This window comes from Marmota monax, unplaced genomic scaffold (genome assembly GCF_021218885.2).
Source record: "Marmota monax isolate L192 unplaced genomic scaffold, Marmota_monax_Labrador192_F-V1.1 WCK01_AAM20220418_F8-fsc00014, whole genome shotgun sequence".
NCBI lineage: Eukaryota > Metazoa > Chordata > Mammalia > Rodentia > Sciuridae > Marmota > Marmota monax.
Genome location: NW_026695222.1, coordinates 24622146 through 24693164, shown reverse-complemented (window position 1 = coordinate 24693164; position 71019 = coordinate 24622146). Strand labels below are relative to the sequence as shown.

Below are 71019 nucleotides of genomic sequence, written 5' to 3'. Positions count from 1 at the left end.
CCGCATTTTCCCACATATCAGTTGCATGATTTGGGGCAAATTACTTACCATCCCTGACCTTCAGTTTTCTCATCTGTAAAGTGAGGGTCATAGCTACCCCTCTCCAGTGACACACCCACGAAGCCTTGTGGACTGGGAGGATGAGCTGGCCCAGCATACTGGGGGTCTCACTGGTCACCAGCCCCATGCTCTGATTTCACAGGATGATCCCCAGCCTTCATCTGGTGGTGACCACTTGCCAGAAGAGCAAGGCTGGGGTCTTCAAGGTCTATCCACAGTGAGGTAGCGTCCACTTTCCCTTTCCATATTGTGTCCACTGCAAGACACTTGTCCTAAAGAAACACATTCACAAGCACAGTGAGATATTTATGCTAGGGTACAGCACTGTTCGGCAGCAGGAACAGAGTGGGAAGACTCTAAATGTTCCTCCAGAGGTCAAAGTCAAATGAGCCGTGGTGCCTCCATTCAGCGGGACATTCTGCAGCATTTAAAAGAAGCAACAGGTTGATAAGTGTGGCAGGGAAGGGGCCGAGTCCTAAAAGGAAAGCGTGTCCCAGCAATCACAGGGTGCCCATGTGTCCACACCATGAAGAAGAAACAATGGCGTGTCAGAGAGCACAGAGGAGAGGCCTTGGGCGCCTGTGCACCAAGCTGCCACCAGCTGCTCAGGTCTGTGGTCACAGGGCTGGCCAAGGTGGGCACGCCCTCTGCACAGGAGGTGCCGACCTGGACTTGGCAAGCCATCTGGGACACATCACACACTTGAGACTCTTCTGTTAGTGACAAATCCTTGGCCAACCTGCTCCGCTGATGCTCCTGTCCCTGAGACCTGCATCCCTGGGCCTGAGGTGAACCAGGACTGGAGGGCAGGTGGGAGCCTGTGCCAGAACTTGGGACATGAGGCAGCCCACGGGAGTGGAGGTGGCCTGGCCCCAGAGGGAGAGGGAAAGTGAATGTTCTGGAAGAACCACCAGCCTCCACGTCCAGGTGCAGCCTTGGAAGTTTGTAAGACCTGATGTCACTGGGGCAGGTGTCACTGGGGGCTGGAGGAGGAGCCTCATGAGAAACCTCTGAGGGTAAGGCGGGGCGTGTGGGATGCCACAGTGTCAGCAGGGGGAGGAGGGGAGGGGAGAGCAGACAGGGTGTGTGTATTTTTCCTTGGGCCGGGGTGAGGGAGCTGGCTTTGAAGAGCCAGCAAGGGGACGTGTGAGAATGTGGGGCTCTGGATGGAAGTCGGCTTCCCTGATTGGAAGCAGCTGTGGGCCTTTGACTTTCTGGAGGATCACAAAGTTTGGTGTCCTTATGGTGTTAGGGGTTATTCCAGATGATTTCCTGCCACCCAGGCCCCGCTGAATTGGAACCATTTCCTACCCACTCAGACATCCAGGACTTGTGGGGGTTCTGCGGAGGCAGCGGCACCGCCCTCCACATCAGCCTCCCAGCCTGCTCCCTGGAGCGCTGTGGTGATTTAATCACAGGGGCTTGGTGCCCCGGCCTTGCAGCCTCCACTTCTCCCCTTCCCTCTGAGTGATTTGGGTCACTCATACTTCGAGCAGAGAAATTACCTCTTTGAAATCTTCTTTCATGATGTAATTCTCAGGAGCCCTGGGGTAAACAGGAGCTTGAGAGCAGGGTTTGAGAAATTGCTAGATTGATAATCAGGTTAGGAGACAGTGATTGGAACTCCTCGGGACAGTCTCCTCACCCATCCATTATGGCGAACGATAGCATCTACCCCAGAGGGTCATATTATTTAGCAAATGGATTTTATTGAAATTAATTTTCATTTTAAAATCCTTTTAGATTTTCAGAAAGATGCAAAGACAGTGCAGAGAATTCCCATAAGCCTTTCTTGGTTGTGGTCTGTGCCCTTGCCAACTCCTGTGCCTTCAACCTGTGGCTTTCTTGTCACAGAGCAGGCCTTGGTGCTTCCCCACTGACCAGACCCCATGGTTCATGCAGATGTTACTAGTTCCCTCCTAGTATCCCACTTTTGCTCTCTGATTCCATCTGGACCCCCTATTATATTCAGATGTCACATACCCTCAGGCTCCTCTGTTCTGCGACATTTTTTTAGACTCGCCTTGGTTTTGATCACCCAGAGAGCTTGGAGGGGACGCCATCAGGAAGTTCATGGAACATCCTTCAATGTGGGTTTGTCTGCTGTCCTCCTCGTTAGACTAGGCTCATGGGTTTTGGATAAGAAGATGGCAGAGTTGATGCACCCCCCTCATCACACCACAGTAAGGGTTCCTGCTGTTGGTGGGGACTTTGACCTTGACTCTATAGGGGAATTCTGAGGAGTCAGTGATGTCATGCAGGTCAGTTGCTCAGAAGAGCAAGTACACGAGGACAGAACAATGCACTGTTGAGCAGGTGGTTATGGAGGGTTTTTCTGGTCAGGGCACGTGTCAATTTCAGATGAGAATGAATCAGATCAGACTCCTGTCCTTAAGAGACCTGCAGTTGGGGTGTCCACGATGCCGGCACCTCTGGTATAGCATTGCTCTTATCACTGTGCTTTGTTCAGCTACTTCTGAGCCACGGTCTCTGCAGGTAACTATGGCTCCCACTGTGGGCAACAGGGCATGTGCGAACATGGGTCTGAGTTGACATAACAATTTCTGGCCAGGAATGAATAGCCCAGGAGACAAAGGGATAGATTTACAGACAGCAGTGAGCCACAGGAAGGGAGAAGAGCCTTTTGCAACAGCAGAACAGCTCTCTTGGGGACTGTGTGGCCAGGGTGGACACCCACAGCAGCTGTTGCTAACTTTCCATGCAACTGTGAAGACTCCCTCCTCAGGGTCCCATTCTTGGTTCCCTTGTGCATAAAGTGGGGACAGCAGTATTCAACTGGCCTTGCTCACCAGACTCTCTTTAACCTAAATTGATGTTTAAGACCTTTGGGTAAATGTGGAGACAAAGGCCATGTCCCAGCCCCCTGGAAGTTCACAGTCTTCTGCTGTAAGACTTGGAGGGCCTTATGGTAGTAAGAACTTTAAAAAATAGGAGGCTCGATACAAATGTAAGGCATTTTGAATAAAAGGTGGAAAGGGCCTCATCTGTTTTTCTGATTGCTTTTTTCAGCGGGATGGCTCTTGTCGGTTCATCCTGGAGTATAAAACACCCAGGATGGAAGGTGTTCTAGGCCTGAGGGTTGGTGGTGAAGGGTGAGCAATCTTCTCCTCCATCTCCCACAGCCATCGGTGATTTCCAATCAACCCACCTGCAACCACGATGCAAGATGGTCAGTGATTCCCTGAAGCTCGGATCCACCATGTCCTCCCCCATCCCTGCTGAAATCACCCAGGAAACAGTTCAGTGATTTTGTTCCCAATCAGTGAACTTTGTGGTTTTAAAAGGCATCTAGAAATTGCCCTGTACCCATGCTCCTGGACTCGTGATGGGACGACCCCTGGAAAGTGCATGGGGTGTTGACATGTCTGTTGCACCCATAGGGTGCACTGGACACCCTGAACCCTAGATCGTCCTTGCTTGGCCCAGCCTGCTGTGAGTGTACTCCCAATACCAGCAGGAGCCTCCAGTAGGGCAAAGCCATCTGACACAGAGGCTGTTTTATAAGAAGGTGTTGCAGAGCTCACAGAACTTTTTGGATATTATACTGAAGTGGAAACAGAATGACCATGTGGGTACTTGAAATACAGTTTCCACTGGATGCATATCGGTGAAGACTGTCGCCCAGGTTGGCCCCCGGTGGGGGACACTGTCTGTGCTTTGTCTCCTGGGTCTTTGCTCCAACTCAGAGGGGTTTCCATTGTCTGGTGAGGAGCAGTGAAGTCTACTCTTCCTCTTTGTAATGCTCTAGACCTTTTGGTCCCATTTTCCTAATTGTTGAAGAGCTCTTGGCATATTTGGAGCCACAGTAAAAAATGGATATTAGGGGAAACCAATTATTTTTTATTTGGGGAGATAAGAGAAAAATGGTAGCTCAGCACTATGCTTGGCCTAGACTCTTAGGACTTAGAAACGGTTGAAAGCACACCAGATACCCTCCCAGAGCTATGCTGATCAGCAGGACTGCAGGAAAGGATCATTTTGTACCAGGAGTTTTATGTTATGCTGTGTATAAATTGAATTTGTATTTGCCATGATTTTTGAGGGATAAGTTCACAGCCTAGAGGAATGTTAACCAGTCCTAGAAATGGTCTACAAAACAATAGAAAATCAAAGAGCCCCAACTCATTATGTCCTCCTTCTCCATAGATGCAAAACAGAAGTTCTCTGCCTGGAGCAGACCCTGTCCTCAGAAGGACATGCGCACAGAAAGGAGATGCACCTGAGTTTTGCAGGCATGGGGGCTGTCTGAGCAGCGTGTATGGGAGCACTGAGCTATGAATGGCTTGAGAAGGTTGCTGCTATGCTTGGGAATTAGTGGGGCAGTGGCCTCACTGTTCTTCTGAGCCCCTGAGAATGGGATTTAATTTCTTGGAGCCCAGAACCCCCTCTGGATAGTATGCACCAAGCCTAGTGTGCAAACGTTGCTTAGTAAAGGTTTGTTGTCTGACCCTCTGGACACTCTAAAATGTATGGTCCTATGGTCAAGGTTCCACAACCTTGGCACAGCGATTCCAGGGCCTGGTGATTCTTTGTCCTGTGCACAGTAAGATGCTTAGCAATGTCCCTGGGCCTTAACCATTAGATGCCAGTAGCCAACAAAATCCCACATACACACCAGTTCTGAAAACCAAACGTTCCAATGTTGCCAACTGTCCTGGTGGGGCAGATCACTCCAGTTGAGGACCTCTGGTGCAAGCACACCTACAAGATCTCATTTTGAAGAATGTACCAAACACCTACAGTAAGAGGTCCTCTGGGGATCAGATAAGAACACCAAAAAGCAAAATGGAATAAGATGAAATCAGATGAGAAAGTCAAGATCTTGTTCTTCATGCTCAGTATGGTTTATCAGAGGCTTGCAATCCTCACATGCAGATACTAATACTGACCAAAGCCGTTTACCTTCCAGAAGTTATTGGGAGGAGGGCTGGCTGTGTTTACCCAAGGCCTGCAGTCCCTGCTCACCCACAGGTCTGCTTGGAGTTGCTCGTTTCTTCATGAACACTTCCCATCTGGCTCACAGTCGCATCCTGTCCGTCTTCCTCCCTCAGTGATGGAGGGGGTTGGTGTAGGTAGAAGTTTGCTTATCATCATGATTGCACTTATTCATTTAGAACACTGAATTCCCCTTGAGATGACAAATTTGTTCTCTGTTGAAGGTATGCAGCTGGCTGTTTACACCAGGCCCTATAATTAATTGGGTCCTGTCACTGGAACGCATGCTCTCCTTCCTTGGCTTTTCAAGTGTGAAATCTTAGAAGTGGCCCTGCAAAGTGGAAGCTTCTGGTCACATTAACTGAAGGGAGCAGACCTTCAAGGCCAAACCTTCCGCACCTCTATTTTTTAATTGGCTCTTGACATGGGATGTAGTTCCCTAACCATTCACGTCCTTGGTTGAATCTGGACTGCTTTAAACATTCATTATTCCATAGAATTGGTCTCAGCTTGTTTTAGAGTTATTGTTTTGCAAAGCTTATTTAGATACCACTCTGGCCTCCCTTCTAGTTTATGTAAGTGTTTTCTCCTGAGACCCACTGCTTGCTTCCCCAAGTGTCTAAGGCTTTACTGACCATGAAATCTTATTCATAATCTATTGTGAGGCAGAACAAAGGCACCAATTGGACATGGCCTGCGCTCACCCAAACTTTCCCATAAACATATATATGTATGTGCTTCTGTTTCTTAGAAAAGTGTCAGAGTTCTCGGGTGTTGTGGAAATGTACCTTTGACAAAAACCAAAGCTGAAAGTATAGAGCTGACTGTGCTCCTCCTCAGTTCAGCTTTCATTTCATTGCTCCAGTCTTGGCCTTCATTTCCAAAAATCTCCTAAGGTAAGTTTCCAGTCATCTCATCATCTCCCTCCTTTCCATCCCAAACACACAAATTTCGGGTAAAGAAGAGGGAGGGCAGTGGTCAAGAGAAAATGTCAGATATTAAGAGAAGATAATCGCATATTCCTCAATGACACATGAAAGATTGATTTTAAATTGATTTGATTAGCCAATGTAGGACAAACAAAACAACAGACCCAATTGCTCAAGATGTCAGGTTTTTAAAATGATTTGATCAAATAAATGGTTGATCTGAGGTCCTGCCTCGATGAACTCATGTAAACATATATTTTAAAACAGATTTTTCAAGGAAATCTAATGGACTTAGAACATTTAGGTCAAACAACACAAGAAATGTGTAAATACAGAAGAATCTTGTCTCCTGTAACTGACAACTCTCTTTGGAACAATTTATCATTTAATTTATCTGAACATCAAAAGAATTCCTCATTTTGAAATATATTTTTTCAAAAAAGATCATTAAATTACATGTTTCTTTCAAACACAATCCAAGCTGGAATGGAAGTCTTCGTGTATATATCTATTGGTGTTTAAAATTATAATTTCCCTCAAGAGACACCACCTGGTCAAAGAGAGCTTGGTTCTGTTCAAAGGACAGAAAAGTTTAAAAATTATAATTTAGGTGATCCCCTTCCAAAAGGATGTGAAAACTGTTAAAGGAACTGCATTTATGAAGTGGCATGAATGCCTTTTTCTTTCTGAAGGCAAGGATGGTCTGGGTAGCCCAGAGACCAGGCCCCTAGGAGATTAGCCTCACTGCATCTTCGAGGCCAACATGACTCAGTTTTCAATGTTCCCAAAGAGTGAGTTTATTCTGTAACAAAATTCTGTGTGTTTGATAGTGGGGACCACAGCCCCCTGCACCATCTCTGTTTCTTGTTCATGGAGAGCCAAGGCCACTGAGCATTCCTGAATGGAAAGGGACAGGAGTGTGGCACCGGGGTGTGCCCTCCCATTCCCTAACCACAGGACCTCTTTGTTCTCTCCTTCCTCTTATTTTAAAAAGAGATTTGGAACATCTGTTTCACTTGAAGAAAACTTGTATTATTTGCAAAACTCCTGCCTCATCCCTTCCTAAATCTCCTTTGGAGACCCTGCAACTGAGCTATCCCATTACTCAAACAGCACAGGGATCAGATTCCAAGTGCCTCTGGGCTCAGCTGGCCAAAGGAACAAGGGTGGAATGTCAGGGGCATACCTGGGGTCACAAGCTCAGTTTCCCCTCCCCTTTCAAGAGTTTGTGGGAGGAAGATTTTGAGCGGGTCACCATCAACCACTTATACCTTGTGTGGAGGAAGAAATGGATTGCTTTTTCCAAGGCTCCCGGGACCTCCCTTGATATCAATCTGGCTCTGGACTACAGTTACCTGAAAACCACCTCAGTCACTACCACCATTAGGAACTTTTTGTTGTTGTTTTTTCGTTTTAAGGAAAGGGGAGCTTCCCACTTTCCTCCATTTAAAACTTCAGTTTTTAACTTATTTATTTTTATGTGGTGCTGGGGATTGAACCCAGGGCTTCACACATGTGAGGCGAGCACTCTACCATTGAGCCACAACCCCAGACCTGCTCAAAGCTTCAGTTTTTAAAATTGTAAAATTGTGATAAAAGACACATAACCCAGAATTTATCTGTCATGGAGCCGTTTCTGAGCGTGCAGCTCGGCAGCATTGAGTCGACCCCCACTGTTGTACAACAGTCCCACTTTTTACCCCCAGGGCTTTTTCATCTGAAACTCTGTCCCATTAAGTGCTAGTTCCCTTTTCTCCTCCCGGCTCAGCACCTGACACCCATCACTCTCCTTTCTGTCTCTACGACTTTGCTCTAAGTGCCTCCTATGAGTGCAGCCATACAATACTTTTCCTTTTGTGGCTAGCTTATTTCACTTCAAGGTCCATCCATCTTGTAGCATGTGCCAGAATTTTCCTTGTGAATTGTATGCGTGTACCACATTTGGTCCACTCCCTCGTCCTTCTATCTTTTGGCTGTGGTGAAGAAGGCTATTGTAAACATACCTGTTCATGTCCCTCTGTGTTTTGGGGACATTTTTATTTTCTGAGGAATGAGTAGACTGTTTCTCATAGTAGCCGCACCATGTTACCTCCCCACCAGCCACGGACAAGGGCCCCCGCTGATCCACATCCTCATCCCCACTTTTTTCCCTCCCTCGCTCCCTTCTTTCCTCTGCATGAAGGATAGGAAGGGATATTTCACTGTGGTTCTGATTTGTATCTTTTAATGTTTAGTGATATTGGACATCTTTTCATGGGCTCATTGGCCACTTATCTACTTCCTTCAGAGAAAAGTCTATTCCAGGTTTTTGATTTTTTAAAAAATCTTTTTGCAGCTGTTGTTGGGTTTCAGGAGTGCTTTGTATATTCTGGATGCTAATCCCTTATCAGATGACTGACTGGCAAACAAGCGCTTCCGTTCTGGGCCCTGCCCTTTTACTCTGTGGATACTGTCTTCAATGCATAAACATTTTTAATTCTGATGAAGGTCAAGTTGCCATTTGCTTTTTTGCCTGTGCTTTTGGTACCGTATTCAAGAAGTCACTGCCAGATCCATGAAGCTTTCCCTGTGTTTTCTTTTAAGAATTTATAGTTTTAACTCTTATGTTTGGATCTTGGATCCATTTGAGTTCATTTTAGTATGTAGTATTAGTAAAGGTCCGATATCATTCTTCTGCATGTGGAGACCCAGCACAAGTTTTTGAAAAGACTGTCCTTTTCCCATGGGAATGATCTTGGCACCTTGTTGAGAATAATTTGCCCAGCTATGTGAGGGCTTACGTTTTGGTTTGCCATTAGTAACTTTTGCTGTATTCAGGCATTCTTTGGATTTTCCATGTTTTCATGGGGTCTATGTCATTTCTGTGCCTGTCTAGTTGCTACATTATATTACAAACATTTTGAGAATGGTGCCCAGATTTTCTTATTACTTTGTATCTTGGTGTTGCCTAGCGGCTTTCTTTTTTATTTGCTAGGATTAATCTGATCAATGTAATCAGGCAGGCCTTATTGACTCATGTGACCTGTTAAATGAGTTTACATTGATTCCTATTTGATACTTGCCACCCTGGGCATGTCATAGGCAGACTATGAGTACCTATGGGGATTGACTCCAGGACTCTCCTTCGCCTCTAAGACCACCAAACTCTGATGTTCAAGTCCCTTATATAAAACTATGTAGTATTTGTGTAGTGGCACCCCTTCCTCCACCAATGCATCTTGAGCTTCTCCAGAGACCCTCACCACAATTGTTCTTGTTAACAAAATATCAGCAAAGACCTCTGCAAAAGGGCTCACTGTGGTTAGACACCTATTTCCTGTTGTTCTGCTCTGTCTTATAAAAACTAAATTTAACCGTGGACTTAATGGATGTACTCTGCTTTTGTGGTATAATCTGTAAAATCCATGACTGTTCTAAGAAAGGGAACAATAGGCACCTTCTGAGAACTCAAAGAAAAAAAATTACTTTTATGTAGATCCCTGCAAAAATGAACATCTCAAGCCCCCCCCCCCACCCCACCCCCCGCCCCACGCCGCCACTGGGTATAAAGTAAAAAGAATTTCTAGACCCTGTGTTCTGAGGGACAATTTGTTTTAGTCGAAAACCCCCTCTGGAGTGCCTGCAGCCAATAAACCTGCTTCTTGCTAATTCCTCCAGTGTTCAGCCTCATCTGTCCTACTTCATTTGCATATAACTTATGTACATCTTCCTACATACATTAAATCATCTCTAAATGATGTATGATACCTACTACAACATAAATGCTGCATGGAAATCTGTTATGCTGTATTGCTTAGGGAATAATGACAAGAAAAAAAGCCTGTACATATTCAGTACAAAATGCATTTTTTTCCCCAAATATTTTCATTCCATGTTTGGTTGACTCTGTGGATAATGGCTGCTGGATAACAAGTGTGGCCACTAGTACCAGGATATGTAAGCCCCTATCGTCAGAGGGAGCAGCGGCCCAGTGGGGTTGAATCACGGTAGAATTCTCTTTTTCAGTCCCATTTCCTGGATCTTTATTATCCTTCCAATCTAAACTCTGGACTGGCACAGGTCTTAGCCTCATGGCCCCATGTTCTTGCCAGGTGAGCACATTTTGAAGCTCGGAGTGTAACCCACCTCTAACAGCTCCTGAGGGAAAGTCTCCAGACCCATGTGGTGAAGTCCTGGGGCCTTTCTGAGCCTCAGCTTCCTCACTGTAAACCAGGTATTAAGTGCCCTTCCTGGCTGCTCTGCATGGTTGATAGTGGACGTTGCTGCCGGGCACGTAAGAAGGGGTGAGCATTATTTCAGTTTATCTTATTAACATTCAGATGAGGAAGCCCATCAAGACCACTCATATTATCAAGCTTTCCTTATTGAAAGGCTTTGAGGAAAATTAGAGCGAGAATTTAATATGGTGGAGACCAGCACCTCTTGACTTTTCTTAAAATCTGAAAGCAAAGCAGGCAGCTCAGAGCATCCCGTCCCCTCAAAGTGGGAGGAGTGTGCACCATTTGTGCATTTGCACATGCATCTGTTTTTCCGAAGGTTTCACTTCCTTTTGTTTGGGTCAGTTTGGAGCAGTGAAGTCAATATGCGTTAAGATGTTTTCAAACCTTAACGACGTGTGACTAGAGTTGGATGGCCTGATGTGAGATTGGGTGATGGGTTCCTCACCAAAGCCTGGCCCATGTGATGTTCCCAGGGAGTGGGTGCCTGGAGGGGAGCACCCAGGGTGATGGGCTAGGCTTCCAAAACTAACTCTCCTTATTCCCGAAACTCTTCTACGAGAATTGTGCTCTGAGTTTGAAGCGGAGACAGAATAAACGAGAGGAAGCGGTTGAGCGCTGGGGAAAGGCTTTTGGGATGTGACCTTCCGATCTTGCTCACACAGACTCCTACTCCGCAGTGATAGTGGCTATAAGAACGTGGAGAATTCCCTGAACTCATACAGAACGTACCCTTCAAAACGCTTCCACACATGCCTGACTCCCAAGTTTCCACCCCAAATCCTAGAAGGCATTTGATTCCTTTCTAAGACTCGTCTCTGCCTCCCAATGTCAACCTGTCACAAGACCCAGCTGGCTCTGCCCCTGAATAGTTTCTGAATCTGATCAGACCGCGGTCCTCTGTTCCTGCTACAGCACCCCAGACAAAAACACCGCCAGCTCCTGTGTGGTCACGTGGGCATCTCAAGTGGCCTCCTGCACCTATTCTTAAGCAATACCATCCACTCTTTACATGCCCTCAGAGGGCTGAGGAGCTGAGAGCCATGAGGACTGTCCCTGGCCCTTATGATGGAGCCCCAAACCAGAGGGTTATCTGTAGGCCTTTAAACCTCATGGAATTTTCCCTCCTGGATTTCTAAGTTCTCTGGGGCCTAGGTGTCCCCTTTCCTTGGCACTGTGTCTCGCCTTTGGATTGCTACTGTCTTTGCCTCCTATATTGTATTTTGGAAGCAGATGCTTTGTTTCCTAGCTTCACAAGTCCACAGCTAAAGGGACATTTTGTCTGGGATGGATCACACCTAGGGTGATTCGATCTGAGATGGTGTTTGGTTGAAATTCGGGACATGGAGTTGATGCTGTAATGGTTGGAGACTTTGGGGATGCTGTGGTGGGGAATGTGTTTTGCACTTTTCAGTCAGTTTGGGGCAGTGAAGTCAATATGCGTTAAGATGATTTTTGGGGGGCAACAGAATGCAGACCGTAGTGAATTGAATGGTAGTATCTCCAAAGATATTTCCACTAGGAACCTATAAATGTGACCTTATTTGGAAAAACTACCTTTGCAGATTAGTGCAGTAAAGAGATGAAACCACTCTAGATTACAGTGGGTTTTAAATCCTAAGACATATTCTTGCAAGAAAAAGGAAGAAAAAGGACAGTGGGGAGAAGGTCATTGCAGACAGGGGCCAAGATCAGAATGATCCTGTCCTATACCTGGAACCCCCAGAGATGGATAAGAGGCTGGGAACCTTCTCCCCTAGAACCTTCAGAGCAAGTGTAGGCCTGCTGAAACCTGGGTTCCAGGTTTCCAGCTGTGAGAGAGAGCAAGTTTCTGTCTTAAAGTACCAATTTTGGGGTAATTTGCTATGGTGGCCCAAAGCACTGACATTAGCCTTCACTTCCTGCCCCTCTTTCTGTCCACCATTGCTGAGCCCGATTTGCCCCGCAGGGTCTCTGCCCTTGTGTTTCTTTTGCGGGAAACCTTTCCTTGATGGTTGGCTCCTTCCCATTTTTGGGATCCGCTGGAATATCTGTTGCCGAGGGAGGTCTCTGCTGACCACCAGAGGTAGATGGCCTCTCCCAGTTCCTCCCTGTTGCCTCACCCCGTTGGTTCCTTTGTCACACTGACACAGCCTGTGACTTTGTCATTCATGTCATTTGCAGGTGTGTTGTCTGTGCTCCCCACTAGAACTGAGAGCATCTTAAAAGCTGGGGCCCTGCTTCCTTGTAAGGCTGTGGGGCTGGGCTCATGGTGTTTTTGCTGAGTGAATGAGAAGCAGGGGATTGCCGTCCCTCCCTCGACTTGGTACACAGAGAAACAGATGGTTTGAGATGTCAGATCAATAATGGCAGAGCTCTCTGGGTGTCTGTAGTGCCCTTGGGGGCTGTCAGGGCCTCTGTCCCCCGCACTGGAATCTGTTCTTTCCTCTACTGTAGATTCCTTTTTAAAGGACCCGGGTGTCCCATTTTGCTTGCTGACTGGCTTTCCTGTGCCCCTGTCACCTGCAGGCTACCCTGGACTCTGGCTCTAGGGTCTGGTGAGTTCATGCACCTGCCATTTGCTTTCATCCCCACCCCCAGTTTCTTTGCTCTTCTATTATTTCTTCTGCTCTCCAGGGACAGGACCCCTTCCCTGCAATGCCAGGGGCTGATCACCTTGGTCATCCTCACAAATTTATGACAACCAATGGCCATTCTTTCCAAGGTCATGTAGCTCCATGTTGGGAGCTACACCGTTGCTAGTCTCCTGTGTTGAGCACACATGTGAGTGAATGAATGAGTCCAGAGTCCCTTCAGAACTTGACTGCCAAATCCGACAGCCATTTACCAAGGGGTGAATGTGCTTTTAAATAGTCTAGATTCATGTTTCACATTCCCCCATCTCCTGGGGAAGCCTCAGGCTGTTGGAGTTGAGGAGCCCTCAGACCCCAGAGATACCAGCTGCACTGTAGCTGTACCCCTCAGCTCCCAGGATATATAGCTACCCTCTGGGAGGTCTGTCTTGCTTCTGAGCAAATGCATTTGGGGGCAGTAGCAGGGAGGGTGACAAGAGACCCTCACATAGTCACAGCATTGCCATGGGTCTTTATTGATCCCACCCAAATGATCTGACTTCTGCTCCCGAGATGGTGCCCATGATGAGTCAGCTCCAGGTAGAGAGTCAGATGCAGGTCCCCAAGGCCTCCTACCTGCTGCTCCAGGAGGGGATGGAGTCCCTTCCGTTTAAGATGAACCCAGGCGTTAGAGTGCATCTTGCCAACAAACACTCCTGGTTCATGTCTGCAGATGTCAGCTCAGTTGAGCAAACTGGTTTGGTGAACTTCGTGCCAACACCTACCAGGTGCTGAAGATGCTGGGGACATGAAGATGACAGTGGCATGCACCTGGCACTCTTGGATCTCCCCTCCCATCAGAGGGGACATGGAAGGACAAAGCTGTGTGACCGTGGAGGAGGACACATGAGAAAGTCATGAAATGCCTGGATTTGGCATCAGGCAGACCTCACTCCTGGCCCCAGCGTCTTGTCTCTTTAGCTTTATGGCCTAATTCCCCTGCTTCAGCTCCCCAGACAGTGAAAGGGGACATAAGAGCCCCTACCCTGTGGGATACACATGAAGTGACATGGGATGAGGCACAGAAGTGCTCACTGGAATCACAGGCCATGACTCCTCTATGCCTTGGCAGAACTCGCTTCCTCTGCCACACACCTGGCTTGAGAAGGTAAACTGCTGCTCCTGTGCTGACATCACCCTTCATAGCTTCAGGTGGAAAGCTGCTCCTCAGAGCTCTGTTGGGAGCCAAAGTCCAGTTCTTTGAGGTGTTTTGGAGGTGAGTTATCTTCGAGGGCTGCCTGCAGACACCTTCAGTCTTCTTGAAACAGATTCTAACATTGTAAATAGTTCTTTGACTTAGGCAAAAGGACTGATTTATTTATTGATTTATTAAAATTAGTGTTGCTGTAGACGTGCTGGGTATCTGGTAGTGCCCAGCTACAGCTCTGGTCAGCAGGTCAGCAGGTTATCCAGGAGCTCTTGCTTGAGGAGCAATGTCCCTGGGTGATGGGAACAGGGCTGGTAGCAACTGCAAGGCACGCCCAGACAGCCCTTTGGAACCAGTATAAGACAGGCCTGCATGGCTACACCCTCACCTGGTGAGTCCAGCCTGGCCTTCGCCCAGAGTGGAGGGGCACTGGGTGGAGAGCCCAGGCCTGGGCCTGCCTGGAAGTAGCCCCATTGGAAAGCCACATGTCTGGGCTGATTTCCCATTGGCTGCTCAGCCCTGCTCATTTGCATGACAGAATGTTCCCTCTCTGTGGCTCTCTCCATCTCTACCCACCAGGTGAACTTGGAAGGGGCTTCTCTAAGTTGGGTTGTCCTATTCTAAGGCCCTAGACTTGGCCTTCCAGCCATGGGCACTTTTGGCATTTTGCTTTGACATTTTGCTGCCTTCCTGCTAAAGTCTAAGCTCTTAGAAGGCAGGGACAGTGTCTAATCACAGCTCAGTCACCAAGGGGCAACTCTTCAGCATCTGTGGAGGAACACTAAGGAATCCCAGGCCTTCCACTTGATCATTATTAGCATTGTCACCATTGTCATTGTAGCAAAAATGACAGCTTATATTTGTAGAGTTATTTTGAGGTATATACTATTGTACATATGTCATTTCACTTAAAATCCCCCCACAATCCTGTGAACCAGCAAGGAGGTGTCATTATTGTGACCCTCTTCCAAGGAGGAAACTGACTTGGAGAGTGGTGCATGGCGTCTTTCCCCATGGCACCTGCACCTGACGCTGAACTGCAACCTGTGAGACAAGGCCGCTCTCTCTCCTGTTGTAGTCCTGGTCACCTCTGGGACAGTCTCCCTCTATAAACACCGTGTCTCCAACTCCTCCCAGCAGAAAAAGGAGATTTCCAGCCAAGAGCTGAGGGTTTGGGGCACACAAAGTATCCAGTTAGATGGCTGATGAGGGTTTCTGTGTTTTCACTACATTTAATTTTATGATTGCTTTCTATTTACAGCACACAAGACTGGCTTCCATTTGGGTAACTGCTGCCGTCTCTTCTTATGGCAAAAACTTCAAGAAAATAATGTTACTGAGTAAAATATCAACAGTAAGTAAATGGTGGTGGGGGAATGCCCAGCTAGGGCAGGAGGCCTGGGGTGGGAGTTAGTGACTGCAGTGGAGGCCCCAGGGTCCCAGGACTTTCTTGAGCTTGGCCTTTCCCCCACTGAATGCCCAGCCTCTTCCACCACTCTCCTCTGGTTGCCTCTGTCTCACATTCTTCTCTAACAATTCCCTGGCTTTCCAAGTGCAAAGAGGACTGTCACACTTCAGTATGCCCTGGGCACCGAGCACAGTGCTGGGAGTTGCTGGTGATTGATGGATTCCTCTCTCCTGGGCTCGGCTGATCCCTGGCAGCATCTGGCAGGCAGGAGTCATGGTTCATAGCAGTGAGGAAAAGGCTTGGAACTTTCTTATCACTAGTGTCACCAGGCACCTCTCCCTTCTGGCTGATGGTCTATGGTGACCACAGCAGGGAGGTTGGCCAGGGGCATGGAGCTGCTGAGAGCTGTTGAGATGGCTGGAGAGTGAATGAAGGGAATGAACCTGTTCAGAAAATTTGATGGGCAGGAGCCTCTGGTAAAACGTATACATTTATAATTTAACTTACTTTGTAGCTTAACTTCTGTTAAAACAAAAACCCTAGGAATGGTGGCGGTCCACACAAGCATGTCACATTATTTCAAAAATGTTAATGTTGCAAGCATCCCTCCAAGACTGTGCCCCATGTACATTGGGGTGAATCCCCTGGTTTGGAAGCCTCTCTGGGAGAGGCCTTCTCTTTCACCTCTTGGGGTCTCCACTCACGTGGCTTGGTGTCCTCCCCGCCTGCTGGGCTTCCTCAACATGTTTATTCCTGTCTTCTTCATGGCACTCACCCAGATCTGCCACCAATTTGATCCTTCATTTGTTTTGCCTTTTTGTCTTTGTGGCAATAGGCACAGAGGTGCCATCTTGCTCTCACTTTCAGCCAATCACCAGACAGGTGAGTGAACTCAGGTGAGTGAACTCAGTACCTAGAACAGTGCCCAGCTTCAGTAGGTGCTTAGTGAATAGTGAACAAATAAAGGGGCCACCGTAGAACCCCTTCCGATGTATTTTCATGGAGACTCCTCTTGACATCTCTGCAAACTAAGTCTAATCCTAAGATTTAAAGAAAAAAAAAAAAAAGCCAAACCACTTCCATTTCCTCCCCAATCCATCACCGTGCTCAGGCAGGAGATTGCTGTCTCAGTGCTCCACGGCTCGGAGAAGGTATCAGGTCAAACCCTGCCCTCCCTGGATTTCTGAACTTGAGTTATGACTTCCAGACTTTTTTGCATGACTCCTTTGTTTAACTTGCGTCCTGCTGAGGTGGCTTCTCTTGCCTTTTTGAAGGAAATCGTTTTCACACGAGAAAATGTGGAGCTCATTAAAAACCCGATTGTGAAATTTCTTTCAGAAGAAAAAGTGTTTGTGCCACTGCTTGAGAAATTCTGCAGAGTCCGATGTCCAGTCCAGGTATTAGAAGTCCCAGGTCAGGCAGCCGCTTCCCGGTGAGTGCTCCCCCACCTCGCCTGCATCCAGATGGCTTTCCTGTCCCTGTCCCAATCCTTTCTCCTTACTTCTCTTCCAAGTCTGAGCTGTCCCCCAGGTGTGAGGGAGACCTAGGTGGGGAGGAAAAGAAGGAATGTGGGCAAGTTCAGTATCTTTTTACTCTGATCCTGGAAACAAAAGTTTGAGTGGTTCCAACATAAGGAAATGAAGCCAGATGTTTGGGGGAGGGAACCCACAAACTTCAACAACAATGTATCACCTATGTACTCCATAAATGCCTCTATTTTAACCACAGACTCTGAAGTTTGATACCAGCAACTTAGGTGTGGAGTGCAAATTCACATTGGACTCAGCCAACCTTTGTTTACAAGTGGATTCCTCAAGCTCATGATATCATTTTAGGCCTGTTGTAGGACCTCATTTCCTACTCGTGGTAGATTGCAAGTGATTCTTCAAACCTTCCTTAGCATGCCCTTTACCTTGTGACCTGTGTGCCCTCCTGAGTCACAAGAGCTTAGTCAAATGATGGTCTCAGACAGGCTTGTAAAGGGCCGTCCATTGGGCTTTATGGCTCTGAAGTCCCTTCTATTGCCATGGGAAGGTCATCCTGGCTGGTCTCCTGGAGATGAGAGATACGTGGAGCAGAGAATTCTTCTTTCTATCAAGGCCACCCTGAACCCTCCAGCAGCCAATTACCAGACAGGTGAGTGAACTCAGTGACCATCACAAGGCTATCTAGCCAGTAGTGACATCACAGGGCTATCCAGCCAGCAGGGGCCTTGTGGAGCATCACTATGTTTTGAGGGTGTTTGCTATGCCCATGGTTGTGGCAATAGATAAGTTATGCACCACTCTGAAAGAACTTCCGATCTAGGGGGAGAAAAATGTTTACACACAACTAGGATTTCTGCATCTGCAGCCATTGCTGGGTAACATTGATTAAATGTTTATTTTGTTTTGGGTCCTACATTCAATGCATTACCTACATTCTCTCATACCAACCCTCCTAGGTATATAACTATCATTATTTCTATTTTACAGATGAAAACACTGAGAGAGGTGAAGGGCTTGCCCAAGGTCACTCAGCTCAGCAAGTGGGGGAAGAGTGAAGATTTTAATCCAGGTCTGTTTAACTTCAAAGCCCACGAGCATTACCATTATGTTTTGCAGCAAGTCTTAAGTATTTGAGCAGCAATGAGGTTCACGACATATTCCTTTAAGACAGACAAATCAGGTGGAACTTGCTAGAAGGGATAGCATTTGAACTGGCCTCTGAAGTGGCTTTGGGCAGGATTCCATGCAATGTGGTAGGAATAGAGAAGTGCTTGAGTGCTTGAGTGGAGATATATATATATATATATATATATATATATATATATATATATTTTTTTTTTTTTCCTGTAAACAGAGCAAGGTGTTCAACAGCTGCTGCAGTCAAGTTTCCAAATCCAGCGAATGGTCGCATTTGGTGACCTCAAGAACCCACTGCTGGACAAGACTTACAAAGATACAGTTAGTGAAAAATTCCCTTGATACTAGTCGAGGCTACTTCAAGGAGGTAAAACAGGCAGGTGTGTTTTGTGGCATGTTGACTTAACCTGTTCAAAAGCATCCTCCCTTTAATCTGCTGGGATGCCTGGAATTCCCACCTTGTGCTGAGGCACTAGCGGTGCCAGTTGAGTGCACACATGCTCTTTGAGATAAGTTGAGAGGAGGGCAGGCACATGTGCCTGCGCAGGGATGCCTGTGATCTGGGAGCCTTTCACAGGGACGGGAAAGAGGAACTGGAGACATTGCCAAGGAAAATGGGCACCAAGCATGGGCTGAAAATTCCAAAAACAAATCTCAAGACATTTCCCCCAGGGCTGGTGCTGATGAGAATGGAATCTCTGTGCCCTTCCATCAGGAAATAGCCCCCTGCAAGCCTGTTGCTCCACTCCTGCCAGGTAGCCTCAAGGCTCTGGTCAGCTCTGCACCTGATGGGTATCGAAAACATGGCTTCAGGGCTGGGGGATCCCCTGCCCCCAACCCCCTGCAGAGTTTCTACCCCCACAGGATGGGGTTTTGGACAAGCTTTCATGTCTCACCTGCTAGAATTGTCGCCCTGAGGATCGCCACCAGGGCAGCTGCTGCATGGCACCTGCACTCACATGGCTTTCTCTACAACCAACAACACCACGATAGGTTGAGATCAGCCATGTCAAGATGGTTTTGAGTGAAAGTGGGAGAAACTTAATTTGAGCAAAGACTGGCTAACAGTGACAGTCCGGCAGAGCCATGCCAGATCCAGGGATTCATGACGTAGTCCCACCTCACTCCCAACTTCTCCCTTCCAATTCTCCTTACTCTGATGGCTCCATTGGGAACCACAGCTCAATGGCTGCTGGCATCTCTGGATTTCCACCTGGTCCTCCCAGCAACTCCATGGAGAGGCAGAAGGTCCCCTCTTCTAAGTCCCACAACCAAATCTCACTGGTTCTGGCTGGCAGGACTTTGGCTGTGTGGCTTTGGCCCATCCCTGGGCCACATTTGAGGTTGTGCTAATTTCCCGTTGCTGCTCTAACAAATGACCATCAACTGGTTTAAACAATACAATTGTATTTTCTTACAATATAGAGGTCAGAAGTCTGGCAAAGCAGCTGGCAGGACCATGTTCCTTCTGGAGGCTATGGGGAACGACCCACTTCTGTGTCTTTTTCAGGTTCCAGAGGGCCCCTGCTCTCTTTGGCTAGGGGCCCCTGTCACTCTGACCTGTACTTGGTTGTCACATATCCTGCTCTGACCAGGCTCCTGTTTGTCTCTTGTGAAGACATTTGTCATGACATTGGGGCCCCCTAAATAATGCAGTATAATCTTGCATGTCAAGATCCTTCATCACAGGGCTGGGGTTGTGGCTCAGTGGTAGAGTGCTCACCTAGCATGCACAAGGCACTGGGTTCGATCCTCAGCACCACATAAATGTAAAATAAGATATTGTGTCCACCTAAAACTTAAGAATAAATATTTAATAAAAAAAATCCTTCGTCACAGCTGCAAAGTCCCCTCTGCCATATTAGGTGACACTCTCACAGATTCTAAGAATTAAGATGCAGACACTTTTGGGGGACCATTATTTTGCTTATCTCAAAGGCGATATGATGTTCTGATTGATTAGTCCAGATTCACAAGTCTGACCCTGGAGCCCCACCGAAACCTTGCGGATAAAGGATGGGAAGGGGTAGCTCCCTAGGGAAAGAGGTGGCTCATCACCAGACATGCAGGGACAGGACATCCAGGAGCCAACAACAGCCAATGTCCAGAACAGAAAACAGAGAAAAACTGGGGACTCTCTTGAACGATTATTGTTAGACTCGCTAACAGATTTCTTTTGGGGGTGAGATGGTTTCTTTTAGGCCTTGACAGGTAGTTGGCAGAGCTTAAGCTCAGAATGCATCATGATCATTTTATTTCACCAGAAACTTTCATTACAATTAATGTCATTTTTTAAAGCAATGAATGTGGAGTGTGGTGCCTCCTCCTGTGACTCACAGTGAGCTGCGTGCTGATTGGGGTGCATTGCTAAGACAGGAGAAATGTGGAAAAGCACTTAATTGTTCTTGTTTCTGAGGAAGTTCAAAGCGTCCGATGGTCAGGGTGGGTGGGAGGAAGAAATTCTGGGACAATGGAAAACTACATACTGTATTGTTACTGCCCCTTAAATCCCCTAAACTTAAGAGAAAACAATCTTCAAAAGAGTCATAAAGCACATGAAGGGACGACTTGCAGGGACGCTTAGCTGGGCTCAGCTGCAGCAGTCTTCACGGCTGGGTTTTGAATCAAAATATCAGCGCGAGGCACAGTCTTGAAGTAACAGACACACATCTGCCGACTCGGAAAAAGTGGATGAAAAATAAACTTGGTGACCAAACCATGCACGGGGCCGGGGCTCACACGCATCCTATCTGGTTCCTCTTGGGGCCATGTTGCTCAGCAGATGCAATGAAGGAGATCAAGGAATGTTGGCAGGCTTTGGTGGAGGAGAAAGACTATGGTTAGTGTCCTCTGTAGGAGGGACTCCTGGTCTTGGCTCCTCTGCATGACCTTCCATCAGAGACGGTGGGAATAGTGAGACTCCACCACGGATGGACAGGTAATGACACAGGAACTGCACCCAGGAGAAAGCAGGAACCATTGTACACGCAGAATCTGAGCTCAAGGGGCAGCCCTGTCTAATGGTTACGAACTCTGTCCCTGGAATGAGACAGAGAGGAATTTGAATCCATTTAACAACTGTGCAATAGCAGGTCAGTTACTTTAAAGTTTTTGAGTCAAACAATGATTAAAATCCTTATCACCAGCTGGTCACCGAATCAGTGAATTATGTTTCCTTTGTAGGCATCTTTGCCTGGAGTCCATGAGAGCCGGGAATGTTCTGAAGGCCAGAGTTTTCCAGTGGAAAGTGATGGGATCTCAAATAAGCTTAAATAAATGAAATTATGAGTTACCATCAATCACTCAGCTGGATGCCCAAATGATGCATTAGGACCCCAATCCAGACTGCATCTCTTGACCCCACTTCTCTACGTTAGGTTTGTCCTCAGATGGGGCCTTTCTCTCAGGATGGCCAGGTGGCCATCCGTAGTTTTAACTATATCGTCTCTCTCCTCAACAATTCCAGTGAATACAGAATCTCTTTCTCAAGTTGCAGAGGAAGTCCTGAAACTGATTTCTATTGGTCCAGCCTGGTCACGTGCTGCCAACTCAGTAGCCAGGAGGGTAGAATAGGTCCCCAGGCTAAATGTCAGTCACCAGCCTACAGTGAAATCCCAGACTTCAGAGGCACTGAGGTCCCACCCGAACTGCAACCATGGCTATGTGGGCAAAGGGTGGGTGGGTCCTCCAAAAAGAAGACGGATGTTAACTATAGGCCAGGAGTGGGCACTAGGTGGGAAAAGCAGTCCATACCCTCCTCTGTGGCTCCAAGGTGGTGGCCAACAATTCAACAAACGCAGAGCTGGAGGAGGGAGCAGCCCAGGGGCTGAGCCGTCTGCCTTCCTCCCTGCAGCCCACCAGGTAGATCAGCCCATTCTCTGACTTCCTAAGTCAGCACCAATGAGGTGGAGAGGAATGGCTGCCTGTTTCCTCTGGGCCTTTCCACACTACGGTAAAAGTCACCAGAAAGTCACCCCCAGTTTAGAATTTTGAAGTTCATCTGTACCTCTAGTTTGCTCAACTTTATCACCAGTGTCTTATTAATTTCCACAGGCCCTGAGGGTTATCTTCAAGAACAATGTGACTTCCCATCCTGGTGCCCGTTCTCCTCTGCCTTAGGGACACTGCTATCAAAACAGACCCCCTCCCCCACCAGCTTAGTTCAATGCCCCTACCCTTCAAATCTACACGCTCCAGGTTTCAATCACGGGAAAACCAGTTTTTTGATTTTTCCTAGTCTGCGACCACCTTTACTATGAATTTTCATATTTTTAATTTAGGTTACTTTTTTGACGTAAGAAAATTAATTTAGAAAGGAATTTCTATCTCTACCACATGAGGAAAGTCAAATTACTTTCCATAAATAAAAGATAAACATAAAAGTAAGCGCAATGAAAACAACACTACAAAACCCTGGCTCATCCCCAGCCTGCTGAGGGCTCTAAGCCCCTGCCTGCGGCCCCACTCCAGTAGGAGCTCATCAGAGATGTCAGAGTTACCCCAGCTGGACATTCTCCTGAGCCCAGCTGGAAGGATTGAGGAGGGCAGGAAAGGGCGCAGACCCTCCTTTCTTGTTGGGGCTGGACTTCACAGTGGGCACTTGTTCAATCATGGTGTCCAGGTCACTTTCAGGACCAATCAAAATTCTGCCTCTTCTGGTCATCCAGTGGGACACACTCTGTCTCTGTGCACTGTCCTCTGGTCTTAATACCCAGTACCTTGGTTCTCTATCCTTAAACTTCCTTATCTCACCTACATCAGAGATCCCAGGGCAGGGCCCACTCCAGCTGGCCACACCTACGGAAGCCTGGAGGGCTCATCCAAGTTTGCTGCCTTAGTGTCAGTGAGGACGAATGCTCTAGACTCCAAGAGCCGAGGCTGGCCGACCCTGCGTCAGGACGAGCCAGGACACTGCCACCTGCTTTCCTCTTTTTAGCTAACTAGTGAATTTTCTATTATTCCAGTGTCTTTCAGTCCAATAAGTTTTTTATTTTGTAGGAGACAGACATTAATTCCAAGGAAAGAGATCTTAATAGTATATGGCCTGAGTGTCCCTCTCGTATTTATCTGATGCATCCTAATCCCAAGGTGATGGTGTTAGGCAGTGAGAGCTTTGAGAGGTGGTGAGGTCATGGGTGGAGCCCCTCCCCATGGGATTAGTGCCCTTTGGTGGAAGCCCCCAGGGAGAGCTCTCACCCCCTCCCCTCTGTGAGAATGCCATGAGAAGCACCATCTGCAAGCAGAAAGTGGCCCTCACCAGGAGCCACACCTGCTGACTCCTTGATTGGACTCCCAAGACCCCACACCCTCCTCTGTGGCTTCAAGGTGATGGCCAACAATTTACCACAGAGTTGGAGGAGGGAGCAGCCCAGGAGCTGAGCCTTCCTCCCCACAGTCCACCAGGTAGATCAGCCATGGCAGAACTGGCTAAGTTCTTCTTAGGGAAATTAATTTGCTTACATCAACAAGTTCACTCCAGCTGAGTGTTAGCCACCCCCATTATGGCATATTGTTGTCCTCATCCAAATGAACAAATCCTCAGTTGGAGTTCTTCAATGCTGGGACTCCAATTTTCTCACCTGTTCCCAGTGGCTGGCTTTGGCTGTCGGCTGCCAGGCTGTTTCTCTCCGTGCAGGTTGCTCCGTGGAGTCTCTCTGGAGGGCTGGTTTGGCTTCCTCATGGCCTGATACAGAGCTCAGAGTCAGTGTGTGGAGGCAACAGCCAGCTGGGTAGAATTCATAGTGCCTTCTAGGACTTGCCTTAGGTTACCTCTTCTGGGTTAGAGCTTTTAGAAGCCGGTCACTGGGGCCAGTGGGTGAGCAGGGCTGATATTCAACTCCACTGGCTATCAGAGGAGGGTCAAAAGATTTGCAACCGCAGGTGCCCTAGAAATGAGAGGCCCTGGGGTCCCTGATGTGAGTACTGCGATGGAGCTGGGGCGAGCCTCTGGTAGTGGGCCTTGGCAGTTAGGAAGGAAGCAAGGGGCTTCCCTGGGCCACTCATGCTGGGTGGACATTTGCTGAATGAGGGAGCATGGCCTGTGCAGGGGTGGTGAGCAGTGCGGCTCCCTGGGACCGCGAACCGCTACCTAACCGCGAGTCTTTGCGACTTTGCTCCTGGACCACAGCCCCACCTACCACTCTGAACTGTAGGGTGCCAGCTGCGGTGACTCGGTGCCCATGAGTCACGAGTGTAAAGTACACCCAGCCCCTTGGCAAGTCCACCCTGTGCAAGGGTAGGGTGTCATTAGGTGAACATTGAGAAATGTTTCCCTTAGACCCTGAGATAAAAGATAACACCCTTTATGCGCAGCCTTTTTATCATCTTATTGCTCTTGGGGTGGGGGGCTGCTATCTGGGGCTGCGGGTCTTGGGACAGCAAGCTGGCGGGGAGTGCGAGTACAAACTTATGCGCGCGGTGGCCTTCCGGCAGCTGTCCCGGCCCCCACCCCACCCACCGGATCGCGCCCCGCCCCCGCCCCTCTCTGATTTGGGTGCGTCTAGGGCCGCTGAGCTCCAAGCGGACTCCCCCAGTGCCTACGAGGCGACCCCCGGTGCGCCCCGGGTTCAAAGGCCCCTCGCCGCAGCTCCAGCCCCCTCCGGGGGGCGGGGAGGCGAAAGGGGTGGTGCGGAGCCAGAAAAGCCCGAGCCCACAGCCGCCAGCCCTGCGCAGGGATGGGCAGCGCACTCTGAAAGTTCGTGACCGCAGCAGCCAACTGTTGGCCGGAGCCTGGGACGCAGACAGTGATCCGCCCAACTTGAAAGCGGTGCCCAGCCCCAGTACCCTTTCTCGGCCTCAGGCGGCCCTCCTCCAGGCAAGGTGCTCCGGTGCCTGATGGGGTTCATGGAGCCCGGGCTGTGGCTCCTTTTCGGGCTCACAGTGACCTCAGCCACAGGTAAGCAGGCGGGGCTGCGCGCCTCTCCTGGCGCGAGCGCACACAATAGGAGCAGGGCGGGGGTGGGGGGTGGGGGAGTAGGGGGTTCTGTGTTGCAGAGAGCTAACTGCATCCCTGGAGGTGATTGGGAGCAAGCAGGCTGGAGGGCAGAAGCGGCAAGCAAGGACTACTCCACAGGCTCCGGAGAATTAGTCAATTTTTCATGAAGTTGGGAACTTTTCAGAAAGTTTGCAAACTAATCAGACACTGTACAAAACGTTTGCAAAGTTTTCAGAAAGTGTAAAATGCGTGCAAGTTTTCAACCAGTGCAAATAGCTTGCAGATTTTGCAGAGTGAAAATAGCTTGCAAGTTTTTCATTATGCACTAACTTGCAAACTTTTCAGGAACTGTGCACATAGCTTTGCAAACTTTCAGAACTTTTCGTGTAGCTTGGAGACGAGAGAAAGTGCAACTAACATCTGTACCTGTAGCTCAGGAGCCCCTCAATCTGCCTCCTGCAGGATTCACTCCTTGCCTTCAGCCTGGGGGCTCTGGCAGGACTGGTGTGCCCCAGCTGCCCCCTGCAACCAGATCTGAGGGTGACTGTGAAGAGACTGTGGCTGACCCTGGTGAAGGGACAAATCCTGGAAGTCCTGGGCAGAAGCAGGGGCCCGGTTGGTCTGGAGAACAGGCAGAGGGTGGCCCTGTGCACCACCGCCCCCGGCGCTGCACGTGCTTCACCTACAAGGACAAGGAGTGTGTCTACTATTGCCACCTGGACATCATCTGGATCAACACTCCAGAGTGAGTTGCCCTGAGGTGGGGGAGCACAGTCTGGCCCAGCTCACATTGCACATCCCTAGGAGGACCTGTCTCACCACAGTCTAGCCCCAGAGGCTGCCCTGGCACAGTCCTAAGCTCCTCCTGAGATCCCTTGCCAGCCCAGGGCCTGTCTGTAGGTCAGACATCCTTTCTGAGGGTCTGGCTGGTAGAAACCTAATATTAGGTTTGTGATCCCATGGAAGGTCAGCATCTCTCCCCGGGGCAATGAGTGAGCCAGGGGGATTAGATACCTGAGAAATCTCTCTGAACCAAAGAACCCCCTCAAAGTTTATTTCCTGCCTCAGGGGCTAAGGGGGCTTGTCCCTGCTCCTGAACCCACCAGGCTCCAAGGGGTTTAAAGTTCCTAGAGAGCTGCCTGATGCTCACTGGGGAAGGTGGGGGGGGGGAGGGGGGGTGGCTTGGAAGAACCTGCCCCTCCAGGTAGAATGGGTTCCTCTCCTCCCCTGCCCTCCTGGATGCCAAGGGAGGCTGGATGCAGCACTACCGACTTCTGGGCCATGGGTCTTTCACAGGTTGGCTCATGTCCCAGAGGGCCTCCTTTTCTCAGTCTTGAAGAACTCTTAGCTAGCACCCAGCAGGGTGGGACCACCCTACAGGGAGGTACGCCCTTCCCCAGGCAAAGGGAGGATTTGATGTCTCCCTCATTCTCTCACTGAACACAGCATTTGGAAGCCCCTGCTGTAGATACCATTATGCAAACAGTAGAAAGGGCTTGACCTTGACTTTGCTCTGGCCACCACCTCCTGGACATGGCTCTCCGAATCTCTAGAATCTGGGCCTTGGACTAGATGCTGCTAAAGCCCATTCTCCTGGTGTTCTTGGGGTCTCAGGGGCTTTTTCTTGCACCCTGCTGGGGATTCCTGGCTGAGAACTTGGACATGGTTGTGAATACAGACCCTTGGCAACAACCATGACTTTGCACTAAGTTTGAAGGCATCTCCATTCCTGTGCCTCATGGTTTCCTTTATTCCCAAGCCTATTAGCCCTGAAGCCCTCTAGGTGGTATTTTGAGGGGCTCACTTACCCACCTGGACACTTCAAGGATGGAGTGCAAGTGTGGGTAATCTTGAGTATTCCAGTGGCATTCAACCAAGTAACAAGTCTTCTAGCCCCATCCAGGTAGGCCTGAGAATCACCCCACTAAGCCAGAATGGCAGGTAGGGCTGGCTCCACTGGTGAGCTACCTGGATGCCGGCACAGGCCAGAGCTTAGAAGGGCCCCTCCCCAACTGAGGCTCTGCTGTGGCTCTCACAATGTTCTCCTTCCTTTTGGACCAAGGGATGCACATTGGCCTTTGATTCTGATTCTCACAGATTCTGTGACTGATAAGCTGATGCAGCTGAGAGCATGATTCATTTGTCTGGCTATGTCTGCTGAGGTTCCTGTACGAATTGGACCATCAGCCCACAATAGGGAGATGGGAGGATAACAGAGATGCGTGTCTAGCTGTCATCGATCACCTTCTATTCTCAGACAGTATCAGGGTCCCCTTTTCTTAGAGCCTCCATAACCCTGACACTTGTCTTTTCTGATTCTTATCTGATTGGTGTCATGGTCCAACCGGATTAGCTTCACAGAATCAAAAGCACTGAGTGGTGGGTGGTGGGACTGAGTCCTGGTTTGGCTGGAATCCCAAACCATGAATCTAGAAGGAGAAAGAAGAAAGTCAGTAGAGAGAGAGAGAGACAGAGCAGGGGAGAGCACTTGGAGCCCACATAGTTCTTTCCCGTTGTCTAAGCCCAATTCCTTGAGCACATTTGAGAGGCTCCATAAACACCTCATGCTGTTAGAAATCCTGTCTCAGAATTTCAAATTGTCTTGTAAGACAGGCAACTTGGTAACTTTTTCCCCAAGTTTGATTTACCTCTTCTCTGCTCCCCTTCCTCTGATTCATTCTAAACATCGGGAGAGAGGGTTACAACCAGTGTCCTCGTGTCCCGTGAGCTGTCCAGGACACAAAATGACAGTAGCCAGACACAAGCACGCTTTGAAATGAGACAAAATGAAATGTTGGAGGGAAGATGTTCCTGTGGGCTTTCTTCCTCCTGCCTTTTCTTCTTTGCTTCTTCCCTCCCCACTCCCTTCTTGAAACCCCGTTGATGTGTAGATAGGTCCATTTGCTGTATCTCAGTCAAGACTGCAATTTGAGAAACCGGGCTCCAGTGATGGGGGTCATTGGCCTCGAGGGATGTTGAAGAATCTGAAAAATCACTGGAAGGTGCTGAAAACAGGGGCCTACACTCAATGGGGTCTTTCCCAGAGTTGCTGTCCCAGTCCTGCCTCTCCAGGGTCCCCATCCTTCTTCCCAAGCAGACATCTGGGTCTCACCTTCCAGACTTCTCTGCCAGGATGTGGCCTGCCCCCCATCCCTGCAGCTGCTCTGGAGCCAGGAGGAGCCTTGACTCTTGGGCCTAACCAAGAGCCTCGAATGGTGGGTGCCTTTGCCTTTGGTGCCCTCGCTCCGGCCCCTTGGATTACATGGGATAGAGCTTAGTCCTGCTGTGTTTTTGGAGGACATTTGAGAGATCCTCAGAGAGGGATCATTCAATGAGTGTGGTCATCTGTGCCATCGAGGCCCTGAAGCCCTGGCAGGAGTGTGTTGAGAATTACCCATTCTGCATCTCCCTGTGGAGAGTTAACTCTAGGTTGGGCTCAGAGACTCTTGAGAATCTTCCAGACAAAAGAGCTGAGCCCCCCTTGTTCTCCCATTTCCTGCCATGGCCTGGGTGTGGTCAGCCCTTTCCTTCAGCACCCAGCATGTTGCGGAACTCAGTTAATGCTGGCTGGCTTTGGCTGAGCCCTGCCCACCGCTGTTCTTTCTGCTCGCACTGCTGCTCTGGTTTTGGTCTACAGCACTCTCTCCCCCATGAGCTTTCCCCATCCAGGGCATGTGGCTCTGTTCAGAGAGCCTGCCTGTCGCTCAGTGGTGTATGGGAACGTGTGTTTTTCTGGGATGCATTTCCCGTAACTTCCATCATATTTTCCCCAATACCCGTGACCCCAAAGAAGAAGCAAATTTGTCCCTTGGCAACTGCACTTTGTGGCCCTACAGAGGCAGCTGAGATCACAGCTAAACAATGAGGACAGTGTCACTTTTATAAGATTTTGCTTGGCCATGTTAGAAACCCCAAGTCCCTACAATTCCCAAATAGTCCCTACCACGGCCTACAAAAATAAAACCAAAAATTTTAATTGGAGAAAAACACATAGCATCTTATTGTCATGGAGCATCTGTGAGAAATAAGATTATATGGGCAGAAGTGGTGAGCAAGACCACGTGCTTAGTGTGTGCTTCTGTCTGTGGGGCTGGCCTCTGTGAGTGTACTTGAAAGCATGAGCATCTTGCCAGGGAGCGCAGGACTGTATCAGGCAGGTCCTTCAGAAAGACAGAACTGACAAGATGTGTGTGTGTATGCACACACACACGGAGACAGAAAATTGTCCTATGTGGACAGGAGACAAGCAGTTCTGAATTCTGCAGGACAGAAGCTGGAAATTCTAGCAGGAGCTGATGGAACGGTGTTGGGATGAAAGGCAACCTGGAGGCAGAATTTGCTCTTCGGGGCCCCAGATCTTTGCTCTGAAGGCCTTCAACTGATTGGATGAGTTTCACCTACATGATGGAGGGTGATCTACTTTGCCTAATCTACTGATTTTAGTATTCATGATGTTTGAAAAAGACTTTCATGTGCCAGGCGTGATGGCCCACACCTGTAATCCCAGTGGCTCAGAAGGCTTGTGGCAGGAGATTGTTGGTTCCAGCCAGCCTCAGCAACTTAGCAAGGTCCTAAGCAACTTGGCAAGACCCTGTCTCAAAATAAAATATACAAATGGCTGAGGATGTGGCTCAGTGGTTAAGTGCCCCAGGGTGCAATCCCCACTCTCAAAACAACAACAGCGACAACAAAAAACACAAAAAAGAAAAAGACGTTCACAGTAACATCTTGATTGGTGTTTTATCAAACACTGGACAACATAGCCTAGCCAAGTTGACACATAAAATTAACCATCATAGGGACATAGATCTTCACCATGCCCTATAGCAGCCAGCCCCTCTGAGCCTCTAAAGAGTAAAAGCCAGTCAATCAAATGATGACTGAGGTTCAGAACACCCAGCACAGAACCTGCTGTGTGCATTGAAGATAGGGGCCATCGGAGTCCCTCTGTGGACACACAAGGAAAGCACTGTGATGCTGTGATAGTGACCATGTTTTCCAAACAAAAATCTGAGCCACCTGACTGGCAAATAGGAATGCATTTGTGAAAAAAAGCAGGGCAGGGTGTTCAAAATCATGGCTTTGGTGGAAACATGGGATCTGTAACCTCCATTGCAGTCCTGACTCCAGTATCCAGGAGCTCTGCCCTTGAGACATGGCTGTGATAGTGGCCTTGGGGTGGGAGGTGCCATCAACTCTCTGCATCCCCTTTGTAAGATGCAGACACCAGTACAGCTATAGGCCAGTGACCCTCAGGTCTCCTTGAGTTCTTTGGCCTGGTCATTCCCTCTAGGATGTCCAGCCCGGCTACCCTAGGTGCTCTGAAGCGAGCCACATTTATTCAATCTGGCAGGAGTAACATTTGTTTTGCATTGGTTTCCTCCCCAAAGAAGTCAAGAGTAGAATAATGAAACTAATAATTAACAAAACATTTGGATTTACATTTTATGTATTTACCACAAAAAGGCAGCATCACCATAAATTCTAGCCTTGCCTTCTGTGTTCTTTGAAAAAGGCATTTTAACACACTTCCAAGAAATGACATTGCAAATTTTAGAACTTCTTAGTGGTGTGGGTGGACTGGGACCCCAGCATCTTGCACATTGGATCCCAATAAAAGTCATCCTGTCAGGCTGGGGTTGTGGCTCATGGTAGAGTGCTTGCCTAGCACTTGTGAGGCACTGGGTTCAATCCTTAGTGCTACATAAAAATAAATAGAAAAAGGTATTGTGTTCATCTACGATTTATATATATATATATATATATATATATATATATATATATATATTTTTTTTTTTTTTTTTTTTAATCATCCTGTCTTGTGTGCCAGGCCTGGTAGGATCACTGCAAGAGATGCAGCTCTTTGAAGCAGAGGGACAAGTCTTTGTGGCCATCACAGTTTTGGGAAAGTGTCATGAGTGATCTGATTCTGATAATAGTGGTGATGTGGGTGTTGAGCACACAACAGCGATCTTCAGGACAATCCTTTGGCAGTAGGCTGGTGTCTTGCCCAGTTTACAAGGGGCTGAGTCCCTTGCCCACCGCTACAGAGCCTGAGCCTGGCAGTCTGACTCTGAGATCCAACCTCTCAGTGGCTCCTGCGGACCTTTCTCCAGCCTGGGCCTTGCTGCTGTCCTAGGTGATCCCCCCATCCATGCATGCATCATGTTTTTATGGGGTGCTTTGTTGGGGTAGCATTGGGCTGGGCTCTGGGACCAAGGATGGATCAAAGACACAGTCTTCCATCCTTGACCGCTTCGGGTGGTTTTTGTTCTTTGTGATAGTGATAGTTAATATATTTAGATGCATTTATATTTATAAATAATAGCATCATTTCTCCTTTGCAAGATTATCTTTATGGATCCGAGAGAGAAGGTGGTCTCAAGCCCAAGCCTTTGGTCCAACATGTGTCTTGAGGTGTATCCTGGAGATGCAGTGTTGACTGATTGAGTTGTGTGACTCCCCTTATCTCAGCCTTCCTGGTGGCTCTCATGGATAAGAGTGTGCCTGTCCAGCAAACTGGGAAGCTGGTCCCAATGGCAAGATGCTGGGATACAGAGGGTGCTTGTCTGAGGGAGAAGTGGGAGGAGAGGAACTCAAGGCCTACCTGCTCCATTCTTGGGGTGGGATTTTACTTTTCATGACTGTTTCTCAGGACCTAACCTGTGCTCTTGCTGCCTTGTGCTGTCCCTAATGCTGAGCAGGAATGGGAGATGAGTCTGCTCAAATCACACTGACCCTGACCCTTTGGTTCAAAGATTCATGGTGTTTAGAGAGAAGGGGGCCTTGGGCCCCTCATCCAGATTCTGGCAATGGGTGTAGACCCGTCGTCATGGGTCAGAGCATAGACTCTGGGTTCAGATCTGGTATGGAGTCCTAGGTCTGTCACTTAGGAGCCTCAGTCTCTCTGCCTGTATAGCAGGGGGATTGGTGGTCTCCTATGAGTGAAGGTATGATGGTGACACCATAAAGTACCCAGAGAGTGGTAAGCACAGTGCTTTCAATCTGGTCAACATTCAAGGTCTGCAAGATGCTGGCTATGACGATGCAGCACAACCCCAGGTGGCAGTGGCCCTCTGGGTCAAGCTGGTCCTCCTACCCATCCCATTCTGCACTTGGAGGGCACCAATGAGCAGAATATTCTCTCTCAAATGCTGCTGAAGCCAGCCTCAGAAGGCCACCCAGCCAGTCCTCTTGGAGTGCCCCAGAGCAAGCCTGTACCCTGTCATCACAGTCCTCCCGGCTACTCTGAGGCCTGGCACTCAGTGGAGTGGCATTCCATTAGCTTAAGCCTTGCAGACCCTGGAGAGGGCCACCTGGCTGCCTCTGTTGCTGATAAGAAGCCTGATAAAGGCACCTGAGGCCAAAGGTTGCTCCAGGTGGGATGGATCAGTCCTGCCATTCCCGCCCCTCCTCTGCAACTTCCTACTGCTTCTCTCTGGCCTTGGTAAGTAATTGGAAGTTTGAGGAATGGGACATGGTATTCCCTGAGTTTACTGGTTCAGGCACCCCCTGCCAAATCCAGGGGGGTATGGGGAGTGAAGGGGTAATTCCAGGGTGTGCATCAGGCAGTGGAGACGACCTGAACAGTATTCTCTGTTTAAACTCCTGTGGGCACATCTTTGGAGGGGCTGTCCTGTCTTTTCACGTGGGGTGAGCCTAGCAGAGTAAATAGGGGGCTTCCATTTGTAGCTGAGAACCCCACAGGGTCCTGGGACCCTTATATCCTCTCTTGCCTATCGTTGCTTGAAGTGGGAGCCACAGCCAAGGAGTCACCAGGAAGTGTCCCCAGGAAATGCTGTGAACAGGGGGTTATGAGAAATGATTCTGTGATGCACTTTTGGAAGATGGTGTTGGCCTGAAGCCTGCCACACTAAGCCCAAGGTCCCGTCAGATGGTGAGTCTGCTCACTTTTGACTTTGCTGGTTAGTTTGTTCTCCTGTACCTATGTCTGTCTCCTCCTTGGGAATCTAGCACACTTCTGGATCTTGGTTTTTGAGTTCAAGTAGCATAGTTCTTAGAACATTTGATAGCAAGGTGCTTTAAAATGTGAGGGCCTTGGGGCTAAACTTCAGAGATTGTTGGAAAGGTCAGACCTCACAAGGTGACCCTTCTGTTGGATTCCCACAGATCGAAAGCTCCAGAGTGAGTATGAGATGTGTGAGAGCAAAGAGAGGCTTGACTGGAATGCAGCTGACCCCTACTTGAGGCGGGAAGGCAGTTTGCATTGAAGCAAGAGAGCTTGGTAGGAAAAGGTTGTGACCCTGCGTGACCCTGCCAGAGCGTTTGGATTTCTACTAGATGAAAGGGATTTTGCAGTTCGGAACTTGGCCTTAAATCTGAAGGCAGATGAAAGTCCCCTGACATCTCTGGTGTGGTTTATTCCTGCAAGAATTTAAAACAAAGGAAGCAGGGAGGCAAACAATGCTTCCCTTAAGGAGGCTCCGCAGCGTGGCTGCAACCACCTGGCTTCAAAATCCAGCTCTCCCTCCTGCGTGGACCTGCAGAGTCTCAGTACGTCCAGCCCATCTCAGACTCCAGGGGACAGGGGAATGCAGCAGCTCTGCTTCACATAAGGAAACGACCTGTTCTCATTCCATGTCACATTTTGGTGGAAAATAGAGTTTCTGAAGACGAGAAACACAGACACGCACACACAAAGGCCCAGGCACACATGCATATCTGAGCCCACATTTTTGCCCCCTTCGGGATAGAAATCAGTTGTACTTAGAAGAAAAATAAATGCAGAGGATGACTGGGGACAGTGGACAAGGGCCACACTGTGGAAGGAATGCTTGGTCTGACATAGTTTGGGGTGCTTCTACAGCCTGCTTGCCAGGAGCAAAAAGGCAGAGGGGGCATCTGGTTATGCCCTCTGCTGCCCTTGCTTGGAGACTTGAAGCCAAGTACTTCTACAGAACTCGGCATCTCTCTGGAGTGGAAGCAGAGGCCTGGATTTCTTTTTTGTTCTTCTCAGGAGACTCAGTGGGACGCCCTAACACACAGTGACTCTGGAATATGGCAGCCTGATCCCCAGCCCAGTAAGTTAAAAACCAGAACAGATTTGCTTCATGAAAATTAGTAAGAATCATGCAGAGACAGAGGTGGCTCACCAGTAGACATGGGGATTTTGCCCCACAGCCTAGGAGGTGTGGCATAGCTTGGCCAAAAGTAATTGAGAAAGCAGAGGCCTGTGCATCTTTTCTGGATTTTTATTAATCTGCTCTCCATGGGTTTTGTAGTACCAAGAATAGGGATTGGTGAGCAAGGGACTCTCTGGGACAAACTCTCAGAAGTCCCCAAAGCCTCTTTGGGAAAATAAGAACACTCTAGTACAGTATTTCCAAAATTCCAAAAAGACTGCAAAGAATAATCTTCAGAATCTCAACATTTATAATAAGACCTTGAGCTTCACCCTAATCCTGACCCTGGCTTCTTGGAGAGAGAAGCTGCTGTATCGGAGTGGCCAAGACGGTCTTGCACACAATCAGACAGCAGAGGAGAATATCTTGCTCCCCTTCTGATGGCAAGAGCAAGTCTGAGCACCAAGACTTTTTATCCTGACCATGGAATCTCCTGACAACTCACCAGCCTGGCCTCTCTTGCTTCTTGCCTATTACTTATAGGGATATGTGATTGTGTCTGTATTTCTTTTTTATCCCTTTAAATACTCCGTCCTTACAAAAATACCTGCTCCCTGTTTTACCCCGTCTGTTTCCACTGCTGGCAGCTACTTTGAGGCCCATCTGTCTGCAGCTTTGCATAAAGTTATAATGAGCCTGGGCTGGCCAAGTGGGTGCTCATGTCTACATGCAACCTGGAACTCCTCAGGGTCACAGGGGGCTGGAGAGAGAAACTCGAGCCCAGCTTGTTGCTGCACTTGGATAGTGCAGATGGAGGAGCCAGCCAGACTGGAGGAGCCCTCTGATGGTTTTGTTTCTGCCTGTTGGAGTTTGTTTCTCTATTGCTTTTCCTTTGAGCTGTCACTCTTGGAGATGTCTCAGCACAAGACAAAACCAGGTGTTTTTCTGTTCTTTCCTTTTGCCCTTGGTGCTCCTCCAAACATTCCTTCATGTGTGTGCCCACACTCAGGAGGACTGTGTTCATTGAGCCTGAGGACTGTGAATTCTGTGGCTTTGGGGTTATTTTAGAGCCCAATCATATGGTAATTATCCAAAGAAGAGTGTAAACAGTTTGGGCAGGCCAAGCTGCCGTTCTCTTGCTGGAGTGAAGGTAGGTCCTTCTGCAGTGGCGATGCTGGTGATGGTGAGGGTGGTTGGAATTCTCCAGGTGGAATTCAGAACTGGGTGGAGCCCTTGAAGGACCCGTCAACCCTGTCACCAGCCTACTCAGGACTTCCAGAGAGCAAGTCTTCAGTTTGGACAGGAGCTGGTGCTGCCTGCTGAGGGTGGTCTCTGTTTTTGCCCTGTGGTTCACCCATTGGTGGGGGTCTTCTCTGTTCATTGCTGGGTGCATGGGGTGGCACCAGTTATTACCAGACACAGTTCCTCCACTCCCAGGAGTCTAGAGACTGTGCTCCTTGCAGGAAAACTTTCGAATATGGGTCAATTGAGGGTGGAAAGGTAGAAATCCACTCAATCAGCCAAGAACTCCGAGATGGGATGGCCTAGAAATGGTGGCAAATTTAGACCCAAGTTTTTTCTTCACTTAACAGATATGCATTACTGAGATGCTGGGATATTGCTGGGTGCCCACCATAAGCAGACATTTAGGTGCAGAGGCGAACAAGGCAGCACCAGTCCCGGATTCCAGCTGGACAAATCCCTGCACTGATGGCCCCAGAGGATGGTGCCAAGGCCGGGCCCCGCTGGGCCACACCCACGGCACACCCTGGAGGTTTTCCTGGAAGGAGCATGAGCTCTAAGTCATTCAGAGCAGAGGGACTGTGTTGGCAATGACTGGTACTGCCATTCACAGGAACGGTGGCCTTGAGCTCTAGGTCTGAAGTCTAAGGGCCAGTGTTCAACAGTCCCTTTGAAAACATATATGATTCTATTAACATTCCCAAATGGTCAAGTCCTGAATATTCCCAGAGTTTTTGAGGGGGTGAGGGGTGGAATGCCTTTTTGAAAAGTAATCCCTTGACCCACAGCACGTTGCTCACAGCTTCCAAGATTTCAGAATATTCTAGAATTCTTGGCTCCTTCCGAGGCTGTGGGAGATAGACTCTCCCTGTTGGGGGTGGCCGGGTGAGCACTGGCTTCTTCCACCTTCAGCTGTGAGGGTTTCTGTGGTGGAAGTAAAGCTGTGGACAGCCAGCATGCCACCCTGATGCGCGACCCTGCATGTGTGCCTTCTGCCTGTACACTGAGGCCACCAAGGAGCTGGTTTCCTGGCCCGGTTCCTTTCCTGGAAGTTGGAGGGGGGCCTGATGCCTCACAGAAGGCCTGGCTCAGAGAACACAAGCATTTGATGAGGGGAAAGGAGTGGGCTCGGTGGAGGACAGGACGTCTGAGGTGGCCCACCAAGGCTCTGGGAGCTGGACTCAGTGCATCTTGGAATGGAGGACAGCCTGAGCCCTAGTGGACATTTCACAGTGGGCACAGTTGGAAGGAGAGGGCTGCAGCCAGCTTGGCCTGCTGGGTTTTGACTCTGTACGTGCCCTTTTTTTTTGGTATTGTTTTCAGTAAAGAAAATCTCTGCAGACCTGAGACCATGGTTGCCTTCTCATGAACTTGGGGTCCAGTTAGAGCTCACTGGTCACAAGCAACAGACGCCTCATCTGGCTAGTAATACATGAAAAAGGCTTAATGGAAAGCTACAGGATGCCCTCAGACTGGAAGGAAGAAGCTCAGGCCCAGGGAGGAGGGGTCCTGGGACAGGACGAGGGGCTTTAAGGGTTCAATCCAATGGATGAAGCTGAGTGGGGCCGCCTGGCAAATAGTAATTTGAGTGTTTTCTGACCTTGAGTCTCTTTATTCAGGAATCTTGGGAGAGAAGGTCTGACTGGCCCAGCTTCGTCACCTGACCAGTCCTCAGGTGGTATTAGTGAGGGAATGAGGCAAGTTAGTGGTCAGTCTCAGGGACCTCACACAATGGGGTCTTCTTCCCAAAAGAAGAATGGGAGGCTGGATTCTAAGAGACGAAAATAACCAACATTGGCCTCAGCTGTAGAGAAGCCCTACTGTAAGTCTTTAAGAGCGGGGTCTTTAGCTCCTGAGCATTTTCTGACCCCCAGGCATTCAGAGTAGGTGGGCACAGGGATCACAGGGCTGTGATTAAGCATCCACTGGCACTGACTGGTTATGTTTCAGAGGTGGTGAATGAAGGTGACAGACACAGTCCTCCTTGCCCAGAAGGACTGAACTTGGGGAAGTTGGTGAGTGGTGTCTTCTAAGGAAGAACATTGATGAAATCTGCATTCAGGCATGGTTAGAAAGCATATTAGGATCTCTGAGTTGCTTCTCCAGGGGGTGGTGGGAGCTGGTGTCCAGTGACCTTGGTGCCTGGCAGCTGGAGTTTCTTCCTGACTATCTGCCCCTGGCCAGTCAGTGGTACCTGCATTCTGCACACAGTGGCTCCTTATCACCTTGATTTTCCACTTAATAAGGAAAAATGTGCATCAGAATAGGCAGATCATCAACCTGACCCGCATCTGAGTGTGAGGAGAATGTGCCCCACCTGCTGCAGAGACAGTTGGCCAGAACTTGGGCTTTTTAAATTAAAACTGCAGTAACTGCATTTATAAAGAGAGGAGTAGCAATCTTGTCAACAGATCCTGTCACCTGTCTGACTTGCTTATGTGGTTGTTAACCGAGATGACCATGAGGACTAGACACATGACAAAATGAGTAGGGGAGGACTGGAATAATCCATCAGGAGAGGTAGGGACAGGGACAGAATGGGGTCTTGCATCAGTGGGCTCCAGGTGATTGCTGATGTGTTGGGATCTGGAGCTGGGTTCAGCATGGCTTCCGGTTATTCAAGATAAGTTAGAAAATGGTTGACTGAAGCTGAGAAAATGCTAGCTTTCTAGGCTGTGTACGGGACAGAGCTGTGTGTGCACAGGGCCCTGGTCTGTCTGGTTCATGGTGATGTTCACCAGGACTACTCCAGTGAGCATGCTGAAACTTTCAGCAGATATTTGTTAAATTCCATTTAATGACAGTGGAAAGAAATGGAAACTGGCTTCTTTGAGAGGAATGACAGTTGGATACACTTTGTTAAGAATTTAAACCCCTTGCTACTTCCTACCTGGCCTTTGTGAACACCTGTGTCTGTTCTGAGAACTCCATGCACAGCAGCCAGTGTCCTGATCAGAGAGATGGAGATCGATAAGTCCTTTAGGAAAGAACAACACAGAGCTTATGAACAGAAAATATTTTTGAAAAAGTCAGTTTGCTTATTTAAAAACTTCTTGTAGAGACAAAGTGCTTTCCCTGTGCTACAGATGAAAGATGAATATGGGAGTTTAATAGCATTTGTATGTGATGTTTGGGGAAACTTGGCAAGTGAGGAGCACTGTGATTAATCACTCTGAAACCACCACTAATCAAATAATGAATGTTCCAAGCACATAAGCGGAGGGATAGTGTTGCACAAATACACAGGGCACTAGACATTGAATGCATGGGTGCACTGAGGGCCGGTAGTGTTTTCATTATGTCATCTGCTTACATTTTTTTATGGAGCTCTGTGTTATATCAGAAGCATTAATGGATAGAAGAGCTGCCTATCTCTTTAAAGAATTGTATTCTAAACCCCGTTGCAAACAGCAGGCTAACTTAGCTGGGTAGAGATGCTGGTCCCAAGATCTCAGCCAGTTTACCTTCATCTTCATAGTTCCACCATTAGATCTTCCCTGTTCCCTGTTCAGGAAATGGTGACAAATGGCAGCTCTCTACCTGAAAGGTGAGTGCATTAGACAGGCAGTGGTGAGTGACGAACCTGCCAGAAGGAGGTGTGGCAGAGAATGACCTTGCTGTGCCTTATGGCCTTTGGTTCCTTACTATCCTTCTTTATTACTTAGTCACACATCTCAAACACAGGCCTGGTAGATGGAATTTTTCTGCTTGATGAAACTCATGATTTCCCAGGCCAAATAAATAACTATAATCCCTAACTTTCATGCACTGTCAAGCCTTTACTAAGTATTTTTCATGTAGTATCTCATTTCATTTGTCCAATAATCCTTTTATGAATCAGGGAACTGTTGAGAGGGTGGAGTGATCATCACCTAAGTGCTTTACAACTTAATAATGGAATTACCAGGTAATCTCTCTGCACTCTGTGTACCTTGCATGTACCTGTACATACTGGCTTGACATTTTTCTTCTGTTTTCATACCCCAGTAGCATGTGAATTCCTGGAGACACAGACACAAGTGTGCCTTTCACACTGAAAATAACACTATGTGTGCAGTTGTTACTTAACAGATGGTGGAGATACTTTGTAATGATGTTTATGGTTATTGAACTCATTCAGGTGGAAAGAATCCAGTCTTGCCCAGACTAGAGCTGTGCCACAATTGGCTACCAGTTGCTCATTCAATAGTTTTTATTTGCCCAACCTTGTGGTAGGTCCCTGGCTGGCATAAAAGAAGTAAAAAACCTGCCTTGCCTTCTGGAGGAACGGGTAAGCAACTCTTAGACCTGGTTAAGGAACATTCCTGACCTGGTTCTCTGAGTTACAGGGCCACCTGGGACCCTCCTTTGGTCACACATCCCCCATCTCATTGCAGAGAATCTGTGGGACCGAAAGCCATATACCCCTTCTTCCAGACCATGTCCCCAAGCCCATTTCTGGGGTCTGCACAGGTATTTTCTAGGTTCTGACAGGACAGAACAGGGCTCAGGTCCACATTCCTATGCCCATGGGGGTGGTCAAGTAGCAGCTGCCTACAGGGTAGAGCATGGACAGAGCTTGGGGTACAGCCTGGGGTGTCTGTGTGGGAGTAGGTTTGGCTCTCTTGGTTTGGGGTGGAGTAGGAGGAAAGAAAAGCTGCCAGATCTCCTTGGGCTGCTGTATTTTAGCATGGGATCCAAGGAGTCCCCAAATTTTAAATCAAGGCTGGACTTCCAAGGTGTTTTACAGCCACATTTGTCTAGGTCAGGGGATAGAACTCTCATTTAATAGCTTATCTGTGGATGGATGGGAGATGGGCCTCCATTTTGAACTCATGTTCTAAACTTCAAGTGTTTGCTCTGGTGGGCCCCACTGAGATCTGGCCATCTCCTAAGAGCCTCCCAGATCGTGGGGAGGGGGCGGTGCTTCCCTGTAAACGTTCTTTGAAATTGCCAGGGTGTTTGCTCAGTAGAGCTTCGCCTAGGCTGCTGGGAAGTGCTAAGCACATCTCTATTAACAAACACCGCGTTGCTTTGTTTCCTTCCTTAAAACACTTCAGAGTGTTCTGCAGCCGCCAATGCATAATCAGCTGACAGCAATTTCAAAATTGCAGGTCTCGCTGTTGATGGGAAAATGGGAGCGTTGTTATTCCTCATGTGCCGTTTTCACCAAGAAATGGGGGTCTGGATTTAATGTCAACACTTAGAGATTTAATGTGGTCCTGTTACTGGAAAAACATACCTTCAACCAGATCTGGACTCATGACAATGGCCACGTTGTTGTTTTCCTCCCCTCTCCACTTTTTACATTTCTGAGAAGAACAGGATTTGAGAGAAGGTTCAGCGTGTCTGGACCCTGCCCTCCTCCTCTGCTCAACAGCTGGGCGGCCTCGGTCAGCAGGGAGCCGCTGCTCTGCTATTTCTCAAGGCACTTGGGTGGGAAGGAGTTGGGGTGAGAACAGAAAAAGAATAGGGCTGGCGGAAGCCTCAGCCCTGGTCTCCAGCCTGCTCTGAGCATCTGGTCACAGTGGGGCAGCCTTGCTGTTTGGCCTCCTACCCTAAAAAGGCTCCATGGCCTGCGTTTTTAATAAAAAGAAATCCAATTAGGTTTCACTTTGAATATGCAAGGAGGATGTCAGGTCACCCTTTGAGAAACCAAGGTGGCTGCCCTTTGGGGACAGGCAGGAAAACCAAGACTCCTTGGAAAAGAGGCTTTGGCCACATTTGTTTCTTTGAGTCCCTGGTAGCTTGCCCCTGACCGTGGCCCATGGTGCTGATGAATTGCACACATGTCTGAACTTCCCCCCGCTCAGCTGGAAGGCTTCTTTCTTCTCTAGGGGTGACAGTTTGGGTACACTGAACTCCAGAACCAGATTTAAATCTTTGTGGCTCTGAACGCCACCCCCTCATAAAGCTGACCCTGGACAGAAGTGGTTGACAATTCCAGACGTCTTTGCTTCACAGTGAGACTCTGCCAAGGCCAGTTCCACCCTCAGCTGCCCTGTCAAGGCCATGGCAGTGCCTCTCAGAAGGCAGGGAGCAGCCCTTCTGATGTTTGTCTCTCTGAGGACGAGTGTTCAGAGGCCAGGCTGTTCTTGTTCCTTTGTGGCCTGCTGTGCACACAGGAGAAGTCCTCAGTAGCTCAGCCACCAGGGGTGGCCCTGGGCAGCCACCAGGGCATTACAGGTATGGAGATCTTACATTGGCTGGTGCCCAAGCCCAGCAGCAGGTGAAGGGCGCAGATGGGGACCAATACGTGGCTCAACCCCAAAGTCAGGCACAGAAGAAGAGCCTGTAGGCGGGGAGCGCCAGCGTCTTAATCACTTCTCAGTCTTCCAGGCGAAGCTTCCAGAGGTGGGGAGCAGAACACCTGCATGTTTGGTCTGGAAAGGACTGAAACCCCTCCATGAGGCCTCCTGCTCTCCCATGTGCCCAAGCCCTCCAGGGGCTGGGCTGCTGAGACCATTGACCTTCCCTGGTCCTCTTGACTTTCTGTCCCCTTGGCCCTTCTTCCTGGGGGTTGGGACGGCCCAGAAGTTTCCCACCAGTAGGCCGCAGCTCATGCCCCACACCAGGGACCCCTGGCACACTCTCCTGACCCTCCTCTGTGCTTTGCAGACGAACTGTGCCCTATGGACTGTCCAACTACAGAGGAAGCTTCCGGGGCAAGAGATCCTTGGGATTGTCCCCAGGGAGTGTGCAGCCCTCGCTGGGGATACATTCACGCTGTGCTTGTGTGGGGATAGATGACAAGGCCTGCCTACGCTTCTGCACACAAACCCTGGACGTCAGCAGGTATGACTCCCTCCAGTAGCGCTCATTCCCAGGTGCACGTCACTGAGGGATGAGGCCAAACCAGGGGCTTCCTGAAGGTAGGTTGACTCAGCCCTGGCTGCTGTGGTCCTGGGACCAGGGAAAGAAGAGACTGAGTCCAGAGGCTGTGGGCACTCAGCTTCCAAAGGGCGGGTGGTGTGGCTTCCTCAGCACTCAGTGCCCTGGAGAACCAGGCCCTCAGGCCAGGGCTCAGTTGTCTGTCTTCTGGCCTGAGCAGCACTTTAGACAAATCAGAATAATTTTTCAACATAAAAGGTGGAAGAATTGACTGCCTGGCCCTGCATAGTTTTAGCTTCCTCGCAAACAGCACCCGTGGCCTCAGGTCTCACTGCTCCACTTTCCAAGGGGTGTGAAGGATTCATTTGCCTGGGTTACATTTTCGTTGTCTGGAGGCCCTTGAATTCGAGACCCTGTGGTCTGCTCTATCCTCTTAGAGAAGCTCGTGCATTCATTCTAATAGAGTCAGTGAGCAGACCCCAGACTCTACCCAGGTATTCATGAAACAGTTGCTCCTGTTAACAGTCTTTACTACCGTTTCTCTTCACTTTGGGCCAAGACTCAACCCAGCTGCACATAGCAGCCCTTCAACAACCCTGCCCATAACTAGTGAGGGGTGTTGTGACTTATGTAAAAGCAGCCTGAACAGGGTGCCCCCAGGGCAGGGCAGGCACCAAAGCAGTCGGATCCCAGGATTGCTCTCCAGAAAGCTTGATGTTAACTCCATTTCCTTCCCTTTTCTGTGTTTTTGAACATCTGATGAGTAGCAGGGCTGAGTGGATGCTGTACTTGGTTAGGCATCAGCCCATGAAGCTCTCAGCCTCCAGAAATCATGCCTGAGATATGCTCCTTGGGGCACATGCTAAGGGCTTGTTGGCAGGAAGAGGAGGTCATCATTTGACACGAAGAAATCAGTCACTTGGAAATGCAGGTTGATTCATTCAAACCAGCCTTCTCCCCACAGAAATTCCAGGACAGCAGAAAACCCAGACGAAGAAGAGAAAGAGAGGGCCAGAGGGGCCCGCGGAGGCCTGCATCAAAGGTGAAGATGGGGGTGCGGCCCTTCATGGAGGAGAGGGTGTGTTGGGGGGTGGCCAGTGGGACCCCAGAACTTGGGGTGAGGGCTCTATCCACAGACTGCTGCGAACAGTGCAGCCAATCTAGCAGGTTCCAGAGAAGGGTGAAGGACGATAAGAAAGATAAGATTCATGGACTCAGATTTGAAGATAAAGCTGGGATCAGGTGGAGTGCTGCTCTCTGATGGAGAAGCAGGTCTAAAGAATTACACCAGCAACCTTTATTTATCTATGTCTCATTAATCAAATTAAAGACTCTGCAAGCATTATTCTTTGTATTCATGAAAGTTACAGAGTTAGCAACATTATGCACTTATTCTACATTTGCAATGTGCAATGTTAGGAGCTTTGTGTAGCTCTCAAGAAAGTCCATTGTTACTGTTATGCAGGTAGGTTCAGAAGCAGCAGAGCTGATGAAACATTGTGGTTATCTAGCAAGAAAGTTCCTTTATTCCCAGGAGCTGAGTGTCTGAGATCAAGGTCAAGGCTGATAAGACTCTAGCACAGTGCCTCCTGATGGAGGACATTACCATAGCAGCTAGGCATCCTGTACCTTTGCATACAAACTTTCCCAGGCACCAAGTATGTCAGAGCCAGGAGGTCATCAGAGATCCCAATCTCAGACACTGCTCTTCCATTCTGTGGCATCGCTCTAATTCCATTCTGTGGCATCACTCTCCACAAGAGACAACAGTGATTTTCCGTTGGTGAACTCTGGGGGCGGGCAGTCTGAAGCTGTGGACAGTCATTGTCCTTCAGGACCTTGGCTGCCTGTAGTCTTAAGAGCCAGCCTCTGCATCCCTCTCAGCTCCAGGGCAGTGATGTCCGGTGTGGGTTTTACTGGGCCTGAGAAAGTCAGCTGATCCTCAGGGATCCTGCAGGCTGGCCTGCTCAGGCCAGTGTCTCCCTCTGCTTTTGTAGCAGCACGACTCCCCCCACCCCACCTCCAAAAAGCACGTCTCCTTTGCAGCAGCTGATCCTGGACAAAAGTAAAGTTCAGCTTGGCAGCAGCTCCAGATTCCCTAGTTCATTTTGTTATTATTTTTTAGCTTGCTTGTCTTTTTTGTGTGAGAAATCCTGAGGGTTTCCTGCAGCCAGACCGGGTTTATTTGTCATTCTATCAATCAGAAATCATTATTAATGACTTGCCTGCACATCTGCAATGGATGGTAATTTATGTTCATAATGATAGCCTGGAGGTGGCTTCGGTGCCTACGGGGACTGATCAAGGGAAGTCAAGCCATGCTCAGGATACAGGAGACTCTCTAAATTGGTGGCAGATCACTTTCAGGGGCCCGGAGAGGGATCTGTCAGCATCCATAATAAAAATGGTGAGGGAGGAGGGGGGCGGAGGTGGTGGGGAGTCCCAGAAGAGTGAGTCAGACCCCAACAGGCTCCCACTTGGCCTCTTTGTTCTTTATCCTGTCTCTCCCCCCGACCCCAAACCAAAACTTCTCTCTGTGGGGATGAGTGTGATTAAAATCACCCACCGTGAAACCATGTATTCATTCACTCATGCCTTCATTCTGCAAAGGTTTGTTGAGCACCTGCTGCAGGATGGGCACTGTTCTAGATGTGGGGGACATAGCAAGGGGACCAAGGAGAGGGACTTCTTTAAGAAACTCAGATGTAGCAGGGAGTGCAGGTGAGAGGAGGGGTTGGAGAGTCAGCAGGGATAGGAGGTGTTGGGGCAGCTGCAAGTTATGGTTGATGGACAGGCACATGATCACAGACCAGGTGACTTGGGAACAGAAGGAAGTGAGGGGTGAGCCACAGGGCTGAGTGAGGGAGCTATGTTTTGGGCAGAGGGAACAGGAAGTGCAAAGGCCCAACAGACAGCCAATAAGGGAGCCCTGTAAGAAGCTTTCCTTGGGAAGAAAGGCAGTTACCAAGCCAAAGTCCTGTATTCTTGCAAGATTTGAGTTGGTGACGTTTATATCCATTCTCAGAGTAGTAGCTTCTACCATCCTCATCTGGTGATCAGCCCAGATGGGACCAGGCCATAGGACCAGGCTACGGGAGGGCTCCTTTGCAGCCAACCTGCGGTACTATTCCCTCCACACCTTCCCACTCAGATTGCAGGCTGTGAAATGCCAATAAGCTCTGGTGAGGGGGGTGGTTCATGCCAGGGAACAGCTGGAGACGGGGCAGGAGGAAGTTACCTTTTCCAGCTTGAGAAAGCCCTTATTATTTAGTAATACACCTCTGTTTTCTTTTTCCCCCTTTGCTCACGATAGGTTGAAGTCCAGGACAGACACAACACGGAGCCCTTAGGTGGCCGCCACGGATGCTTGCTCTCCGCGTGGACTTCCTCCCTGCCTTCCCTGCCTGCTCACTATATCATCCTGTAAGGAGCCATTGCTCTCCACAGTTAACATTTCCACCTCTTTAGGGACAAGGGGTGAATTTGTCTGGGGCAGAAAACCCACCCAAAGAGTCCCCAGTTGACAATACACCCTTACTCCAAGAATGCCCCAATCCAAGTGACCCCAGTTTCCCTAATGGGTAAAATGATCCCAGATGTGCCTGGGCCCAGACGCCCTCGGCTCTTGTTTCAGGCAGGAAATTGTTTTTGGAGAGGCATGGCAAGCTGGAAAGTCACTCACTGGCTTTTGACATGACTCCTCTTGGAGAGTAAGTGGATGCCAGGCAGGCTCTTTGCAAATGTAAACATGTGTCCATCTTGTAGTAGATGTGCAAGGCCGGTGTGGCCAGGGCATGTCAACCTCTGAAGGCTGCAGGCTGAATTAGGAGGCGAGGAGTTGGGGTGAGCCTGGGCCAGAGGTACACAGTAGTTTGAAGCCTGTAGGACTGAGACAGAAATTTTTAGCCGTGCTTGGTACCCATCAAAGTATGTATCAAGAAAGAAAGAAAGGAAGGAAGGAAGAAAAAAAGGAACTCTGATGTTTGTGAGAAGAAAAGGAGAAATTGATGTCTGATGGTTTTGAACTCTGGGCTCCACAGAGCTCATTCTTGGCCCATAGGCTGGACGTCATGTCCCTTTTAGACACTAGGCCCATAGCGGCAGAGTTCTCCAGCTTGGTTTGCAAGAAGCTGGCTGTGGAGTCAGCCCCAGCTCCAGGTTATTAGGAGGAGTATTTGCTTTCATGCATAAATGTGGATCTTTGGAGAGTGGTTTCAAAATAAGCCATGAACACAAACTGCAAATTATGTAAATTCCTATTTATCTATATAATTGGCAACAACTGGGAATTGTAACGCCTGGTGGTTCAAGATCTCTGCAGCTGCGCCCTCTCTGCTGTGCTGGGCTCACAGTGAGAGAGGGGCTGTGACTTGGCCACGGAAAGCTGTCTACTTGGGCAGGTGGGGAGGGTATCACTCCCAATGGGCCGTAGAACAAGGAGAAGCTACCTGTTAGTAGGGGCAAGGGCACCTTCCAGGGAAGTTCAGATGGCTCATGGTGGAGTGCTGGCCTTGTCTGGACACGAGACTCTGGGGGAGCCTCCATCTATCCCTTATTCTAGGAGTAAGGTGCGTATCCATCATGAGAGAGTGCAGGAGACCAACTTACTGGAGGAATTCTGTACAGTTTAAGAGAAACGATTATTTATTGGGGAACTATTCTCTCCTCCAGCTCTTTTATGGGATCTGTTAAAAGTAAAGTCACTGTACATATATAGATTTTCAATTGTGTTCTGAATCCAAACTCATATTCCTTAGAGCTTGAATTACGTTTTTAAGTGTGCATGTGCTGTCTGGCACTGTACAAGATGGTATCTGGGAGAGGAATTCACTCATTGTACCAACACTCAGTAAATACTGTCAAATGCATAATAAAAAACCTAAAAGTTTGCTCTGATTTGTGCGTTTTTCCTTACTGTTGTTATATGCATGGTTACACATCAACTTTTCATGGACCTCTGGAGAGGCTGGGAGGGAATTATAGTTTGGGAAGTAGAATCCATCTAAAGTCAATTATGGACAAGATGGGGGGCTGCTTGGATATTAAGGAAGGAATGGAGTTTGGGGAATCATCCCAAGAAGATAAAACATTCGAGGCAGCCAGGAAGAAGGAGCCTTGGGGAGAGTGTTGGCGCCTTCCCCTGGTACCACTGTGCCTTCATAGTAATGGAGAGCTTTCTTCCCTGGCCCTGCAGGATGCCAGGGAGGGACACGAGAGTTCTTGCTCGGAGATCCTCAGAATTAGCTGGAGGTGACCTCTGTGGGCAATGTGTTTAAGCCTTCGAGATTATAAAACATCTCTGGGGGTTGGGCTGTTTCTTCATTTTCCCTTCTTCTTTTTCTCTCTTCCTTTCCTCCCTGTCTCCCTGTCCCCTTCCGGATCCAGACTTGAAGACCTTCAAAGGGAGAGAATGGGCCAAAGACAAAGACCCAGACCAAGAGCAAAGAGGATCCTCTGTTCTGAGTAGTTTGATCACTATCTAATCTGAGAAAATTCAAGAGCCTCTTGTTTTAATTAAACTCACTTTGGAGAGTTTTGACTTTGATGAATGGAGAAACTTGGGTACTTATTTATTCAGCAGGATGTGGAGTATCACCCAGCAGGAGACATGGTGTTCATCTGAGGTACTAACAGGGCCTAGAATCCTCCCACCGATTGAGATGCTGTGGAGGCCAAGAGAAAAGGAGGGCAGCCTAAAAGTTCTAGAAGCTGATGGGAGCAGTCTGAGCTCCAGAAGTGGTGGGCTTCCCTGGCATCTGGGTGGAGCAGTAGAGGGACAGTCCATGGAGTTGTGAGCAGGACCAGCTGCAGATATTTCAGGCCCCAGCTCAAAAGGATCAAGGATTTTAAGATGGCAGCAGCAGAGCAATAAACCAAGTGGGGCTCTTCTGAGCCTGCATCCCATTCACCAGCCCAGGTGACCAGTCAGGGAAGCTTAACAAAAAAAAATTGTAGATTGTGGAATCCAGAGACCTGGCTTTGCCACCAACTCCTATGGGAACTGGCTTTAGACTCTCCTAGTCTTGGTTTCCTTATTTACAACATAGGTGTGATCCTGGTCTGGCTACCTCACAGTTTTCTCAAGATGTTAAATCTCCACAGCTTCAAACTTTGCCCCAAGCCAGTTCTAGTTCCTATTCTTACTAAAAGTTTCTCGTGGAAGCCCATGTTGGAATTTAGAAAGTACTCCAAAGTAATGAAAGTACTTTCGATTATAGAAACCATTAGGATAGTTGATTCCCCACCCCCCCCCCCCTGAAAAACACAAATTCTCCAAATCCCCAAATTCATATCTGTGGCTTCTTAAGTATCCTAAAGCTCAAGCAAATCAAGTTACCTGCTATTCAGAACATTATCAATGCACTTGGGCCCTTCTGTTCTTGAACATGCAATTTCCTTTCTCTTTGCTGGCAGAATGCTCAGAATCATTGAGATCTGGGAGGTATTTAGTGCAGGGAAATTATAAAAATTAGTAGCTGTCAGGGCCATAGTAAAAGAACACAATCACCCTTCTGCTAGGTGAGCCTCCATCTTTCTGGCACTCCAGAACGTTGTACTGCACAAATGACAAGAGCCAGGTGATAAACGGAAGAGGCAGAGTTATTAGGAATTCATGGCAGAGGAAAAGAATCCTGTGGGACTCCGTGAACATGAACTTGGAGCTCCTTTTTCTCTGCCTTCCTTTTCTTTTCTTCCTCCATATTTACTTGGGCTGATATCCCTCGTGAAGCCATATAAATCCCTACTTATCTATGTGATTGGCAGGAGCCTCCAGGATCAAGTTTGGCTCTGAGCATTGGCTCAGCCTTCAGCACCACATGCAGGGCACTGGTACCCTCTGTGAGATACCATCACTGCCTGTTCACAAGCTTCCTTTTACTCTTATGAAGGGGTATTCTCAACAAGGGCTCTCTCTGCCTCACACTCTAATTTGAATTGCATAGCAAATGTCCCCTCTGGCCATCCTGGTTTTGAACATGTGCCTTCCCTGGAAAGGGGTGGAGACGCACCCAGATCAGATCAGTGTCTAGTACATGCCTTGCTCAATAGGAGTTATCTTGCCAAAAGGAGAGTATTGGCCCAGTGTGGGACTGGGGAAAGACTTCTCAGGGAGGGGAGTAAGAGCTAGCCAAGCCAAGCCACATGGGAAGGAAGCGCAGGTAAAGGGTGGAGCCTGCACAAAGATCTAGAGATACAGCAGACCCCAAGGGGCAGAGGGAAGCCAGGGCATGGCTGGAGTACAGCAGGGACAGCAGTGAGGGGCATGACCATGGCTGAGACACAAGAGCCCTAAGCTGACCCTGTGACCTTTGAACCACCTGAACAGGCTTGAGGTGGCTCCCTGTTTGCAATGGATGAGAACCAAAGAGTGGCTGACTGGTCTGTTGAAAGGGTTCTTTTTTTTCTAGACATGCCCCTGGACCCAGGCTCTAGGCACCAACTCACACAGCAGGTGAGTGTGGTGTCGAGAGACCATAGGCACCTGAGCCCTCCTTGCACATGAGTTCATCTCACCTTGTGTCTGTCGGGGCTGGCCCCCACACCACAGTTGTTAATCAAAAGTAGGTTGAATGATGGACACACATGCCCAGATTGAGTGGGAAAAGTTTTTTTTATGTAAATAGTAAATATTTTGCTATTCAAGTATTTTATTATACTATGTTACTATGAGTGAACATTTCACTATTTTTGTATAAGTCAACACTTCTGACACTTTGCACCAAAAGGTGCCTATTGTAACTACCCTCCTTTTTTACTAGAGAACAGTCATTGTCAATGTACCTGATGGAAGTGGCCGTTTTCCATCCAGCCTGGCTTATCAATGGTCACTGGATAAGTCTGGCCAGTGCGCTGTCAATTGCCAGCCCCTGCCGCAGAATATTCCCTGGGTAGTGAATTTTCTATACCTTTGTTTATCTGCAAGTATTTTTACTTTGGAATTTGTCAGTGATAGTTTTGCTGGTGACAGAATTGGAAGTTAACAGCTGTTATCCTCCATTGTTTGAGAGGGTTATTGTGTTTTCCTCTGGTATCAGTTAGAAAACTTCTCCAAGAACAATTGCTCTGTCTTGGTGGATCATTTGTCTTTTCTTTTTGGTGACTTTTTGTTTTCTCTTTCTCTCTTTATCCTTGGTGCTCTGCAGTTTCAGTGGAAAGTGATTAGTCAGGGGTTTTAATTTTTCCCTTCAATTTGTACCAATTAGAACAGTTGAGGGGACCCTCTCTTTTACTTCTTTTTTTAAAAAAACACTTTTTGATATTTTTGTTGTTGTTGTTGTAGATGGACACAATACCTTTATTTTATTTTTCTGTGGTGCTGAGAATTGAACCCAGTGCCTCATGTGTGCCAGGCAAGCACTCTACCACTGAGCCACAGCCCCAGCCCCTCTCTTTTTTACTTCTGAAAGACTTTTGTTCTTCTCACCCAGCATTCTACTCTGCCTGTCTGTGGCCTCTCCTAGTGCCTTTAGTTGAATTTCACTTAAAGTGCATATTTTCTTCATTTCTCCTTTGCCTGTGTATTTTAATTTTGTTCCCCTCATTGTGAGTATGAGTGAGTTCAACATTGAAAATCCAGGCTGTTGTTTGTAGATATTTTAGGTTATCTGGGGAGCAAGTTTTCCCTTAGAAAAGCTAGCCCTTGGTTGACCCATGAGTGGTCATTACTAGGAGCTTTTCGTGTGCGAGGAGTGTCCAAGGAGCCCAGGTCACAGGTGAGGCACTCTCATTCACCAAAGCGTGTGCCCTCTTTCTAGTCTCTCAGTAGAACCCACGATCTCAGTGCTGACACAGGCCTTATGTTCAGATTATCCAGAGCACTGAGAGCCCTGGCCGCCCCCAGCACAGAGCGGGGTTTGTCCTAACTGTACTGATAAATTATCTAATGCAGGGGACAGTGAGGAATTAAGGCTGGGGTAATACATTTATGAAGAAGATATTTTTAATTAAAACATTCAACAAGTAAAAACTTCACATGACTCAAAAGTTAAAACTACCAAAATCCTACATGTGGAAGTCCCACCCCCACACCAGCCCTGCCACCCTATTCATGTCTGTCCCCAGACAATCACTTGAGTTGCTCTCTAGTCGATGTTTTCCTGTTTCATGTCCAAATATGAGCAAATGCTAGCACCTAGCCTAGCTTCTCACCACTGGCCTACACAAAAGTTAGCATGTGACATTGTTATTTTCTGACACTACTTCTGTCGTCGAAGGTGTGTACATGATTTTTATTTATTTTTTTCCTCCCCGACACCAAATACGTGCTGTTTTTCCACACCAATTCTCCAACACCACTGGGTGTCCAAAAATTCAATTTGATTCTGATGTTCTCTGCCTGGAGTTAGTGTCAGACCCTGCTAGTTAAAATTTCACACCCATAATGCTGCTCCCACTCAGACACCAGCCACAAGCGAGGGCCCCATGTGACCCACCTTTTTGCCCAGTTGACTACAAACTTGGGAAGTTCCACAAGCCACCCCCCATTCACTGGAATGACTCCCAAGGCTCAGGAAAGTGCTCTGTGTGCGAGTGCCATGGCATGAGAGAGGACAGAATTTGGGAGCAGCCACGAGGAGTAGTTAGGAAGGTCCAGGTGTATGGACTGGCTTCCCAGAACTGCAGAATATTCCCCAGTGAGCAGCTGCTTGAACCCCAGTGTCTAGGGGGTTTCATGACACAGGCATGACTGATGAGATCGTTGCTCATTGGTGACTGACCTTACCCCAGAAGTCCAGGAATGGAACAGAAAGTTCTCACTTGCTAATCAGGGCCTCGCTGGTGACCACTCCCATCCTAAAGATATCTGTCCCACCAGGAGTCATTTCTTGAGCATATGTAAGATTGAAACTCCAAAAGTTTCAGGAGCTCTTTTTTAGGAACCAGGAACAAAGAGAAAATATTTATTCTTTTTTACACCACAAACACACCCTTGTTTTGGCATCTTGCTTTTATGTATCTAGGAGGTTCTCCCTGTAAGTGCAGACCTTAGCACATTCATTTTATGATCATGTGGTTTCTTGTGGGTGGATACAGCAAAGTTTATTCAATAGGTCCCTTTTGATGGACAGTGGGGCTACTTCCAATGTTTCTCTATGACAAATAATACTACAGTGACTAACCCACGATGGACATTTCATACCTGCATGGGTCAATCTGAAGGACTGTTCCTAGAAGTGGGCTCCGTATGCTGGTGGGTGAAAACACCTATGAAGTCCCCTTCACAGATTGAATGTCTGTGATGAAGCTTATAATGATGTCACTGTTCTGGCCGTATCTGATTAAACTGGGCTGTACCTGGAAAGGCTGTCCTTTCCTTTTTGCCCAGTTGACTACAAAGGCTGTCCTTTCCAGGAGTTTAGAAGTACAGTGCATCAGTGAACCGAGGCTGAGGGATCGCCTCCAGAAGCAACGCTTCTCTGCCTCCTACACAGAGCACAGAAGGAGACTCGTCCTTGGTGACAGAGAGCAAAGGAAGCCAGACCTCTGAAGAGAAACAAGAAAGCATGCGTCCAAGGAGGGATGGGAAGGGGACTTTCTTAGTTTGTGGTAACATTTGGACTCTGGACCAACTCTTTTCACACTTGGATTTGATGCAATAATACAATTTCCTCTCAGCAAAGCCCTCCTGGCTGCTTGAGTTCATGTAATTGGGTAACAATTCTGATGTGGGCATCCTCCTGTAACTCACTATAAAATCCACTAATTACTAGCTTTTATTGCATCAAGTCCAATTGCAAAGAGAAAGCCTTGTCCCCAGCTGCTCCCATGCAATCCTAACTCCTTTGTGGCTGGGCCAATCTGGGTCACATGTCCCATACCAGCCCTTGGGCTAGGAAGTTACAGTGCAAGGACTAGGCTGGACTCTGATACTCACTCATCCCTTGGACCCAAAAGAAGTCCAGATGTTCTTCCCAGAAGGGAAAATGAGGGACAGAGACCACCAAATTCCCACTGCAAGTGCCTGGTAACCTAAGAGGCTGATTAAGAAATCATTCCTGACTTGAGTTAAGGGGATCAAGGGATTCTTGAGAGGAATCTTGGGTCTCATTATTTTGCAGCCTTCCTGCAGGATTCACATCCTGATGGGCCTCTCCAGACACTTCCTTCTAAGTGTGTGTCTTCCCAGTGCTTCTCACTAAAAAGGACCAAGGACCTTCATGTTCTGTCGTCCAAGAAACAGTCTAATGCTGGAAGTGGGGGCAAGAGATCATTCAGTGGGAAAAGTTGCCTTCTTCTTTGGATAGTGTTGGAGAAGGCCGACTCCCAAATCACAAGGCAGTGCACGTCAGCACCAGTATGTGTGATGTCATCACAGGGCTGACCAAAGACTGTTTTCTGTGACCATATTCCCATCATTCCCAAGGTCACAGGTCTGGAGTTTCAAAGCTGAACCTTAACTGTCTTAAGTATCATTCACTTAGTTGCTTGGATCAAATACCAGGGGAAATATTTTCCGAGTAATTAGCTGATTTACCTTGGGACGTGGGATCAAGGAGCCCTGCTTAGAGGTATATGTTAGAGATAAGGAACCATCAGTATACACTGGAATTGCTATTGAGTATTCTCCAAAGTTATTTGATAACAGAGGTACTTCCTCTTGGCTCAGGAGGTTTTAAACATGACCTTTGCTTAGAACCAGGGTGGATGAGGTCTAAGAATTTTCTCCTTTTCTCTTGGTAAATATTAAGTCAGAGTTCAAAAACCAAAGCTAAGGCAGGGGGATGTAGCTCAGTGGTAGAGCACTTGCCTAGCACGTATGTGTCTCCTGGGTTCACCCCCAGCACGGAGGAGAAACAGTAATAGAAATAAACACCATTTGTAGAATCTACTATCAACCAGGTTCTCTTGAGATACAGTGAGTGTGGTCCCTTTGTGGCCTCAAGGCCCCATGTAATGCGGCCCTTGCTCATCTGTCCTAAGACGAAGGCCAGCCATGCAGACTCCTGGCTGCTTCTTGAGTTCCTGTTCATCTCATGACCTTCACTCAGACCATGTTTTTGTCTAGGATGTTCTTTCCTCACACCCCTACTCTCTGGGCCAATTCCTGGGCCATCCCTGCCCAGTCTAGCTGAAAGTGTTGCTGTTCTGTGCTCTATAATCCACATCACCATCATGCCAATTGAGCAGTCACCCGATGCTCCAACCTCAGAGCAGAGCCATCACAAGAAGGGGCAGGCCAGTGGTCAGGGGGAAACTGGCCCTTCCCATGAAGCACAGATCAGCCTTACTGGGAAAATGTTCTTGCTGACTTCCCACACCCAGGTTTCTGCTTGTGCCTTCTGTCTGACACCTCCTTAAGGACCCTCCCACGTCCTACCCTTGAAGTCTTCATCCTCAGCAAATCCCCAGTTTGGCCTCATAGAGAACCTAGAGAATTGGCCTGGGAGGTTCCTGTGGGGCAGGGGTGAGGAAGGGAGAATGAACAGCCAGGGGAGAGGAGGGCCAGGCTGGAGGCCTCTCTGCTCGCTCATCCCTAGTCATCGTGTGTATGCCCACATCGTCATTATTGCATATTACTTGTCCCCTCCACTACTCTCTCCCAAGGGTAAAGCTGGTATCCATTGTTTGCTTGGCCTTTGGCTACCTACCATGAACACTTATTGACACAAAAATGAGCCCCACATGGTCCTTGCCTCCAGGGACCCAGAGTCTCATGGAAAAGCAAGCAAACAGAACTTGCTTAGAACCAGGGTGGATGAGGTCTAAGAATTTTCTTAGGTGACTAACGGGTGCCACACAGCCCAGAGAAGAAAGAGCTCCTCTGCTGGACAAATGGACACCTGTCCCCAACAAGGCTGTGCTGCTGGCCTCAGGGACACTCATCACACTCTGCCATCTGATAAGTGCCTCCTCACTCAGACCAGCATCCAGCTTTCTCCTCCAGGGCACTCACAGCTCCAAAGCTCTCAGCTCCTCCGTGTGAAAAATGAGGAATCTTTTCTAGAGCTATTCCAAGACTCCTGCAGGCCCTGGGCACTGTCATTTTCAGAGGTCACAGCCCATGGCACGCTGGACACTTGCAAATGCATGCATATCCCATGCTAGACTATTACTTATGGGAAAGGAAATAGTAAAACTCTTTGAAAAGTTCATTAATTTATTTTTCAAAGTTCTGGGAATTGTGGCTCTATAGAAGGAGTAAAGATAATGATTTGAATTTTCTTACAATTTTTAAATTTCAGAATTTATTAGGGATAAATTAATCTTGGATTATATGTGTTAAATTTTAACTCAATACACATGATTAAAATAAATAGTTACAATTGACTACTTACCAGAATCCTGGGTTTTGCGGGGATTTAATGAGGCATTTATTAATGGTTATGCAAGGTTGTTCTCTTTGCTTTGTTTTATATTTCAGAGCCAATAGAATCCATGTGTTTCAGCCTGAAAATACAGGCCCTTGAAGGGCTCCTAAGCTATTGTCACTTTCCTACAAGGACACATCTGAGCTGTGGAATAGTCTTGGGCCACCAGTGTTGTTCCTTCCCATCATGGATCCAGGTATTGCCTAAATTTTCATAGTCAATTTTGAGAGAGAAAGCAAAACGCTTTTGTATATTAGCTAGTGCTTTGTGGTAGATAATCTCTGAATTCAGTTACTTACAAAAACAATAACTCCATCCCTAAACCCAGGGGTCTTTGCAGTGTTTCTGCTTGGCTGACCTCCTGGGTTTGTTTGTGGGTCTGCAGGCAGCTGGTGGCTGGACTAGGGAGAGGCTCACCTAGCATGGCCTTGGTTGGGTGACGAGGCTGTATTCCACAATCACTCATCTTCCAGTAGGTTAGCCAGGGCTCACCCCCATGGTGGAGCGATGGAAGAGAGAGAGAGAAACATGGGGTATCTCTGGGGCCCAGGTTCTCCCATATTCCATTATTCAAAGCAAGTCACAAAGCAGCCCAGATTGAAAGAGCAATCTAGATAGCGGGAGCCACAAAGTCATCGTATGAGGGTGTGGATATAGAACGAGGGGGAGAATCGGCGTTAACATCTTCGTATTTATCATAGTTGAATAGCAACTCTAAATTTTGTGTTTCCTATTTCAAAGAAAATTTTAGGCCTAGCAGGGCTCTACGCAAATTTCATCTATTCCATACAATGCAATGAATGTTGCCTTGCTCTTATGTCAAATGACAATTATGCGAAACACACATTTGCTAAAATTACGTTTTCCAAGCTTGGGTCATGTGGGATCAGTGTGCACACACTGCCCCTGGTGTTTCATTGGGTGCTTTGATGGCTCTGAGCAAAACCCTGGGCTCCAGGTTGTGACTCTGAGATTCACCAACTGTTCTACTGTTGTTTGAGCAGGTGAACTAACCTCTGTGTGCTCCAATTTCTTTAATGGGTCCCTCAGCACTGTGGGACCTTCCTGGTCACTGAGATGGTGAACGTCAGGGCTTGTCCTGGTGCTAGATACACGGAACACATGCAGTACACATCAGTCAATATTACAGCTCTTGTCCAGAGACCAGCGCCAAGTTGGTATTGAGGGGAAATGAGCTAATTGATGATGCAAGCCAGTTTTTTTCCAGGAGAGAGGAGTGAAGAGGAGGTGAAGACTAGAAGGCAAGGAATCTTGGCCGGCATTTGGGGGTCTTTGTAGGAATCAAATTGTTCCCTGATCCCCTGCTGGTGTCGAATGCCTGGATTGTTCTGTAGCTAACGGTGAGTAACCCAAGACAGTCCAAGGGTGGGAAGAGGGCTTTTTCCAGAACTTAGAAACACTTCTTTCCACTGTTTGAATAATAAAGTCCTGATGACAGCCAGGGGCAACAGGATATTACTGGAGGGGTTCCAAGCCTTTTTTGAACAAGGTTGGATGAAGAGGCTGGATAAAGCCCCTCTTCTGATGGACAGTCCTTTCTGGAAGACAGATGGGACATAATTGCAGAGGAAGTGGGGGCCTTGGTGGGAGAGGATTAGATTGTCTCAGGGAAAGAATGGGCTGTGAAGCAGCCCTCTGAGGACAGTGGTAACATTTGAAATGGGACACTGGCTCGTGAGGAGGCTTTTAGGCATGGGAATTCCTGGGCCCAGATGGTGGGAAAATCCTCGGGAAACCTTGGGATTTGGGTCTCTGCAGCTGGGCAGCAGCTGTGGTCCTGGAATTGGAGCCGGCCACAGGTGGCACCACCTGCTCCAGTTACCAAGTTTCTCCCAAAGTCCTCATGGGGGCCCAGCCTTCTCCCCACTGAATTCTGGGGAACATGAGGGAGGAATGGAAAGAGACCATTTGTTGGAAGGATTAGGGAGGCGGCCTTCGGCCTGGAAGCCTCCCAGAGGCTCAGGGTTAATTACCAAAAGGCCCGGAGCAGCAGATCCTGAGCCACTCTCACTGATGCCTCAATTAAATCACCCTCTGACGTCAACTTTTATGCACCTGGAGCGCCAAGTGGGCAAAATGGGGATGTGGACTCCATAAATTCAGAGTTTATAATTGTTCCGACAGAGCGTAGATTGGATCTTCTTTTTGAATTATCTATGAAAAAGCAAATTAAGAGCATGATACTGAGAGCAGGAGACATGCCAACCCCTCTCCTGTCCTTCCGGACCATCTGCTTTATGTAATAAATTAATAAGGTCATTGCCAGCGATTCTTCTGGTAGACGACGTTCTCTTGGTTTTTGTCACGTGGAACCACACATGAGGTCATACTCAGCAGCACTTAGGGTCAGGATGGGTAGTCAGTTCTGATGGTAGTCAGTTCTGGGGGGAAGTGAATCCTGTAGAGGAGGCCCTGGGGCAGCCTTAGCAAACAGAGGTGTTCATCATGGAGGGGTGGGGGCTAGAAAGGAAGAGGTGGGAAAAGAAGATTCATATGTAGTTGGACTGGAGTAAGGGGTTCTGGTGTGGCATTGCACAGTATGCGACTATGTAATAATGCGATGTTATTTCAAAAAGCCAGAAGAAAGGATTTTGAACATTTTTCATAAAGAAATGATAAATGTTTGAGGAGACAGAGATGTTCAACCTGAGTTAAACATGACAGAATATATGCATGCATTGAAAAATCACATGCTACCCCATTGATATGTACTAGTTTATGTTTAAAAAATAAATAAAAAATAAAGCGAGAAAGGAAGGTCTTACAAAAATCTGAACTCTATTGAAACTTCAGCTTAGACTTTCCAGTCTCCAAAATTATAAGCAAATGAATTCCTGTTGTTTTAAGTTAAAAAAAAAAGTAGATGATGATTGGGTTTGGCCTGAGAGATTTCACAAATAAAAATACAGGAAACCAAATTAAGTTTAAATTTCAGATAAATAACAAATAAAATTTTAGTATGAGGATGCTCCATGCAATAAATAAGACACTGTTGAGAAGTTATTCATTGTTACTCTGAAATTCAAATTGGCAGTGTCCTATATTTTGTCTGGTAATTCTAAATTGTGGGGATGCAGTTCCTTGAAGCACAACAGACACCTTTCTCTGGCATGGCTCAGCCCTTTATTTCCCTAATTAAAAAAAATATCAATTTTTGAGTACTAAAATTTATTTTGGAATTTTCTAAACTTGGCAACAATACAAGGAAATTGTCATTTTCACGGTGTGCGGGTAGATGTGTGAGCTGGAAAGATTCTTATGTAAACAGTTCGTCAAAATGATTGAAGAACTTGAAAATATTCATACTCTAAACTTTTGATTACAAATATACACATTGCAACGTTACCTAAAATAGCAAAATATGTGGAAAAAAACAGCATTGCTTAAATGATAGCAGTAGTCTAATATTTCCCTAGATTTTCCAGCTAGAAGTGACGTCCCCTGATCGCTGTCAAGGAAGCTTACTTGGAGTCTGGCAAGTAAGCCTTTCTTGACAGTCTAGTCTGGTGGACATTGTGGAGGTGACGGTTCCCTGAAGAGTCTGTCTGTATGCCCTGGCCTTGCTGCAGTTCAAGTGGATTTACAGACCATCAACAGAGGGTCTGAGGGTCAGAGAAACCAGAAGTTAGAATGTTCTTTTGAAATCAGAGGGAAAAAATGCATGTTGTAACAATAGTGAATATCTCCAAGCAAGTCTGTCCTGGATTAAGTCCATCTTTGTACTTTGTAATCCTCCTTATGGACGGAGGAAAGGGAGAAGTTCTGGGGCTGATGACCACTGCCACATGGCCCCTGGCAGTTGGGGCACCTCTTCAGTAGCCAGGTCACCTGCATGTTCTTTTTCTCAAGGATGTTTGGGAAGCAGAGGGAAGGACAGTGTCCTGCAAAGGTTGGGGGAGTTCAAAGATGACTCTACCTATCAAAATGGTCTCAGGGACCCCAGAAATTCTACCTGTGTGAGTCAGGGCAGGCGCAGACCGTTGGTTTTATTAGCACGTCTCCTTCCATTGCACATGTGGGTCAGGGGCATTCAGAAGACTCATTGAGATGTAGGAGCAGGATTTCAGGTTTTTTTGAGACGGAGGCAAGTGAGCACCACCTCACCAGGGGAATCTGGAAAGGGAGGCCTGAGAACACCAGGCTGGAGGCTTGGCCCCTCTCCTCCAAGTGACTGTGGTAAGTTCTTTGACTGCTCTCGGCCTTGGTTTCCCCATCTGTAACATGGGATGGCTGTGAGACCTAAATGGGTACAGCAAATGGGTGCTTTGAGCAGTATGTGCCAGGCACATGTCATCAGCTGAGCTGAGGAGGAGGAAGAGAGGAAGGTGAGAAGGGCTTGGTGTGCACTCTCGCTTCTGCCAGGAAACACACCAACCCCACCTCATGTGCCCCTCTCATGTAGAGAAGTCACCCGGGGCTTCTAAACCTCCACAGGAGTTCCTGGGGGCTGAAGAAGGGCTCTTTGCACCTTTGGAGTGTCGCTGTGTCAAGCTGAGTGTCCTGGAGTGGCCGTGTGAACTGCGCTAACATGCGAGTCTAGGCCTCTTTGGCGAGCAGCATCTGATCCCAGTATGGTAAGGCCCTGTGCTTGCCAGGGAGTGGCTGGGGAGACAAGGACGATGAAAGGAACATCTTTTAGCCAGTCCTTCAAACGGCTCCAGGACCCTCCAGCCAGAAGGGCCTCCTGTCGACAGTTACGTGAGATCCATTGACCTGGAGCTCAGCCTAGGGCTCTGATGAAGGACCTTCTAGAATCTGTTCCTGTGGATAGAGCCCCAGAGAGCCTGCCGCAGGGCCATCAGAGCTCTCAGAGACAAGGTGTGGAGGATGCCCAAGGATGACAAGCTGTCCCAGAGACCACAGCAGTGTGGCGAAGGGGCCCGAGGGCTGGCAGAGGGGCATGGAGCAAGACCTGGTTCTGCAGTCCATGGCTGTGTGACCCAGGGCAAGTCACTCCGTTTCTCCATGCAGGTTCCTTATCTGTGAACTGAGCAGGGGTTAAATGAGGCGATGCATGTGAGGGTTTTGAAAGCTGGCACAAACTCCCTGTTTTTATTGTGCCTCAATATTGTGGGAAGGTAGCAGGAAGGCTTCTTGGGGAATGAAAGCCTTGAGCAAAACCTCAAAGGACTGAAAGGCTTGCCCAAGTCAGGGAGGGAATTTCACACACAGGGAACCAGCAGCCAGAGAGCAGGACACATGTGTCTAGAATTAGGGGTGGGGAGTTGTGTGTGTGTGTGTGTGTGTGTGTGTGTGTGTGTGGCTGGTGGGGGATGTGACCATCAGATCATGGTAGGAAACAACAAGAGAAAGAGGATTGTGATCATGCTGGGCCTGATGAGAAAGGCCAGGGCTTCTTGTGCAGACGTGGAGGAGCCAGGCCTGGTTTTGAAGCAATGGGGGGTGGGTGGTGATGAGCTCATGATTTAGGAAGAGGCTTTGGTTTACATGGAGGCCGCAGAGACCCAGGGCACTGGGACAGTACCCCAGCCAGGCAAGAGGTGACAGGGGCTAGAAGTAATTCTGGAACTACCCAAGGGAGGGCTGCTGTCCCAACCAGGCCTTCGGGCCATCACCAGCATGCTGGAGGGAAAATCCTACTGAGGAGAGATATATGGCTGGCACCATCTCTCCCATCTCCTGCCAGGAGAGTTTGACAGCTACTGAGCTCTGGTGCGCTCTGGTCTTTCCCAGAAGGCTCCAGAGCTTCTGCTGTACAGAGCCTCAGAGTTCCTTTCTCAAATAAAGTGCCACTGGGCACTTCTTGCCACATCAGGCCCACCACCTGACGGGTGGCTGTGACTTAGGACAAGTGGCTGGGCAGCTGGCCTGAGCTCTGTCATGTGGCCTCCTGGGCTGGTTACACCCTGGTGAATGGATGTAGTGTGCGGAAAGCCCACAAGCACCAGGTGCTTTGGAATGTCATTGGGTCTCGGTGGCAGCATCTGTTCTGCCTCTAGCCGTTTTCATCCCTGAGGAGGTCAGCTGTGCCTGTGGGAAGCAGACACAAGGCGCCATGCTTGGAGACATGGTCCTCCCTGATGGTGGGTGTCCATTGTGCTGTTAGGTCACCACATCTGGCTGAAATCTCATTACAATCCTACAGGGACTACAGCTATCTGTATAGCACAGATGAGGACAACAAGGACAGGAGAGGAATTCAGTTCTAGACGGAGCTGTTGAGGCCACACTTTGGTCCTGTGAGGTAAAAACACACAAGCTGAACTTCCTCTCTGCCTGCAGACCAGGGTGCTCTGCCTTGGCACCATGGACAGTGAGGGTGGGGGCATTCGTTATGGGGGCTGCCCTGGGCACTGAGAGTATTTGGCAGCATCCCTGGCCTCCACCCACTAGATACCAGTAGCACCTACCAGTTATGACACCCAAATGACCCCACACATCAACACATGTCCCCTGGGGGACAATATCAATGCTGGTTGATGGCCACTGCAAAGTCTCCTCTGAGACTCAGAGTAAACTCTCAGCATGAGTTCCCGTTAAAATCAAAGCAAGTCACATGTGTCCAATATACAAAGGCACAGAGTAAACATTTCCATATGAAGAAAATAGGGGCATACAAACAAGGGATGGAACCAAAGCAAGACTGAAATCTGATTGGCAAATAAGTCCTATAGCTCTATGTCCAGCATCTGGAGCATATGGCATCCTGATGGTCTCTCCAAAGGGCTTGTATAGCTTTGCCCTAATGGCTTTGCTGGTTGCAGCCCCAGGGCCTCTCACTTGGTTTGTCTCTGCTTAATTCCTTTAGCTTCCCTTGGTGGACAATACTGGCATTTTTTAATCTCAGGGGTCTTCACTGCAGCATTAGCTGCCTTCTCACATCACCATGCTTCACTCTCTCAGGGGTGCCCCCAGGACTCCAACTCTATTGCACTTTGCCTAGCCTCTCAGCCTTCTTTGAAATCTCAGCAGAAGCCTCGAGGACCCTTTAACTCCAGCATCCTGCAATCCTGCAGAGCCAGCACCATGTGATTGACGCCCAGGTCTGCCACCTTCTCTACTAGCAGCCAAGCCTTCAGGGACCTTACAACTCTTTGAGTGCCTGGGCAGCTGAGCATATTGAACAAACTTCCCAGGCCCCCCTGGATAAACAGGGTGCCCCACTGGTCTCAAGCAAATTTTTACTTTTGCACCCTTGATGGGTGTGGTCTTTGAGTTCCTGAGATGCCCTCTGTAACGTGAAGTAGTAAACACCCTTAGCCATGAGTCAAGGAAACAAGAGGGTGTTCCAGAGATATGAAGATCATGGACTTTGGGTGGAGGGAGGTCTTTTCTCTTTTTCTTGCCATTGGGGATGGACTCCAGGGCCTCATGCACACTAAGTGATCCTCCACCATTGAGCCACCCCAGTGCCGTGGTGCTGCCTCTAACGGCTGTGCAAGCTTGGACACCTCACTAAGTGTTTTAGAGTTTCATTGAGGGTAGAAGAAAACATTTGACCATGAACTCGAAGATCAGAGGCCATGATGTGCCTTTCCAACACAGAGGCCCTCCCCAGGGCCAACCGTGGGTCCTGCCTATGATGACTCTCGATCAACCCAATCTGAACTCACTGGAAAACATGCACTCAGCAGCCACAAAGAACCCACTATGTATGAGCCAGGTGCTTTATACACGGGTGTCAGTTAAGGCTTCCCAGAAAGACCCCAAAGGACACACATCCCTGAGAGAAGGAATTGGCAAGTCTGAAACCTGCAGGTCAAGCTGGTGGCCTGGAATCTTGGGCAGGACTTTCTTGTTACAATCTTGAAACAGAATTCCTTTTTATCTGTGAAACCTCAATTATTGTTCTTAAGCATTCATTGGGTTGGGGCAGGGGGTGGTGGATGAGCCCATTCACATTAGCAAGTGTGATCCCTTTAAAGTGGTCATGAGTGTTCATTTCCTCAAGATACCTCCACACAGCATGTGGGACAGGGTAGGACCAACAACTGTAGCATGGCCAAGTGGACTCTTCCATGAAACCTCACACACGCTGCCCTGACCTTTACAAAACAAAACCCCTGGTGAGTTAGATTTTATGGGCCAGGGTCTGCCCCTCCTCTGTTTACCAGGACTTCTCCCTGGGACATGAGCCCTGTGAAGTCCCCTCCCTTGGAGGGCAGACAGTGCTGAGTAAAATGGGAATTCACTCTGCGATTAGGCTCCATTTACTTGGCCAAAGGATTTGCAGATGAACTGAGGATAGTAATCAGCTAAAAGAGGGATTATCTGCAGGCCTGACCTAATCCCATGAGCCCTTTAAGTCTGGGTCAGAGGTCAGAGACAGAAGTGAGAGTGATTTAAAATGTGAAGAAGATTGGCCTGGAGAGAACCATGGTTGCTGGTTTGGAGATGAAGGGCCCACCTACCCAGCCCTAGAGCGCGGACAGCCTGGAGGAGCAGAGATGCCCCCCAAAGACGCCCTGTAGGCAAAGACACGGGAATATAGCCTGCCTCTGCGAGATCCGGAATGGGCTTGGAATCAGATTTATCCCCAGAGCCTCCAGAAAGGAATCAGCTTGGTCACTCTTTGATGTCAGCCTCAGGGGAACCTGCGCAGAGAATCCAACACCCACCTGGGCTTCGGGGCTGGGGAACTGGGGGTTTTCCCCTAGGTGCTGTTTCAAGCCACTAGGTCTTTGTCAGTTCATCCTGTGGCACAGACAGCTAAGCAGGGCCCAATTCACAGGCCAGGACAGGGACTCTGAGGGGCAGAGGGACTGGCCCAAGTACATTCATTCTATGAGAAACAAAAGTGGCGCGTCCACTTCAGGTTGCAGTATTTAGGCTGAAGTATAAATTGGGAAGTAAGAAAGGCAGCCGGAGGGGAGCACAGTGGAGAGTTAGGAAGCATCACCATAGCCTGTGGACGTGGCAGATCCAAAGCCATCACCTGAACAGCCCTTGACCCACAGGAGGTGGGGAGGGTCGGCCTGACCAACTGAGAAACCCTCAATTGCGAAGCAGTAACTTAGGTAAAGAAGCGAGAGCCGTGTGGGTGCCAGAGTGCATGACCCCAGAGGACTTTCCTGCCACAGAGAGCTGAGGGAGGTGCGGGCAACACACATACACCTCTTTAAATAACCCACAGGGGACGGTAGCACCTAGGTGAGGCCTGGGAAGACTGTGTAGCACATGGTACTCAGCCATAATGACCCAGGGATGGGATCTTGTGCTCCGGAGAGCTGCTCTGGAGTGGCTGACCTCCAGGCACCCCATCTTGCCCTTTACCTTTTGACTCAGCCCATTCTTTGAGTTTGGAGAGGTGAGCACGTTTCTCACAATTCTAGCGAGGGCAGCTTTAGAGGCAGGTAACCAGAACTCCTCACATGGGTCCCTGCCCTCGGAAGTCCCTACACTGGGCTTATGACTGAGCTGTCACTGTTTAGAAATCCTTCAAAGGGCTCTCCAGGTTTTGCTTTGCATTGGGCCCTGCAAATTCAGAAGCTGGCCCTGCATTTCTGAGAAAACCCAGGTTCTGCTCAACAGAGAGTGGTGAAGGATGAGGTCCCTGTCCTGGCCAGGGGGTGTCCAGTCTGGTCAGGAGACAGCCAATCACCAGAAATGACTGCTATGAAGAGGACTCTCACAAGGCACACCATACCTCCTCTAGACCTGAAGGAAGAAGAAAACAGAAGCAGGATCCTCTCCCTGATGGCTAGGTAGGAGGCAGCTAGGCCAATTTGAATCCTGTTCCTGTCCTCTGACTGTTATGTCCACAGGTCCTGCTTCCTCCTGCCTCAGTCTTGTCTGTTCCAATGCCTGCGATGCTTTTCCCTGCATCTTCACCACCACACAGAGTCAACCAGCTCCTCATCCCCTGGGGTGAAGCATCAGTAGAGCTGCTGTCCCCCTGATTAGGTCAGGTGCCCCATGGCCTACCATGGAAGGAGGTCACTGAGTAGCTGCTTGTGAAAAGAAGGCAGTCATTTTCTACCTCCCTGAGGGTGGGTTGGCTGCATAAACTATCTGGAAAATTCTTCTGCATGAGAGACCTCTCTCAACTCCCCAATTCATTTATTTATGCAGTTGATTAGTCGGGTGGTCTCTTGGATATATGTTCTCACTCCAGGTTATGATCTGATAATATTTTATGTGTCTTCTTGTGCAGGTCCTTGGCTTTGACCACTGGGCACTCTCTCCTTGGCTTTTGTGTCCCTGTGACAAGCTCTCCACGTGTGAGTGGTTGCTCTCCTTAGTTTCAGCATTTCCTCATGGTCTGCACACGGATGTGCCAAGATTGCCATATATGTTCGTGTCCCAGTTCTCCATAAGCTACCTCTCCAAGGAGCCTTGGTCCTGAGACAGTCAGTGGCCACCATGGTGGGACAGGGGCTGGGACAGTGAAATAAACCCCGGGGTGCAGTAAACTATGGCCCTTTCACCAGGTGCTCTGCCCTGGTGCTCTTCTCCACTGATCAGCACAGGACCCTGATCAAACCACAGAAGCAGAATGTTTGCACAAGATGAAACAGCCCATACATGTCTAGTCACACACCTGCTTTGCAGTAGGTGACACCTCTGATGTGTGGGTCTCGATGGTAATGGTGGCCTGGGTTACTCCTCAAGGACCCGAAGGCTGCTTTTGCTGGAAACACTGACTCTGCTTGAGGCTGCAGGTGTCTCATGGGTGACTGGAAGGGGATCTCTGTCTCCACGTCACATCTGTCCCCTTCGAGGCCTTAACTTTTGGGACAACTTCTGACTGCCTGCGTGTAGACGTGTTGGCTGCCTGTGGAGCTGGTGCATGTCTTCCACCCCACCCTTGTGAGTTTTCAGCAGCTAGCACAGCCCAAATACCCGAAGTCCTTCGATCGCTCACACAGGATGCTTGGCCATGGGAACCACTCAGCAAGTCGATGTGATGGCTCAGGGGTTCCACAAGAATAAAGCACCTTTTGGAACCCTGTCTTCGGCCAGTGGGAATCCCTAGACCCTGGCCCAACCCAGGAAATCAATACAAGCTCACCTCTCCTCCCCGAATCTTTGGCCAGAGACCCCTTAATGGAGAACCCATTTAGCAAACCAAAGAAGCTAAAGATTTGGTCCTTCATGGCCACCAGGAGACAGCCCAGTTCTGCCAATGTTGTTGAAGTCTGAAACTCAAAGAAGAGCTGCCCCAGGCTGCCTTCAGCTTCCATAGGGAATTCCTCACCATGGGCTGCCCTTTCCAGGGGGAACAGTCTTGGCAAGTTTACTGGACCAGGTCATCGCTTTACAGCTATCTCAGCAACCCAAGCCAATCAAAGCAAATAATCATCTCTGCAATAGTCAGTCCAAGACCCATGTTGTCCTCCCCCTCTGCCTGCACCCACACTGTTCCTTCATTTGCTGCTCTCAGTGGAAGCTAGCAAAAATCTCATCCTGTACTTGTACCTTTAGTGCCACCTACCTCCTCACTAGACAGGGCTCCATGGGATAAGGATGTGTCCACTGCACAGGTGGCTGAGGCTGTGGCTCCAGGGACAAGCCTTTGTGGAAACTGGGGTGGTGTTGTTTCACCTCCATAAACCTCAGCCTTCTTATCTATAAAGTGGGGGGATAGTAGTCCCCAACTCAGATATTATAACAATTTTAACTTTGGAGATAAGGGATTTGCACATTAGAATTTGATAATCACTGCTTCATTATTGGTAATCATCCACCCATTTTCCCTTTCTCCATTCCTGCCTTCTTCACCCATCCACCCATCACTAAGTATCTTCATCATGTGGCTCTAGGAGACTTTTGGGGATACCCAGTGAGTCTTCCAAGAAGTCCTTGGTGATCGTGATGAGACAGGTTAATCAAATTAACACCAACATTTGCACCTAGTCCAGTGAGTACGGCAACAGGCATTAGAGCCCAGGAGAGACAGGCCCAATCCTCCTGAGGGCAAGGTGGGCGGCAGGGCCAAGGGAGGCTGGTACAGGCCAGTTGGGGTAGGGCTGTGCTGGATTGCTGAGCTTGGACCCAACCCAGAGTCTGCTGGAAACTCTAGTTCAGGCCATAGCAGGTGACACTGAGGTTTAAAAGTGAGAAAAAAGCAAATGAGAATAATGGCTCTATCTCCTCTGGAATATGTAGCATTTCACAATCCTGAGGGCCTGGAATGGTTGCAACTTGTTCTACCTAATGGAGCGTGACAATGATGGTGTGGTGCTTCTCTGGACATCTTTCACCTGAAGGGGTGCAGATGCTGCACCGTCGTCTCCAGACAGGAACTGTTCATCCTCCTGAGTCTTGGCATCAGTGTGCGACTGGCAAAGGGGTTCAGAGCTGGCACCACAGGAATTCATCTAAGTTATGAATAATTTGCTCCCAGGAGATGATGGCAGAGCTGATGGCATGTTGCCTGGGGGTGAAGTCCGTCCCTCTGTCCTCCAAGAACACAAACCATCTGCATGCCTGAGCAGCTCTAGTTAAGAGACTCTGGGGTCTCCTGCTTTAATCCCAGTATGCCCTCTCTGTTCCTGCCGATAGGGGAGCGGGTCATTTCTTTAAAGAGTCTCACAAGCTGGTTTTCCTTATATTTTTCTCTTCCCCCATTTCCAGCAGCTCCCTGGGCCCTTCCACATCCCGTAAGCCCCAGGCAGGTATGTGTCACACGTGCCCAGGTAGAAGTCACCTGCTGGAGCTTCTCCTCTTCCATCAAAACAAAGTCAGTGTGAACTGGCCATGGGCGTGTGAACCCCGGACTGCTAGCCTCCATGGAGAATGGGGAGATCTGCTGACATCTCCATATGACTTGGCACAGTGGAGCAGTGGGTACAGCTGGGGACCAGCTGAGCCTTCAGCCTATGCCTTCTTGTTTACCTGCCACTGTCCCTACTTGACCATGGACATTTATGGCACTAAGGTTGGTGTCCGGGTAGGCTGGGGAGAAAGGGTCAAGGAGCCATTTAACAAAGATGGAAAGGTCAGAGAATGTGCAGAGCTGTGTGCTACTCACTCAGGGACAGCTGGGCTATAGGGGTGTGAGCTGAATAGAAGCTGAATAGGTCTTGTGGCCTGGAGCAATGGCATCCCTGTGGGGACTAATGTGGACAGGTGGTCTCATTCAGAAGGATTTCTACACATGGGCATGTACTCAGACCTCAGCAGCCCTGGGGGAGACTCATGGCACATTTGCTGGCCAAGGGAAATGTGGAGGGGAACTTCATTATAAGCTGAGCTAGAACCGTGGTGCTATGGTTTGGATGTGAAGTGTCTCCAAAAGCTTTTGTGTAAGACAACAAAAGAACACTCAGAACACTCAGAGGTGAAATGATTGGGTTATATTAGTCTTAACCCAATCAATGAATTAATCTCCTGACAGGATTAACTGAGTGGTAACTGAAGTGGTATGTAGGGTGTGGGTGGAGGAGGTGGGCATTGGGGGTGTGCCTTTGGGGTATATATTGTGTATCTGGCAAGTGGATTCTCTTACTCTCTGCTTCCTGTTTATCATGTGAGATGCTTCCCTTCACCACACTTTTCTGTCATGATGCTCTGCCTCACCTGGAATCCTGAGGAATGGAGCTGACTTTGTATGGACTGAGACTGATGAAACCATGAGCCCTCCAATAAAGTTTTCTCCCTCTAAAGTGGTTCTTTAGAAGTCAGGTCTTTTGGATTCTTGAAGGTTTCAAGATGGCAGAATATAGAAGGTAGCTTTCCTAGCTGCTCCAGGGCATGAAACCAAGACAGCAGATAGACAACTGGACTAAGAATTGCCTCCTTCACTGCAAGAGTGGAACCTAGGGGAGATCACTGGGGTGCAGGCCTCCAGTGAGGACCAGCAACTGCTGGGCTCTGGAAGTGTGCTGATTAAAAATCTCCAGGTCAACTGGCATTCAGCAAAGAATCTAGAGCAGACCTAAGCCTAAACCCTATCACCAGGCGTTCTGAGTACAAGATCACCTCTCTCACTCCAGCAGTCCCAACTTGAGGGTGCACCAAGCATCACACTCCAGACAACCCCACCTAATAATGCTGAGAATGGAAGTGGAAAAACTTTTGAACTCCAACAAAAACAGTTCTTTGATTTTTTATAAAGATCTTTTTTTTCTTTTCTCTGTTTGTGACCTTAAAGGTTCATAAACATTTATATATATTAATTTTGTTTTTTCTCAGCTCTAGTATTTTTGAAGCCAGTTACTTTTCATAGATCAGTATTTTGTGGACAAGACTGTTCAATTAGATATTTCAGTTTTGTTTTGTATTCATTTATTTTTATTTTAAAAAATTTTTACTTTATACATATATTTTCTGTCACTTATCTGTTTCCCTTGATTCTTTCTGTCTTTTCTTCTGCTAACAGCCAATCTCTATTGTTCTTTTTTTCATTCTACCTTTAATTTTTTACTTCTATCTTCTCTCCTCCTCCCTCATCATCAAATCCTACATCACTTGTGTTCTCTCCCTATCCATTATTCAAAATTGTAAACCCTTTTTCAAACTTACTGTTTTTACTGTAGGCAATAATTGATCAGATCATTATGTTTATTATGATAATTAGCATTGTAGACACCATAGCAGGAACTACTTGGTTTACTGCTGTATATCATTTGCATTGCTTGTTGTTATTTGTCTTCCCCTAAACACTGAGGTACTGAAAACCTTCAGGAACACTATAAGTCCACAGGATAGAAACTCTACTACCTCAGATTCATACTGGTAGATGGGTAGACATGCAAACAACATGAAAAAGCAAGGGAAAAAATTGCCTCAAACAAACCAAGATACTCCAATAACAGAATCCATCAATACCACAGTGGAAGAAATGTCAGAGAAGGAGTTTAAATTGTACACAGTTAAACTGGTAAAGGAGGATGCAAAGAGTAAATTCAGAGAAAAACTACTGGAAGTAAGAAATTTCTTCAATAAAGAGGATTATAAAAAATTAAGCCAAAGAATTACTGAAGTGAAGGAATCAATAGACCAAACTAAAAATTCAATAGAAAGCATCACCAGCAGACCAGACCACTTGGAAGACAGAGTTCCAGTCAATAAAGACAAAATACACAATTTGAAAATAAAATTGACTATGGAGAAAAGATATTAAGAGACCATGAAAAGAACTTCCAAGAAATATAGGTTAACATGAAAAGACCAAATTTAAGATTTATCAAAATAGATGAAGTCTCAAAGACACAAACCACAGGAATGTACAATCATTTCAATGAAATAATATCAGAGATTCTCCCAAATATGAAGAATGCAATAGAAAATCAAATGTAGGAAGCTTATAGGACCCTGAATATACAAAATTAAAACTGACCTACACCAAATCACATTATTATAAAAATGCCTAACATACAGAATAATGATAGAATTGTAAAAACTGCCAGAGAAAAATGACAGGTCACATTAGAGGAAACCAATCCAGATCTCCGCTGATTTCTCAACCCAGACCCTCAAAGCCAGGAGGTCTTGGAATAATATATACCAAGCTCTGAAAGAAAATGATGCCAGCAAAGAATACTATACCCAGCAAAATTAAGCTCAAGAACTGATGATGAAGTAAAAACCTTTCATGATAAACAAAAGTTAAAAGAATTCGCAACTAGAAAACCTGCACTACAAAACATACTCAATAAAATATTTCATGAAGAAGAAATGAAAAATAAAAGTGAAAACCAGCAAATGGAGGAACTACACTAGAAGAATAGTTAGTCAAAGGGGAAACTAATTCAAATTAAA

General features: G+C 48.1%; 1 protein-coding gene and 1 long non-coding RNA gene across 2 annotated transcripts; one reads left to right on the top strand and one right to left on the bottom strand.

The window, feature by feature from the left end:
- Positions 1-20201: 20201 nt before the first annotated feature.
- Positions 20202-24831, bottom strand: LOC124085685 (uncharacterized). The gene is made up of 3 exons (XR_006849523.2): positions 24737-24831; positions 23533-23636; positions 20202-21220 (listed from the first exon to the last, which is right to left on the bottom strand). It is a non-coding gene; the product is annotated as an uncharacterized LOC124085685 (long non-coding RNA).
- On the top strand, positions 24435-46918 carry Edn3 (endothelin 3). The gene is made up of 5 exons (XM_046433568.2): positions 24435-24848; positions 25350-25632; positions 41810-41986; positions 42987-43064; positions 45336-46918. Exons 1-5 carry the CDS (start codon positions 24788-24790, stop codon positions 45370-45372), a joined length of 636 nt encoding a protein of 211 aa, XP_046289524.1. The 5' UTR covers positions 24435-24787; the 3' UTR covers positions 45373-46918.
- Positions 46919-71019: the final 24101 nt, after the last annotated feature.

Excerpts from the sequence above, each read along its gene's own strand:
- Edn3 (XM_046433568.2), top strand. The coding sequence starts at position 24,788 with ATGGGGTTCATGGAGCCCGGGCTGTGGCTCCTTTTCGGGCTCACAGTG. Across the intron at positions 24,849-25,349 it reads CACAGTGACCTCAGCCACAG|GATTCACTCCTTGCCTTCAG; the intron begins GTAAGCAGGCGG and ends TGCCTCCTGCAG. Across the intron at positions 41,987-42,986 it reads CAAACCCTGGACGTCAGCAG|AAATTCCAGGACAGCAGAAA; the intron begins GTATGACTCCCT and ends TTCTCCCCACAG.